This window comes from Haemaphysalis longicornis, unplaced genomic scaffold (assembly GCF_048455015.1).
Source record: "Haemaphysalis longicornis isolate Haplotype H1 unplaced genomic scaffold, Haemaphysalis longicornis Haplotype H1 scaffold_4, whole genome shotgun sequence".
NCBI lineage: Eukaryota > Metazoa > Arthropoda > Arachnida > Ixodida > Ixodidae > Haemaphysalis > Haemaphysalis longicornis.
Genome location: NW_027526361.1, coordinates 123766029 through 123838117, shown reverse-complemented (window position 1 = coordinate 123838117; position 72089 = coordinate 123766029). Strand labels below are relative to the sequence as shown.

Genomic DNA, 72089 nt, shown 5'->3' with positions numbered 1-72089 from the left:
TGTTACGTATTAGACAACACATTATAATCGGAAATGTATGCTGCTACAACGCGCGTTGTGAGGACACTGCACGGGCACGCATCAAGCAGCGGATAATGCACAACGCAACGATACACTAGAAAGGCTAACCACAATAACAACGGCCTGAACTCTTAATTCTCTCTGCTTACCCTGAAGCCTAGCAATGTGTTACATACCGAAAGTATTTTCTGACTTCCACATCTACACAGTTTATGTAAAGACTTCAGCATTGCACGCCCCGTAACTTGCTTGCGCGAAGGGAAACTTCATTATATTTACTTTGAATCACTTGAACTACGCACCGGTAAGCTGCATTTGTAACGCCACATCTAGAAGTGGGGATAAAGTTCTTACCCGATCGCAGCAACGCTGCTAGCGGAATTTTGTACAGTATATACATCACGTTTCGTGACTAATTGTTAGTGGTTAATATTTAGGAGGGTATAAAGACACTCAAGTAAGTTAGAAACACTGTTAACTCATGTGCAAGGTTTGTTTCAGATTTTATAGGTCATGTTTGATGTATTCTAAACAAATCTACAGGAAAATTTTAACACGCGTAAAAATAGCACCTTTTTAGTTATTCCTGAACTATGTGTAATACGTTTACCCGGGAAAACACACTGGTAGGTCTGGGAGGTGAAAACGTGATTGCAGTTTTTGTGGAACTGGTGCTTCGATATATCGTCCCCGATACGTAATATTCTGTCGACACTTCGGATTTTGATTAGAGTTTTACAAAAAAATACGAACTTCTTTATAAGGCTTCGGCGTCAGAGGTGTCCAGAGTTAGTGTCACTATATTATGACTAGTTCCGTCTATTGATTTTGTTTTTAGCAAGGGTGCCGAGCTTGCATGTTACAATACTCGAGAAAAGTGTCCGAGTGAGCTGAACTCCTTCTGTTATATGAAGAAGGACTTTTCAACAATGCAAACGTTGGTCACACAGGAAGAATTTTAATCTAATGCGATAAAATATTACCTACCTATTTTCTGAATTGAATAAGTTTCAGGGCTAAAAAACAAATATTGAAATAAAAACCTAAGTGTCTTTAACTTGGAATGGGAAGTGGATAATGTTACGCATAAATTTAATGCGATCTGCCTCGTCTTACACGAAAAAAAATTTCGAACTAGAAACAGTGCAATAATACGCTCCGGGATTTGTCTACACAGAAAATAGGACAATACAGACAATAACATAGACGTATCGTTCCCAACGATCAAGAAAACAAAAACCTGTGTATTTTCGCTTTGAGCAAAGTGAACGGGCCACCAAATTCAGAAAAAAAGTAATGGATTACTCTGCTTTAAAACACTCATATTTATTGTTTATTCGCGCTTTTGTGAGCATAGTTAAGTAATAACTAAGACGTAAAGTTATATAGACAAACATAAATCATGCACCCCTCCATCTAGCGAGGATTATGATAGAACGCGAATCTTTCACGTTACGGATTCTTTGGTTGTCGTCTAAGTGACAAAGTTTCTTAGTAATTATACTTGAGAGAATACTTCACCGGGGAATCCATGTCGTCGTGAGGGGTTATTGGAAGACCCCCGCTTCTGGATTGAGCATGGCATGATAATTGTATTCTTTAGCGGTTTTTTGGATTTGCTTTCTTTAATATGCATTACACGTCTACGAGGTACGAGATAGCCGAAATGCTCCCGGTTTTGTGGTAGCCGTGAGCTGTGCCAACTGCGTGCTTGGTGAAATAGCAGGCAGGCAGTGCGTGATCGTACCTACCACTCGTCATGCCGGAGTCGAAGGAACCTACGACTGAGCGGGTAGTATGCCTCCACGAAAGTTGTAGCTGACGAAGAAAAATTAGCAGTGGCTTAGCTCGGCTATGCCAGGATATACGTAGCGTGAGCTGAGGTTCAGCTGGTTATTCTTAGGTTTGCTGGTTGTCTAGGATTAGCTGATTATCATGCTTACTGCTGCTAAATTAATTTCCAATCCAATCCAATCCAGTCCAGTCCAGTTTAGTACAGTCCAGTCCAGGGCAGTCACTGCACCTCCCGCGTGCGCAGCACGGCTATGATGGCTAGCCACCCTAGCACGGATCTCCAAGAGCCACTCAAACCGGCTATCAAGCGGCTCCGGCGCAGCGTCAGACTTGGCTACTGCGAAACCGAGGCGCACAGCTAGGCACGCGCCAGTGCCAGTGCGTCTGCCGCGGCTATGGCGTCATTCCTCTGGAATGCGCAGACAGGCGAATGTGCAGACCCAATTCTCTACACACCCGTACTCCAATTGGATTGGACTTCCAATCCAACCCTTCGGTTCATTCGTGAAGTGTGTGTCGTACATAGCCGCATTCGATCTACCAGGAGCAACACGGAATAGTTAAGAAAGAATGAGAAAACACGCAATCGGAAACTAGCAGTTTGCTTAGAGCCCCAGCATGTATGGACTGTTCCCTCGAATATCTGTGACTTCCAACTCTTTTCCCCGACGTTAAATATTAAATAAAGAAAATAAAAAACAGGGTGGTTGCGTTCTTACCAAAACAAAGTCCCGTTAACCAAGCTCTGTGTCCACTGAAATCCTGACACCGCTACACTAGGAACCCACTTCTCCTTATGGTTGGGGGGACGAGAGTGCGGTGTTCCAGTCTAAAAATATACTTACGGTTATATGAAGAGCTCTCCCTTGTAGTTGCAAAGGGAAAAAGAGTAGCTTCTCCAGAACCACTTCCGCATTGCGCAAGGGTTACAAGGGCTACGAATGGGCCATTTAAAGCACTCTAACGCAGCCAACGTCACGAGTTCTTCGCGCGAAGCTCGGTCGTAATTACGAGTACAATGAAAGGAAGAGGCTAAGGTCACCACCGCTTCACCACTATATCGTAAATCACGATGGGCACCTTGATTATCTCTTGAAATGGGTGAAGCACCGGAGGGGATGGTCTCAGGTAGGCTGCGTGGTCGGGTTCCACGAGTGCCACCTTACCGATTGAGTCTAATTATATATCTTTTGCCTTTAATCCCTATAGCGCCATTTCCGGCAATTCTTCTTTCGGGACTGAACACCTAAACACATTTCAAATTTAGGGACATTTTCTATGGATGCTTTGTTTGCGGATTGATTGTGTATATACCAAATACAGAAACTTGTTCTCTACCGTTTATGATAAGTTATGGCCTTGCGTACGAAAGTGGCCAGCTGCGAGCATATGCTTAACTATTCAATCGTTCCAGCTGCCTAAGAAGGTTTAGAGTCTCACTTAAAGGTGCTAAGCATGAAGTGGAAAAGAGAATCAAACTCTACATTGTCTCTTAAACTGAATTATCATGGTCACACCTTCTTCTCTGAAGCTTTTGATGGGTGATGCTTAGTTTACCAGGCATTATTAATTATTACTATTTGCAGTCTTTATTCAGGATGTATAGTTAAAACCACAACGGCATGCGTTGTTTTTCCACTAGCTGCATTGTATATGCTTATATGTAAAGATTGAGAACATGCCGAACGTGTAATGAAATTCTACGTACACCGGTTCGTCACGAATTTCCAAAGGACGGTTTCATGAGGCCTTCTGGTAATGACAGTGCGCAAAATCTGATTTTATGTTATTCTACGTCACCCAACCAGGAGTGACTAAAAGACTGCGATTGACAATTGCCTAATGACGCATGCCACGGAATAATATACCACTGCGTTATTCAGCCGAACCTACACAGGGAAAGGGAGTTAGAAGATAGAGCAATTCGCATCCCTGGTAGCGTGAAGACCATACGAATTCTCGACCCATTTCCTAAACAGGCTTGTGCTATATTTGGGCGTGTTTCAGTTGGTCCGGGGCCGTTTTCTTGTCTACCAAGAGAAAAGCAAAGAGCCTTGTCTAGAAATGCGGTAGGTTTGGTTAGTCAGTCATTTTTTTCGAATCCCTCGAGCCATCAAGATTTTTTCGTAGTGTTGGAGTACATCACAGCCAGTTAAACGTACACTGAAAACATCCACTCGCGCAACTTTAAAGAAACCCAGCCACACTTTTTTCAACTTTTTATAAATCATAAATGCTTTCAGGACGCAATCTACAAACACATACATTTCTTAGAATATGGGGTCACGAAGTACCTCAGCCTAAAATTACTGCTCTACGCCTATAAGATGTCTTGGTAACCTGCTCAAAAAATGTTTCTCTTCTTTCCGAGTCATGGCGTTATTTGAGCGCTCGAATTACCTCATTGCAGCAATGTAGCGGGTGTTGGCCGCTTACCCTATGTTGCAGAAATAAGCGCATTCGATAGCCACTGCATAAAAATAAGCCACTTAAATTAAGCAAGGCAGGAACGGAAGGCGCGTAGTTTTGCTGCGACGAGCAAATTACGCAGTGCCGCTGCGTGCTGTTGATAACTACAGCTTTCACACTCCTCCCCCAAGCAAAAAAAAAAAATATGAAAGCGTCTTTCGGAAGCACTACAGAGTCCGTCTAAAAGAGAGACTTGTGGAAGCGTGGTTATAATGTCCTCAGTAGAAACACTTGTTCGGTGATTCGATTTATAATTAAAAAGGTGAACCCCATTCTATAGCCTGTGCCCAAGATGTCTATTTTGGGGAGTCAAACCTTTGAAGATAGTTAGCGTATGGGTGAGAATTTACCTGAAATCGCTTTAAGGGGGATAGTTTTGCTTCGCATACAAGAAATGCCCTGTGCCTTCTTTAGCTTGTAACTGTAAGAGAATTATTGTAAATAATAAAAACTTTAAAGATTTATGAGTATAAAGAATTTAACGTCAGCAAATTTGGCAACGTGGAGCACGATGCCAGGGAAGATTTGGATGTGACAGAGTCAGTCTGGCGGATGATTATGGGCTGATTATTAATTTGTCATTCATAGTATCTTTGCACTATCGTACAGTGTGTATAAAAAAATTTGGCTTGTTTATTTCTCATGTTTCTGCTTTTTGTTTCCTTCAGATGTCGGACGAAGCTCCTGAATGAAGCACGACGCTTGGAATCCAAAGCAAAGATACGCAGTGCATGTGCGCAGAGTGGTTACAACGACTGATATTGCAAAACATTTGCAAAGGCTTTGGCAGCCCTAAAACAAACATCAGTTAACATAATTACGGGTCAAAGACTACATGTTCCTGTACAAACATAAAAAGAAACAAAGACTATTGGATTGACTGTGTTGTGTCAGGCTGGAAGGCTGCTTTAGACACTTTAGAATTTCAGTCTAAGAGTAACTGCTTCGCCTTTCTCGTAATAAGTGTGTATGTTTTTTTTACTTAGATACTTCTACGAGTAAATCTAGCGAGGACCCTGCAAAGAATGAAAGTATTTACTCGAGCATCAGCGCTCATAAAGTATTTCAATAAATATCGCCCGTCACAAAGAGTAAATCACTCCCCAGTGATGGCAATATTTGAAAAGTGACGCGTAAACTAAACGGAGGTAGCAGTAACTTGCGATGCTGCCTTGTAGTATGGCAGAGTGCCTTAGACGAGGGTCACAGGAAAATCTCAGGGGGTAATTTAAACCCCAAGCTAAGGAAACCTCGCTCGTTTTTTTTTCAGCGCTCAGATGGCGTAAGAGATGCCCACAGGCTTGAAAACTCCACTGCAGGATCGAAGCAGACAGAAACACCTCTGTGGGCAAAACTCAGTTACTTGCCCAAATAAAGGCTGAAACAACTGCTGAATCCGTGTACCTCGGGCGCACTGAACTGAAAGAAACTGCACTAATACACACATTGCAGGGATGCTCTAACTGCTTGCCCTAAATGGAGAGCAAAAATATTTTTGAAGATGGAGCAGAGCTTTGTTTTATTTCACGCCTATTTTTTGTATGCTTTCTGCTCCTTGTACTGGGCGGACCATCTTAGTAACAATGACGGAAATTTTACAGTCAAAAGCACACTTTCCCTTCAGCCTTGCTAAGCAGTACCTGATGAGAAGCCTTCTGCTTTTACCCGTTCCCTTACTGGGATTCGTGCACAGCAGCTGCTCCCCTTAATATGAAGATCTTTATACACGTCAGAAGTTAGAATGGAGCTATACCAGCTTTTTGGTACTTTACAAACTAGACCCCAGTGATGCATCGCCATTGTCATCGCGATGCTGGTAGCTTTGTTCTTGCATGTATGTGAGACAAAAATCAAAGTCAGCAAGGCATTATTGATCAGTCAGCACGTGCCATATAACCCACATAAAGAAAGCAGCTTGATGTTTGTTGGTGTGTGTGCGAGGAAACGAAAATAAAATCGAATTGTGCTTTTTGTGGTTTACAAATTGTTGTTTTGTTTTCTCGCAAAGTCTTTCATGGTCACAAAAACCAACACTAATGTATTTCCTAAGGCATTTTTTGGATTCGTAACAATAACGTTTTGGGAACCAGCATTTAGTTCGACATAGGTGGCGAAGATGCAATGAAGAGCAGCAACCTGCTTTTTAACTTTGCAAATAACGCTTTCTGGAAGGTGACCCTCAGAGTTTGAAGCGACATTGACACCACTGAAAGAGTCAACAAACGTATTTAAAGAAACACGGTGAGAACCTAGAAGTTAGAGTAAGTATTGCCAAGATGGATTTATATGTGGAAAGACCCGTCGATCGACCACTTGATATATGCGATATTTCAGTGTGTCCAATAAGATGCCTCGAGTACTGAGAGCTATTATTCGAAGTGCCAGCCTTTTTCGATAGACACTCCAACGGGCAGAAATATAGTAATATCAATGTCTGTTCATTTTGTTGGGTGTTGTAATCTGAGTACTTGAAGAATTTGTGGAAAAGCAACTGTGCAGATTATAAGCCTTCGCTTTTAGTCAATGGCCATACAAGGAAGGCAAATGTAGGCAAACACTTACCTACACGCGGGCTTGGTGGCCTTCGCGCATGAAATTTCCTGGCAGAGCATTCTGAATACATGCAGAAATTGGTCGTACAACCAAGAACCAGGCCTGTGAATAGTTTATTTCTTGACGATCTTTGATTTTCCCTTTATGGTTGCTTACCTTTCGCATCAAGCAGTCACCACACTTGCAGCTGTGCAAAATTTCGTTCCAGCTCAACTAAAAAATTATGGCCTATACCCACTGCGAAAGCCAGTTACAGAAAATAAACGCATATTTACGCTTGGCTTCCGGGAATATACCCGCTTCACATTGGGAAAGGCATGGGGCCAAAAAGAAGAAAACGGACAAATTTGAACAAATAACGCCGGATAACAACCCTAGGAAGAAAATGCGTCCAGCAGCAAAGGCGTCAGCCCATTAGGTCACGGCCCCAAGTTCTAGTAATGGTGGTGGGGACATAGTTGGTGGTATTTTTCCGGTGAGAATAAATCTGTTTCCTATCTATTTCGCCCTAGATTAACTTTTTTGAAGCGAGAAATATTGGAGTCCCAAAAAAAATAATAAACATGCCCGCAATACTTGCGGAGCCGCTGTGCAGCCATGATATGCAGGAGGGCAAAGTGAAGGGGGACGGTCTTTTCAGCAGAACTGATTTTCAAAATAGGTTCAGTTTGTTTTTGTCATTTGGGAGCAAGGTACAGATGTCACCCTACCGCTGTAGCAGATAGTGAGCTCTTATCCGCCTGCGTTGTCGCGGAGATACCAATTAACGCTTTGTGGCATGCATGAAAATAACCGTTTCCTACTGCTTTAGCCTAGAAGCGAAAAATATTCGCATTTGAGTGTCGTGGGGTCGGTAAAAGATAACACTAGCCATAAAGCTAGTAGTTATTGTAAAAACTAGTTCCTTATCGAGGAGAGCATCCGAGGCACCGAATTTAACAGACGTTTTGCCCGTTAGTACAAAGCACGGTTGTCAAAACACGAACAAAAATTGAACAAAAAAAAATGAAAGAAAAGAGGCTCAATACTGCGGACGTTGCGAGGATACTTTACAAGATTGTATTTGCAAAGAAATAAAGCGCAATCATCTACTTCACACCGCGATGTCAAAGTTTTGCAAAGAGGAAAAAATACCACAAAAACGGAGGAAGAAATAGATGGAGCCCGTATTTTTTATAGGCAGAAGTGCAACGGTAGCTCTCAAAAACGGGAAAAAGCACAGAAATACACAGATTTCGGCGCTTTAATCGGTCCTTTACATTGTAGTTCTGGAAAATGAGTGAGGGGCAATGATACTGAGGTGACTAAAAAATATAATTAAACACGTTACACTCAATGTGAAGCTGTCGGAAGTGCAGAGCAGTGATTCGCCATAATGGCCCGCAGCGTCCTTATCCGCTAACTGCTGCCAACCAGTGCATTTCAAATTTCCCACCTTCGCAGTGCTCGCTCACCCCCTATCGCAAACTGCGCCAGCGGGAGTCTGTTGTTTTTGTGTTTGCTTTAATTTCGTATGCTGGGGCTGTTCTGCGGTATTTAGAACGCTCTATTTTTATCTTGCGCGGCCACTTTGTTCGCTTACTATCGTAAAAACCAACCCAACGAGCGTTTCTAACTAAATGAATGCGGGGGCTAAATGCCGGTTATATACACAGACTTTGCCTTAAGTGTACCTGAAATGAGTAGTTACACCGAATTTTGACGTCATGTTTTTATTGCTTAGGTCGACACCTACGGGGCTAACTATCATGAAACAGTAGTTCAAATACATCAGCGGACGATAAATGAGGAACGATAACGCAGCGAAAACCGCCGTCAACGGCAGCCGTTTCAAAAAGCCCAGAGTTCGCGGGCGGCCAAAAGTACGCTAGTACGTCACGGTTTCCGCTGAACAGGGCCGGCGGTATCACGTGGGTATGCGAAAACCTGTGAAGCTCCATCCACGCGCCAGACGGTTCCGCCTTGCCATTAGCCGGGTGCCGGGTGGACGTGACGGAGTAGGGGAGCAGGCGGCTACGTCACCTCCTTTGCTCTACCACACCCTGATGTCACACGATGTCGATTTCGGTGGTAGCCTCCAGCACAGCAGTCTCGTCGGCACTACATTTGCAATCAATTTAGGATATGTTCGACGCGACGCATGCTGTTCATACTTTACGTAGGGTGTCCTGGTGGGTAAAAGAAACGAACTGTACAATAATATCAGCCCCGAAAAGTTGTGTGAGTACCTGAAGTTTTGTTTGCGCTAAAAAATGTATAACAAGGCGCCAGCGGTTCACGAGGTTTGAACGGTTATGGCTATTTAAACCGCGTCGTTTTTCGAAGCCTCAGCGTGACAGCCTGACGCCGGTACGGAAGGCTCTACTTGGGTACGTTATCCCGCTGCGGCGCCTGATTCCAGCAGTCGCATCGAACGTTAGCCAGCTAAGACGAGAAGGTGAGGCCATAAAGTCATCTGCGCTTCAAAGAAGTTAAGCTCTTAATATTCGACTGATTGTTTAAGCAGGTGGCATCAACAACATGCTGCATGCTGCCTTGCGCGCCACTTAGCGGCTGCAGTATGCAATTTAGTTATATAAAAGTGACCGTGCCGCGTTACGAGGATTTCACACTGCACTGAGCGTCGTAAACAGGCGCTCTTAAAGAGTTTCTTACGACCGGTGCGACCATGAAACGATCGGGGTTAGTGCCCGCACTTTCGCCACGCACTGACGGAAATGACCGACCAGCTTGTTCGTCTGAAAAAGTAGCACTTGCCGGTTGTGAGGAACGGCTACAGAGGGAACGACAGCTTGAAAGAGCGGTGCTTTGTAGGACAGAGCACAAAGCTGAGGGCTTTATTCAGAAGAAAAAGCACAATTGAAAAAAAAAGGTAACGCGAAGAAGACCGCTTCTACAAGCCAGCGGCAATGCAAAGAGAAAATAAAGACGTCTAAGCACTTCCGCATAGATCGCTTTCCGTTGTGACGTTACGCCTCGCTGGACGGCAGCGAATTCAGTGGAGCGCGGAACCGTGAGACGGTGCTTTATGAATTCATTCGAGGCGCCCCGGAGCAGACCGTGCAGTTAGTATCTATTGCCTACGTCATCCTCACAGTTTATGAGCAAACATAGTGCCAGGGCGAATCTACGCAAAGGAGATACTTTTTGCTGCACTATTATGCTGTCATTAGAGTACTGCTCTTAGCCTCAAGGCTACTATACCATTCCTGCGAACTCACTGTTTACCCTGAAAAAATGGTTAAGTCTCTAGATAGTCGCCTCTTACCGCAAGAAGAACAATAAATTTAATATTGTTATGTTTTCTGTGGGGCCCCGTTTTTTGTCTTTTGGTACGCGGCAAAAAGGCAGCAACTAAACAGAAAGTCTTGAAAACAAAGATTCCGTGCAGTTACATAATTTGAGCCTAACTCAAAGCAAAGAAGTTGTATTGATTTCAGTGTAACAGCACTGAATATATTGTGTGTGATTTACACGGCACTCGAAGCGTGCGCACTCTGTTCATTCTCAAGTAATGAAGTGAAAACTCTTTTGTGAAAAAAGCTGCAACAAGAAACAGTGCTCAAGGCGGAACATCGCCAAAAACACGTATTTCTTTCTAGCCTTCATTTGCACTTTGAAACATGCATCCGCCTCTGTGATTCTCAATTCTGCGCAGGGTGGGAGCAACGCTTTCAAATGTAAGGCAAGTGCTTGAGTTGTATAACAGTAATCGTGTAGCAGAAAAACTCAAAATTTATTTATTCACGCTGATGCAGACACCTTTTCGCGCCAACCTTCTACTTGCATACGGTCCATAAAGTATTCTGCAGCCCAATCTGCAGGCGAAAAAAAACTTCTCGGAAACTATAGCCTCAATTTCAGCAACAGCCACACTGAACAAAATGCTTTGTTTTTATAATAGAGATAGGGAACATGTACGCTGAGAACACGTATTGTTTCACAACCAATATAATATCTATGTGAAAGCACAATAAAATGAAAGACTCCCAGTTTCCTTGGAACGCGCCAACCACACAATATTTGCTGCGGGCATGGTACTTTCGTTGAATTTACTCATCAAGATTGTCCAACAACAACAACAAAACACTTTTCCACATTTTTCTAGATAATGTCAACTCGTTTAGAATCCCATAAGCGCAGCCGGTAATATAGTACTATTTAAAACAAACCAATCAAATTTGAGACAAATGACAACTTTATCAATATTGTGATAACACAGAAATAATAATTATTCTGGTGCCACTGAGATACCTCATTTGGAACACTCATTTAAGTCTTAAGCCCAGCCCTACCTCCACCGTTCAGAATCTATAAGCGAGACATGTGTTCTTTCATTGCAGCATAGCAAGACATCGGCTAGCAATACCACTCCGCACTCATCACTGCCTCATCACCTCCGTCCGTCTGTTCTGTAGTCATGTTTCATCTCACCATATTGTCTAGGTTGCTATTACGACAATGATAAGCGCGTTTAAGTTTCTTGGTCGTCAAAATCCACCAGTTTAGATTACTTTGCTGTGCAACTGCAGGGCACGGTTTTGGAGTCATTGGCGATGACACCATTACCATCCTTTACGTTATGAGCTCTTAGCCGACATCTCTGCTGACATCACGTGACATTTCATCATGACGTTTGCAGCCATCAGGCTCTTTAAATTTAACCAAGAAACTTTCCAGAATATGATTCTGAAGTGGTATTTATAGGCTTTAATACCTAAAGCTTCCAATTCGCTTCTGCAGAAACCCTTTAAAATCACGACTTCAAGAAGTAAACTTTAAACACAACCGTTCGAGTACTTTGTGTGCTGTTTTAAAGACTATTTGCGGATGACATGAACAAGTAGGTTTGATGTGGGTTTACTTCGTGGATTAACGTAAATGAGGTAAGGAGTGAACATCACGGAAGAGAAAGGCTTCGTTTTGTGTTTGAGCCTATTTGACTTTACTCATTTACACCACATACGTACGCTCGTATGCACAGTAACCTAGAGAATCTTGTGGCAGTGTCCCGCACTCTGCTAATGGCGCATTGGTCGCAGTATCTGGCCTCAAGTTTGAATCTAAAATATGTTCAGAAAAAATTTAGTACTACTTGGCAAACACAATCTTTGATTATTTAAACATAAACCGTATTGTAAAATTTTGGCTTTGGTGTTTGATGTTTCGATAATTATTCAATAAATCGTACATATTGACACGATATGTTGTAATTGTTTACAAGATATTCTGACATGAAAAGGCAAAAAAACACGACATTGTAAGAGTAACGCTCTTAAGATTGTAACAGAAAACCCTACAAAAATTATGGCGCATGATAAACCAGATTACTAGTAACTACAAAAGCAAAGGTTCTCGGTAGAACAAGAGGCACTGCAACAATAAACACATATTGCAGTCTTCAGAAGAAAAAAAACATTTTCCAGTGGGGCAAATGCGACCTAATTCTGTGCAGTTCACGTACATGAACGTCTCTACGATGCAGTCCAGATGCACTTCCGGCAAAAAAGCGATAGCCTTTTGCGGAAGCGCATTCCTGTGGGCATGGTCATCCAATGGCCTCTTTTCCTTACAGCTGTCAGCGGGACTTCTGAAAGGATTACATGCACAAGGGTACCGAAGGGGTGCTCTAACTATACGAAATGTTATTGCCTCCGTGCGCGGTGTTCAAGACGTAAGTTAAATAAAATAAAATGCAGGTAGATTTACACCATTCATGAATATTCGCAAAGAAGCGCGGCAGTCTTAAAATGCACTAAATGGATGTGCATATTTGTCTTGGTAAAGGAAAAGGTGCTTCCTCAAACATAAATAATAGAATAAACATAAAATGATTGGCTCTCAATAAAATGGTTCGGACCTAGCTTTAGCGGTTGATTTAGGGCGAAGTTGGGAGTTTCAGTATCATGTCTCAGTATTCCCAAAATGATATGTGACTTGGGCTACGCTTCTTTGAAAGAGCAATCTCATTTTTTTTTGCATATTGCCCCGAGAAGCGCACACTCTCTGTACAAAGAGGGGGACCGAAACAACCAAAAGTTTAGTCCACTGTTTCGGAACGTTGTATTTATGCGAAGGGCTTTCGGTCTACGGCAAGCAAATTTAAGCTCCTTGTGAAGCATGCCTGTGAAGCTTGTGAAGCTGCTTGTGAAGCATTCCACGTGTGTATATGTAGCCGCGTTGGTGTCGCCGGCACAAAATATTTGAAGTTGCTTCCTTCTGCTCGGAAGAAAATAGGGTGCGAGTGAAAACATATCTATATGTATATATGGAGGCCAATATTGGTCGTTTATATTGTGAATAATACCTATACATTACATGCAACAATGAATCGCTAGAACAGTTTACTATTAACTTCAATACAAGTCATAGGTAATGTTATACTCACCTCTTTATTCAGTTTCGTGGAGAGTTGCCTCCTCCAGAAGCCAGCGGAATATTGGGAAAAGATTTTCTCCCAAAAGTAGCAAGTTTTTTCAGACCAATTAACAGGCCATTGAAAGGAAGTAAAAGAGTGGTGTATGGTTTTACCGCCACGCTGCAAAATTTACCTGAAATATACAAACCATTTTATGCTCCACATAAAGAACTTCCATGCAAGAAATTAAGGTACGGCTTCCGAAAATTCCACGTAAACCCGAGCCTCTTTATTTTGTGACTTACGTGCCATGCGATCCGCACAATGTTCGTGAAAGCCTGTAGAGTGACGCGTTTGACAGTAAAGGCCAGAAGATAAAATGGAAACTACATACATTACTCCAAGAGCCTTCTTCTACTTTCAATCCTTTCATCACCAGGAGTGAGAAGAGCAAAACAGCCGCTAACAATTTATATGACGGTGCAGAGCTGAAAGTTTTGCGTGGGCGGTGTCTAGATAAGGCTGCAAGAATTAAAAATCTCCTCTGCAGAGCTTTCTAGAGATTTGATGAGAGCTTACTGCTTGGAAATGTACTGCTTAACGACATCCACGACTGACTCGCATGTAACATTGTTGCGCATGGCTCATTTTGAAGTAGTGAATAGTGGCGGTGAAGTCAGTGCTAAACCAATGACAATGCGTTTTTAAAGTGTTTTGCGCGTTATTTCTGACACAGAAATTTTGCGCAGCTTTTTGATATGCGGCGCAAATATAGCCAAGGAACTTATGAATGTACCATCTTCTGCTTTCTTTGCGCCATCTTTGTTGGGCCTTCTTATGATGGACTCACGACTCCTAAACATACTGTGCATTTCTTCTTTGTCTTCGGGCATTCAATAACAGCGCTATCAAAGAATATTTTTGGAAAACGTCACACCACTTTCTTTGTAATATTTTTTAAAGAATTTTGCGAAGAGCACACCGGCTAGTACGCTCGCGTTTAAAGCATTCTTTGCTGAAAATCGACCTTCCAAAGGTGCGTTTCTGCAATATGCCCTGCACAAAGATACAGACAATGTTAATGAAGGTAATAGGACCAGGCAAAGAACACACATTACTCCGTGCGCCCAAATCTTCGGTGTTGCCCGCCGATTTTTTTTTCGTGGCGGATGCATGGTGCTCGGCCGTACTGTCAGCCTCGTACGGGTGCTCTCCGAGAGGCGGTGGCAAGGTCGGCCATGTCCTCTGCTTTACCCCAAATTGACCTTTGCGAAGATACGATAAGTGAAGACTCCATGCGATATGGTTCAAGTGATGAAAGATACCCACCCGGAGGCAATAATGACGAAGGTTCGATCGTGGAGGTAAGCCGGGCTCAGAAACGCGAAAATTCAGGCGGAACCAAGACCCCAAACATTACCTCGGTACTCCTTCAGTGCAGCCAGACGTTATTAACACAAAGTTCATGCCTCTGCCACAAAAGATAGACGGTTGCAGTCTTGTTATTATACTTAAACAAGCCCTTACCCTCACAAAGGGTAGACCTGCCCCATTTTCCGGAGCAATTCACGAGGAGGAAGGCTCACCTGGCACAAACCCAACATGCAGATTCAAATAGAAGAAACTCATGATAGCTTGATTGTGAGATCGCGTTATCAGAAAGCTGCCTGAGCCCTGATTGGAATACCACAAAGAAGTACCCAGAGCAGGGTTTACGGGCTTCCCATCTGCCTCTGGGCTTGCCCTTTCTCCCAACGCGGTGATCTATGAAAATCCCAATGACTACAGTATGCAGCAACTCCTCGACAGCCTGGATTTTTTTGTCTTATAGTGCCCCTCATGCCGGTGACGGGCACCAACTGAACGGTCGTGATCAGGCTCCCAGGACTTGCAATGCAATTCACGTATGAAGGGAAACCAAAATTTGACATCCTCCTCAAATGTCGCCATTTTGCTACAAAGGCAGTCTATACAGCGTTTGCAGAAACTTCTAGTTGCAGAAAAATTCATCCTCGCCCAGGTTGTGGGACCACCACCTGGAAAGGCAGTCGCCCTTCCAATTGAGCTACCCAGGAGGCCAACACTTTGTAGCGCGTGAGCGAATTGATCAACAACTAGGCATGAATGACGAGTGTTCATCCACCAGTTTAGGAGAACCCGCCAAGGTAGAGTAAGTTTCAGGGTAGGAATAATTTTAGATCCCCCTGAAATGAACTGCAACGATGAAATGAAAGCTGTACAGCTTTCTCAGAAACTTCAAGTTGGAGAAAACTCTAGAACAGGACCTTTTTGTCTTCAAATAGAAGTGCATGAAGAAGCTGTAAAGCGTTCCTTTATGCTTTAATGTTTTCTTCGCCCAGAAAGATGGCCCATCCGGGGGGTTTTCTCTGAAATGGTGAATATACGTATATTACAGGAAAGTCGAAGTTCATTAGTGTCTGTATTATGGCTGGGATATCTGTGTTGTGGCTGTAATGAACATTTTCATAATATAGACGCAAAATGTACATTGTAAATAGTGCAACCTTTGGTGTTTACACGTCTGTGTTTAGAGACTATACCCTAATTCTTATACAGGCTCCCAGTCACATGCTCACTTGTGCCTGCTCCAAAATGTAATGGCTAAAAATAATTACTCCCCCTAACGACCTTACTCGCGATTTTCATGTTTCTTGTGATTTCAAATTTGTTTTTAGATATGAGGCAATTATGAGGCTTTTTACGGGATAAATTATTATTGTTGTAATTTGTACTCTATTACCAATGACATTTCTGTGCAATGAGAGTTCTATGAGCTGTGCCAGTAGAATCAGTAAACGCACTCGATACTGCTGGACAACAAAAATGGTGGTGTCAACGGAGCAACTATCAATTCAGCCGATGCAGAGATTTGCGGCATATTACTGCGTGAACGCTCATAATACCGCCCAAATGCCCCCCTGTCGTACACTTGGACCTGCATTTCATATGAATTTTTGGTATGGGCATTAGTCAAAATCTTCAGACAGAATGGGAGAAAGCATACTTGAAGAGTTTACGTACAAATGTTTTGTGTAATTTACAAAAGGAAAATAGGCTCACGTGAAGAGGAAAAGTGAAGAAGTATTTATAATACTTTGTCCACGTACAGCAGGACCTGGCATCGGGAGGCAGAAGCGGATAGTGGAAAGGGAACATGGCAGAACAAATTCACATTCGCTTGGTGTGCGCAGTTATGCTGACAATAAAGATAGCGTAACAGCACGAACACAATTACATCCAACAAATAAGTACCGTCGATGCTCTAGCGGCTATCTTGCCCCTCACGTTCCTTTTACACGGCAATTTCTCCGCCTTAGACGCCGAACAAATACTCCAATACTGCTACGGCACACAGCAGTTTCTCCAAAAATAGCCCATTGTGTAACCGTTCAAAATCATAGAAACTGAGAAAAAGTTAAGGTGGATTCGAATGCTGCCTTTTTGTTTTATGACATCCCTACGAGGTAATGCTACCGGCGGGACGAACTCTGGTCGTACCGGCCCCAAACAGTCAAACGAGAAGCGAAGGCCTTGGTGCAGTGTTTGACGAAGGCGCGGTTCGTTCAAGCAAGAACTGGTCAGCGGCGCGTGTCCGGGAAGAAAGCGAAACGGAGTAGGGTCGCTGTGAAGGGGGAAGGGTCGCGGGCCCAGAACGGCAAGGGTGGCGCTGACGCGGCGCCGAGAAAGTGGTGTGGGCACCGGAAAGAGTGGTGTCCGCAACAGACACGCGCGCTCCCACGGCACGGCCGAGCCCGTCAGTCGCCTATTATGCCGGCAGAGGAATGACTTCGGTAAGTCCGCGGCTCTCTGCTCTTCCCCTTGTGCGCACGGCCGGCGCACCGCTTCCGTTCTAGCTTCCTCGGCGTGCTCAGAGATCCCGATGCGTCGACGCCGTCGTCGAACGAATTGATTTTACGCACTGGCACGTCCACTGTGCTTCCGAGGGGCAGTCATCGCTGAGGATTACATCGTCGACATTATGTTGACTTGGTGTGCACCGAGACTGCGTGTGAGAAGACATTTCAAAAATTCGCATTGAGTTGAAAATTATACAGAGGTTTCCTTGGAAGACTCGTGGATTCATAGATAAGAACAGAGGTGACAGCCATGCGAGAAAAAGGCTTGCTTTCTTATTTTACCGAAGGTAATATTTGCAGAATTTTGTACGCGCAGCCTATAAATATTCTGAGTTAAGGGCTGCTCGTTAGTCCCTCTCATAGCGCTGGAATGGAAGTTTAGTTTTGTCAGAGCAAAGTATTTAGACTAACACTGCATCGAAAAGTAAATAAGAAAAGTTTGTGCTTATCGTGATGGTATAGTCTCTCCTTTAGTACTTCTTGAAAGCAACGTCACAGCACTTAATGACTTACGGGGAGTAGCTATAAAAATATGTGCGCCTTGTTATGTTTCACGACAAGTTCTTTTTGCGCAGTATTTGTTGTTTCTTGCTTTTTGAGAACTGAAGCCAACTACTTAGGAATTACACCACACGCTAGAAATTTTTAAGCATGTGAAAGCGAAAGCCAAGTGAGACATTCTGTTGATCGGCTTTCAACTTTTTTTTGAACGGTGTGCTGTGCGCGTCGCTTGCCACCACTGTACTGGCCCCGTTTGTGTCCGCTCGCTCGTAATCGGCGGGAACATTTTTCTGTTCCGCGGCTTAACTATCTGTTGAACTTTGCAGTGGCTCCCGTCACCACTTTTCCAACCCTTGAAGCTCGCTCGGCTATAGTCATCGCCAGGAACGCCATAAGCTATAGTTCGTACCACAAGCTAGGTGCAGCACTATGGAGGCTGCATTGTTATCAACAGTGCACCCACTGAGGGCGCCTAACCCGCCGTGAAGGGGTCCTGAAACGATATTTCCTTCTCCCCTCTCGGCAAGTGGTACCGCAATGCCCCGGCGCCTTTTGTCGCTTCCTTCGCGGTGAGTTGGGCGCCCTGAGGGGGCGGACTATGGACAACAATGTAGCCTCCACAGTGCTGCACCTAGCCTGTGGTATGAAGTATTCCACTGCTAATCCATCTCGAGGAGCCTCCTGTTCGTATCTGTCGGAACCCTCACCTGTCGCTCGCATTGCATGTTCGGCCGCGGCCTATCCTCCTTAGTTTCTCTTTCATGTCGCGCGACCCCGGGCTCATGCTCCCCCGATTTCCCAGCATTAACTTCTTTTAACGACTCGCGTACCTCGACCCGTTTTTTTACCTCACGTTTCCAATGAAATCTAGAAATTTAGGATTTCACTTTATTACGCTTTCTACATTTTTTTCGTACATGGGAAAATTCCATTCCAATCTTAGAACCTAGATCAAGACATTGTAGAGACTTTTGTGAGTTAAATATGTTTCAAACAATTCAAGAAGAGTTAAAATTATTCCCTTGCTTGATGGTAGCTGGCATATCACATAAGAGTGGTGTCCGACATTTCACTAGTTCGTGTTTCTCTTACAGCAGTTTTAACGTGGCACTGAAATATTGGTGGGGGTCTGCTTACCCGCAATGCACCCGAAGGACCACTCAGTACGTTCCAAGGGGCGAGGAGTATATTTTGAATATCAAAATCAACCGGCACCAAGTACAAAATACAAAAAATCTTTTGATATATAAAAATATAAATTTAATGTTAAATGCATCATCACCAAGTGCGAATAGTGACATCGGCAATGAGTGATGTCAAAACGCCTTTAGCAATATTCTGGTCTAAGTTAGGGTTGGACTCTTCCGGGGCTTGTCTTTCCTATTCGGCCGCCATAATTATGCCTGTTCAGAGTGCCATGAGCTTGCATAGGTTTTAAATTTGTACTTTTTGTTTTGGTACTAGCACCAGCCAGACTTTGCTGACTGCTTTTCTAATGTTCCTGTCGCTTAGACGCTTGCTTTGCTTTAGACTAATATTCAGGAGGTACTAATCAGAAAAATCTCAAGCAAAAAAGGTGGGAAATTTGTCCCTGCATCGATAGTTTGCGCACTGCAAAAAGTTCAGCGAAACCTGGAAGTGAGGGATTTTAATCTTCTACAGTGACAAAAGACTAAGAACGAAATTTGGTCGGTGTTTTAAACTCCGAAATATGACATATTTCTTTTGCCATTATATTAAGCTTTGGCGCAACGGAATGCTCGTGTCGGCTTGTTCGTATTATTCCGCTCTAATCGAGAGACGTCTGAGTACCAATCTTCCACAACGATTGGGAGTTTCTACCATATAAATTCTTGTTTTGTGTAAAAAATGCCTATAACTGCGGAAGGACGCTGCGGGGCGACTAGATTCCCATCTTGCTTTCTCCTTCATTTTTTCAAAACATCTGGCTGTGCACAGCCCATAGATTCCTTTGTATTATCTCCCTTGCGAAGGTACTGTCCCCATTTTACTTCCTAAGGCATTTATTTTTCTGTTCATTTCTTAAAGCTGTGTTACAATGCGCCTCTTGTTATGCGTTCTGCGGAATACATCAACGTGGGATTACGGCTCAAGCTTTTGTTGCAAAGAAAAAATGAGTTACTGGCGCCGTGTCCCGATGCTCGTAAAAGATATTGTTCAGCGGTCACGAAGCTCAACTTGTGGCTTGCTTGTTGAGTGCTTTTGGTAGCTTTAATGGACGATCTGTTCTTTTATCGCCATTGTTATGAAATCCCCTCGTGACCACGACGAGCGTCGGGACGTGAGAGCAGTGAAAGCCACTCTTGCACGTATAACGTGATAAGGAGAGAAGAAAAATTGAGCGCTGACGTATTTGGTCATAGGCAATTGCTCCAGAACAAACTATCTATTCATCGGAAAACTAGAAACTATCCAGTCAGGTAGGCACACCTCCTTACAACAAAAAACAAGGCATGTGTGGTTTCCCCTACTTCCTACATGTCGTAAGCTTTTTTTCGGGCAAGGTCAGTATCTTTACTCTTACGTTTCGCACGAACTAACACGACATCAAACAAAAGCGCCCCTGGCGGAAAGCTGTTGCATTCCGAAAAAAAAAAGAACTTCAAACGACAACTACCAGTCGTCTAGTTTGCTGGCCCTTACAAAAATGCATGAGCAATGCCTTACTGCATCCTATTCCGTAACTTCCAGTCGCTATTTCAGTTAGGTGGTGCCTCCCTCGTCCAGCCGAATTGAAAAAAAGACGGTGCTTCAGCGTAGCTTGGCCTCTAGACTGGAAATAACGTTGTTGCCAATGCAAATAGGCGCTTCGCCGTTCCGAATGTGTATCTTATATTTTAGGCTGCCGTTGAAGAAGATGGTAATCAAACTTGGCTGCGCAATCAATGTAGAAAGACACTTTTGTTAGAGCCACTCGAAAGGGTAGGGAACCTATTTGTATGTATTCCGTATGACTGCAGTGACTCGGCTTTGGAGAGAAACGGCAAAACGTTTGCAAGCAAAGGTAAATGGTGTGGAGAAAAAATTGCGTCAGGTAATTCGAGCCACGCGCAGAAGACAAGAGGTCCTCGGCCGCCGCACCAAAAACAAATGTCATTACTTACAGTACAAACTGGTATCGATGGCATTTTATCCTCAGCTTGAAGAAAAACCACGCGTGACTTTAAAAAGTGTATCTGGCATGCACCATTTGAAGCAGCTGAAGAACACGAATAACTGTTTAGAACGCGAAAAGCGAGGTTAATATGGAACCGTTGCAGTGGATGCAACACACGGACATTCGGTGGTAATGGATAACAACATTTTTGTAGGTATTACTGGTTGACCTAAAACAAAAGAGTGGCTATGATAAGAAAGTTGACCTACTGGAGGAAGGGCACGGATAATTACACAGTTTAAATAGAAGTATTTTGCGCAGACGGTATGCCCGGTACGTCTTGAGCCATTTGTAATTAGTTACAAACTGCATCACAGCACGCTTTGCTGCGGGAGGGAAGCTGCAAATTCGTGAAGTACCTTCAGACGCGCGTTGCACAATTAGGGGCAGATTGCTGGTAAGATATGTATTATTCATTTTCATTTGTACCTATCTATGCAGAAGAAACGTTCATATTGGGAAAAGCGCTTCGACGACGAGGACAAACAAGTACACGGGACAAACATTGTGATTTGTAAGCATTGCGGGATTAGTAACAGAAATTGTAGTCCGGACTTTCTAGGACATGTTTCGACCACTATGGCTGCGTTTGCGCGGCTTTTTTTAGTAGAAAAATAAACTAGAAAATGCCATCCTTCTCTCTCCATCCTTCTTGCCGATTTCTGTGACGCTTCGTACGACGTAAAAACAATATGGCTTGGCTTGACGGCCCTACTGCACTGCTCGCCGACCCTCCGGCAGAATCAGTCGGCCCAGCGTTTAGACGGCCGTAGGCCTGCGGGTCGTCGCAAATCGTTCGATCAGTTGAAAATAATCCACTTAACGTTTGTGGAGGAAAGAATGCTGGTAAGTTTGTTAGTTTGAAGACTGTATCAGGCTCTAAGTCCATGTCGCTCCAAACAAGCGCACATGCGATGCTTCGCTGACTGGTACGCCACTAGAAAAATCTAACAAAATTTAAGGATTGAGAAGAGTCAGCGAATTTAATATAGGTACCAAGGATTTAAAATCAACCGCAACGTTTGTCGTACAGCTTAAAACCAAGGGGCGAAAAACACGTTTTGCGCTGGGTGAACTTCCACAGCGGTCAGCAGCACGACCGCGTATCTGCGAAGGCGTTTCCGTCTTAGGAATGCAGTAGCTAGACATAAGATACTGTGGGAACTTCGGGGGAGCTTACTACACGAGGGGTATACAAGAAAAAAGTCATCGAGACTGTCTGAAATAGTAAAACTAACTAAAAATGTGAACTGTCTATGCAATATATACTTTATATTTCCGCCCCTATAGCATCGCTATGACCGAGAGGTCTGGAGCACTAGGTATTTTGTTTTGCAAGTCATAAATTCGAATCCCTGATACTGAATGTTTTCTTTTCAGTTGATTTATTTGTTTCTGCACAATATTTTTAATACTGAATTCACATTTTTTGCGGTGCAACGTTCATCGCGCCATGACCGAGTTCGCAGAACGCGTGCAGACTGACACTGACGCGCTGGCTAGTTCTCGTTGACGTGGTGTGGCCAGAAGCACCGACTGCGTGCAGGCACAGTCCAGAATAAGCAGACCCTTGGACTGGTGCGAACACGCCTCTTACCGTGCAGACACGAGCCGCGCAAGCTACAAAGGTGGGGGAAAAGCGCATCGCATTTCAGCGTCTCCGGTGACGCGGAGGGCGTTCATCCGCTGCGTAGGCCTCGGTTAGTGATTGCTACGGTTAAGAGCCTTGCTGGTAGGCTCATCTGACGAATTTTACAGCCGACAGCATAGCAGAAGCGCGGTATGTTGATTACTGAGATCTAGAGAAATCCCATCGAATGATGAAAAAAGTCGGATAAGCCAAGCATGTTGTTTCACAGGATCGAAAGCGAAACTGGTTTGAATTATAATCTTGAACATTGTCCAATCACGTAGCACCTTTAAGGACGTCACTGTCGTTAGTTGGTGCGGCGGCCGTAAACCACGCGCGGTAAATTTTTTTATTTCAGTATTTATAAAATAATTACAGTGTGTTTATTTGCACCGGTCTAGGCCGTGCAAGCAAGACCCGGAGCTTGACAAATTCACTTCAGTGTCCCTTCAAAGATTTCCAAACGCAGTGTTGACGTCTCTGAAGGAACTTGACCTAAAAGCGGCATCGGAAAAACAAAATTCATGCAACATATGTCTTTAAATTATTGGGCTCACAGCGAAAATAACCAATGTGCAAGCCGCAAGCCACCTCTTGAGCAAAACCCAAAAGCCCGAGTTTCTGCTGGAAGACAACGCGTCCATTCGACCGTCCACGTGTGCCAGCGACTGTCTCGCTACACAGAAACTAGAATACAGGAAACACCCGCAAAACACACATGACCTCTTTACCGCGTCAAAGCAACCGGCTGGCGCGAAGACTCGTCCTTGCTACCGGGCTGAAGACAAATGACGACAGGCGGCGTGTTTCCGGTTGTACTCAAAGTGGTTGAAACGCGGAAGAAGGCCTTTGCCGACATACAGGAGGACGAAGTGACTCTTTTTGTTCCTCCTTTTGTGTCAGTAACCCGATTTCAGAAGTTACATGCCCCTACGATGCAATCAGTGAAATCCTAAGCGACGGTTACAGCGTCTTTAATATTTGAAAGTCCCCCAACACCGTAGGGACATTTATAGCGGTGAAATATTGCCGTGACAGGGAAGGAGCTAAGTAAAAGCGAGATAGCCACGTAAAGAGATAGAGTACTACTGCAAATGAAGCACGTAAGGAAGCATACGGGAGCTCGGCGTATGTGCGGTGGATGCGGCCTGAATTCGTCCGCAGTATCAGCGAATTCTCCTGGAGTTTCCTTAAAGTTGCTTGTTATTTGTTTACATAGAACTTTATCATTTCTGTCAAGCTTCGTTAGCAGCGTACGTGCTGAAAATGGGGCTGCAATTCTTACTCAGTATCGGAAATCTCCGCATGGGAGTTTCCTTAAAATTGTTGTTTATAGTTGTTTTAAAAAGTTTACTTACATGATGGATACGTACCCGGTATCGTAATTTTACTCCGCACCCTAAAGGGTCACTGAAAACGCTTGCCGCTTACGGGTGGTCTATAAGAAAGTGTGCGACTAGATAATTGTTTTAAAGGGTCGCGCTTTGAATTTTTACAGGCGTGCTGAACACAATTTTCGCCTCTTGAAACTAGGTCACCTTACTGCCTGAAGGCAAAGCGAAAGTTCCGGAGCCCTTCAAAGGTGTCTGGTAATTATGCACCAAATTAGAATGCGTTGGTTTTTTGCCTTATCTAGAGGGAAAATGTTTTCTCTGACAACAAACAGTACTTTATAGCACTTTTTATGCGTAAACGTGTGACTGACAAAATTTACGTTCCATGCTGTACGTTTAGCCACTTGAGGAACATCAAACGTCTGAACCCCAAAACCCTGAAAATATCTTCCACGTGCGCTTCCCACAACTGTAGACGTTATTCCGTTATTCATAAACTACATTTTTGATAGACAAAATTACGAAAAAGATTTTGCGTTCACCCTTGGCAAGGTCAATAACGCGCTGACGCTGTGGCGTTATAGAAGTATATTCAGACTTAGAAGATTACGCGCCAGTATCCCTATGTGTATGCAGACTCCCTTGAAACTATAACGACAAGATTCAGTCCCGAGGAAATTTGAAGGGCTTTTACCGGTCGCTTTCTCGAGAATAAAATGATCGCTTTCGTATTCTTTTTGTACCTGTATGCTCAAGTTCCCGCATTCCGCCATGAACAATGGCTTAATGAGGCAGCTGATAATCCTAGCGGTAAAAAAAGACTCCAACAGAAGTACCAAAGAAGTGCAACAGAAGTACAACAGAAGTGTCACAGTCCGGAGACGAGCTTCGGCCCGCTTTGGCGCGCAGTTCACGTTTAAGACACGAATAAGGTTACGGCCAATCTCTATGGCAAATTTACAGGCAATTGTTACAGGTAATTTTTAAAACTCTTTCTAATTACAACCGTAATTGTGGATGAATGAACACACACGTTATTTTGTTGGGCTCCAATCGCAATCATTCCTTATGATTAAGAGCGGAAGAGCACCAAGTGCACCGACTGTCAGCCAATGGTGGCTTCTCTCTCTTTCCGTTTGTCTCGAATATCCCGTTTCTCCCTCTCGACCATGTGCCGACTTTTTGCGCATTTTCTGACAGCGGTGGTCTGATGGATATGGTCTATCCCAGCTGTCACTTGGGACACCCACCACTACATTTTTTCATAGTGCACAATCACACAATCATCATGGGCCTCAGGAGGTGGCACCACCAATACAAGACGCTCCGCTGCCTTATTCTGTGCTGAATACATTTTTTTTCCTTAAAATGTCCTACAAGACCTCGAGTGTATTTAACTAGCCGTACTGATTTGGCAGTTACCGTGTGCGCAAATGGCACGCGCCGGTCGTTACTTTTTATTTGGTAGGGTGAGCAAGTGAAGGCTCACGCAGGCTGTTAAACGCCTAGCGTAACGTTCATTGGGAGGAATCTTAGTAAGATAACCAACCCTGCATAAATTTAAATTCATTTCACGCTTTCATACACACGTGTGAAAGAGATAGCCTACCGGGGATATGAAGCACCGGCACAATGAGCTTAGAAGGTTCTTTCCCCTATATTTTGTGAACCACTATCACGCACACTGAAAGGTTGCAAACAAAAGTGCGCTTTGGAAACTATCACGTTCGTTCGTTCACGGTCTGTGCGGGCTTTCCTTGAACGCCATTTCCGATAAGGTTACACTACACAGGCAAGCTTGCAAAGGCAAACTAGTCAAAGCGTCAAAACACGTTCAGGCGGCAAAGGAAGGAGACCAATCTCAGTCCTACGAACGCCGCCTTTGAAAAGCGGCCACCTCTTACACTGTGGTTAACGTGCCGTACCACAACGCGGCCACAGCGGTCAGCATCAGCGCAGCTTGCTCACAGCTGCCCGCGCTGGCAGCGTGCCTTTGCATATCGGTCACGCGCGGCCCCAATGAGCGCGATAGGGAATGAATAGCCGCGGAGCAAGTAAAACCCACAGTTAATTCCCCGGCAGCGCGACGACCTTAGCTCACGCTTGGCTACACTGCTCTGCTTCCGTTGCCGTCAGCGATGGCGACACGAGGTCGCCGAGACCTGCCCGGGTTTTATGGGTATCGTGAGTTGCTCGCACGGTACGCCGGGCAGCGTGTCGGCGCCTCGCGAATCCGGGTGATGGGGGTAAGACGTGCGTCTTCGCTCTGGAACAGGGTATGTGGGTTAGTTCACATGAATCCTCGGTGGGTTGAACAAAAGACGAAATATGGTGCTTTATTCTCGCGAAATATATTCTTCGCACATCTACTACTCGATCGTCCTTCTCTAGTGGGGGAGGGGAGTAGCACGCGGCTGAGACAAATAGAGCTATTTCCTATGAGTGTAGCTGGTGTGGCGGTGAGGTATTTCGCAATGTCTGGACAGAAATGCGTTGCTTTGGAAGAACCGGGTGGCCTGCGAATTGGTTATGCTTTCTACGTTTCAACGCTGGCTACGATTCTTAACCGACCATTGGGGCCTTTTGCAATATTCACTGTTTGCGCATAGGGTAAGCTCCTTGCTAATACTAGTTGTCTCAGGACGAGCATAGGCATATTCCGGCAACCGAAGCAACCGTGGATGAAGGTCAAAGTCATAAATGTTTGGATTTCGAATGCAATGCTTTTATTTATGACAGTTTGTCGCTAGCTTCAGAAACTTTCGTTACCTGCCAACACCGCGAACTGAAATTCATGTTGTGAGGAGGTACCTGTTTAGTTCAGTCACTCCCTTTAGCCGATTCGGCGTTCATGGTTCCCCCGAAAACTGGTGCTTATTTTCACGCTTTGCGGAGCCGTTGCTCAGAATGTGGCTTTCAAAAAGAATTGTGTTTTGCAATTCGGAGCGTCTCAACATGAAGGATAGCGCTTCCGTCTCTTGTCTTGTATTTGATTCGTTTAAACCAAGTTTTCTTTCTCTTTCACCAAAGTTCGAGAGTGCGCGCAGTTGGTTATTGCAAAAATATCCAAAGTTTGGGTTTTCCACAAAGAAAATAAAGAAAACTTGTTGACCTGGTTGGTTCATGCTTATTTGGCGCCTGTATGTGTTTCTACTTCGTCTTCGTCTGCTTAGCCCTTTCCTGCCCAGCAAAAAGATTTTAGAAAAAATGGCCAGAAGTAATTAAACTTTGCGTATTTACCCCTTCTTAATGGTGCTTCTACAAGTGAAAATGGAAAGCTCAGAGTATTCACACAGAAAACCAACCCACACATATGTGTGGGCTGGGCTTCTATTCGTATGATCTGCGGACAGTAAAAATACGCTAAAAACGGCATCAGGCGCCGGAAAACGTCATTTTTACACATTATTTACAAGTTTTATATGGATTTCATGAGCATGTATAATGTAAATGGGATTTTGTTAAAATAAACAATAATGAAGTTTTAATTAATATAATGAATAATTATAATTAATATTATTATCACAAGTAATTACGGAACTAGTTCCACGTTAAGGCGCCAGAAAACATTCCCAACGAGCCAGCACAAAACCGCGAATAAATGAGACACCAAGAAAGGAAGAAAAAATTATTTATCGCTAGCGCAACAGTGCACAAGCCCACCACCTTGTACCGTAGCACAGCGAAATTTTCGTGACGACGAAAACCCAGCTCTCACATATGTGTGGGTGCATTTTTCATGCGTGATGACGTAACGCACAAGAAGGGAACGGGTGTATTTTTTAGCCGATCCTGTTTTTCGAATTCCTGCGAGTCGTGTCTTATGCTTGTTATTCAGAAAATACAAGAATAGCAAGAAGAAATATCAGTTTTCATCTTGAAGGCGGCTAGCGTGATCGCGCCGGCTGGGGCGTCATTTTTAATGCGCGATTTCTCGCCCCCTGGTGGCGAAATGAGTGAACTACCGAAACTAATTAAGTCTCGGAAGCGTTTGCAGCGACCACCCATGGCTGTGAAACCGAAACTGAAACAGGTGCTACTTAGTAAATGAATTTGTTGACCCACACGTTCATGTGGGCCGGGCCGTAAAGGGTTAGCGCCTCTATTATTCTTTCCACAAAGTAACGTTTTTTTTTGTGATGAAAGTGATGATTGCTTGTGCAAGACGCTATGAGAAGGAAACGTGGATACAATAGCCGAAGAGATGTATTAACAAGTGAAGAATGTAAACACTTTATGGCTCCACAGCCATTTAGTACAGGAGTTTTTTCTCACGAGTCACTCGCTCGGAGCCAGCCGGGGGAGCCGTGGTTTAACGTTGCAAAGAATTCTAGCGAATACAGCCATGAAGACTAGAGACACGTTTGTTAAGCCCTATGCTTTCTTCATCTTCAGCTAAATCGAGGAAGATTTGGCAGGATTGAATGGCTTGGGCGTAAACATTCTGCACGTCGGTGCAAGCGCATCTTTAGTTAGTGGACAGTCAGGTGGCTTTCAGTGCCGCCTCGCGCCTTGGCACCACGACAGACCGCTATTGAACATTGTTTTGTCAGAAAAAATGAACCACAGTAGCAACAACAAAAATTATAAATGACCCAACTTATGAGAGCTTGTTCGTTGCAACAAAAGAGAAAAATTTCAGGGAAGCTGCGGAGCTGCTAGTTGCGCTGCTAGTATTCCGCGTCATACGCATCGCAAAGGTCGTCGACTTCTTCGCGAAGAGTGGTGAATGCAAAGTCATCCTCAGCATTGTACACTTCCACCAGCACAACTGGCGAAGCTTGCATTAAGTCGCGGAAGGCGTCAACCGTATCCAGCTGCAGGATATTTTTATACATTAACACTGAAGGACACTTCACTTCTTGAACTTGTTTATTTACATGTTCCGTCATTGCTTTGCACTGTGCTAGTAGTTGTCATCTTCAAGTGAAAAGATATCGTCGTGCTCCTCAAGGTAAGCATAACATGCGCGATAGCGTGGACGACAGCGCTGCAGATTTGTGTTTTTTTTTTGCTAAAGCCACTGCGCGTGCTGGGAAGGCTCGGCGATCGCCACGAGGAACGCGCTCACCAGCGTTCTGCATTTTTTTGTTTTTTTTCCCGACACAGCGAACTGCCAGCTCGTACAACACTTCGACTGTTAAAAAAGCTGGATAAGTCACCATGAGATTATGAAAAAGCTCTGGAAGAAGACGATGGATGAGGGAATCATAAAGGCTCACCGAAGAAGAAAAAGCATTTGTTCAAAGGGAACCGGCTAAGGAAGACGCGAAAGAAGAAAAATGAGACCGTTACACTAGCACTAGATCCACCCTTACTTTTCAACCTCCCGCTAACGCGTCGGTGATGAGAATCGAATAAATTAGAGAACTGCTTTAAAGTAACGCGCGAGCGGGACATGGCGGTGCTATTCCACTCGATGGACGCATGCGAACGCTCTGCGTTTTTTTCAGTCGGCCAAGACTTTTCTGGCAAAAGATGCGCTCGTTGCGTAGGTGACGTTGTATACGCGGGAGGGTAGGTCGGGACGACAGACCTCGACGCCCGCTTCGAAAGGAGGGAGCGCCTACACTGTGTGAACGGCCGCCAGAATCACTCCGCGCACATCCGGTTGCCGCGTCTTTCGCTTTCAAATGTGGGCGACCATAACTGCTGCCGAGCCCGGATGTTAGTGCTTTTTTAAATTTTGTACTACTGGTGTCTTAAAACTACTCTACCTTGTATAATGCTGGGCTGCTGTATGTAAAGACTTGGCTTTTTAAATACTTTGCAGCTCGCCAGCTCCCGTGTCCATGTCATGCACAATGAGGCGTGAAATCGGCGTTGCCGGAACGCCTCGGACTAAATGAGATTGAGGTTGGCAGCGTTTGTTTGTGACGTATTTTTTAAAGGTGCAGACGAAAGGTATATCTATCTTGTTTGTCTGCACATCTGTCCATCCATCTGTCTATCCACCTATGCAAGCATCCATCTGTCCATCTATTCGTCTATCCATCTGTCCATTTATCCATTTTTCCTGTCTGTGCCTTTCCTGTTATCTCGTCTGTCTGTCTATCTTTCCTGTTATCTCGTCTGTCTGTATGTCTGTCTGTCTGTCTGTCTGGCTGTCGGTCTGTCTGTATGTCTGTCTGTCTGTCTGTCTGTCTGTCTGTCTGTCTGTCTGTCTGTCTGTCTGTCTGTCTGTCTGTCTGTCTGTCTGTCTGTCTCGTAAGGTCACTCGGTCTGTTTACGACATCTTACAAGCCCATTACAAGCATTGATCGGTTGGATGCATTCAGTTTTTTATCCATAAATGTAGCCACGGCCTTAAAGAGTGAATTAAAATTGGCGTAACCGGAACTTTGCTGGTAATCGACGTACGTGAAGCACGAGGAGTGCATCGAGACTTACGAGACCTACCGGGAAACGCTAAACCTTTCAATCACCACGCCGAAAGCGCGTTCAACTGAACCCCCACAAGTTTTTTTTTTGACGTGGACAGTAATGAGCGCACGGAAATGCGGCGGCTAAAAGACGCTCGCCATAGACATCCTCCGTGCAGAGAGTAAACATCGCTTTGCCGCTTTCCCAAGGCCGACACGAAGCCTCAGGAGGAACTGACGGTCTCGTCCGGTCGTGGTTGTTATCGTAAGAAGGAAGAAAGCCCCTGGTGGAGGGCTGTGCTTCCTTCCGAAGCTCAGGGTACGCAAGCTTTTAATCGGCGCTGGCGCTGCTACCGGACTGACATTAGGTGTGGGCAAATCGATGGTGCCACAACTGACTCGCAAATCTCAGGCGTCGCCCACTGCGGGAGTGATAATGAGCTCGGCCTCTCAGGGGGCTGGCAGCCACAACTTGAGACGGACTGCGGGACTGACTGCGAGGTTTCTGGCACTCTGTTGGAAAGGTGGCGGTGGCGAAGCCGGGGGGGTCGGAGAGTTGTGCGCCACCCGGCGCTGTTGTAAGAAGGCCAGTGGAGCGTACGAGCAAGACTGTAGCAGCCGCAGCAGTTCACAGCGCTGCAGCAGAACAGGCAAAGAATGGTTCGATTAAAGACACACAAACACTGGGTTTGTATGGAAATCGAGCACACATTGTAGAGAAAGGAGCCGAGTTCGTGGCCACCCCACCACCTCAGTCCGTTGCCAACAGCGAAACAAGTATGTGCTAAGTGCGTGTTGCACGGAACGGTACATGATCAGGTAACACGAGTCACGTGGTAACCTGACTCAGGGGAAGCTACAACGTTAATTCTAGACCGTCTGCCTGTTGAAGTGATTGTCAGAAAACGACGCAGAAGCAAAAGCAATTGAAAAGGGGCGAACGCGATGCAGGAGCAGAAGAATATATGTTTATAAGTATGGCCAAATGAAGCCACAAAGCATTCCCCTTTAACGCACGTAAGAACAACTGAAGTACCCAGAAGGACTACGGTATTTCCTGCATATGGTATTTCCACCAAAAACTCTTAATGGCCTACCAAATAAGCAAATATCCGACATTTTAGTCTCCATCAGGCGTCCTTCCAATTTTGCCCTTGCGCCTAAGCAGAGAGATGTGATGAATATCTCAATACGGCAGCATAAAGAAATATTGCGTGGTACCGGCCCAGTTTCCATTCATATTATAGGACGTTTATGCTCTAAATGAAGGGACCTGTTCACTTCGTGGTGGAAATTTTCTACGTGCCGGTTTATAACAACCCGAATTTATAAACAATCTTCATGATTCGAAATAAAGCGCGGAAACAAGGTACGGCAACAAAATAGGGACTTTACTGCGAGGGTTCACACAAAGAAGAACCTGTTTCAGAAGATTTTTCAGTTTCCCGACATTGTAAGATAGGAACTGGTTGGACGAAAAAAAAAACCATTCTAAATAATTAGGGTGAACAAAACACACAGCGAAACAAATGTCTTGACAATAAACGAAATGCTTCGCCTAGAAAGAACGCCAGTGGTGGGGACCGATAGTGAGAAAGATATAGAGAAAAAAAAAAAACGCGCCAAAATGATTTCACAAGTGTGTTTTTTGTTGTAAAAAGAACACGAGGGAAACTTTCGAACACCGAGAACGTTCTGGCCTGAACATAGTCACTCCTTACCGCAATGCCCTCCAACTTGCTGCACTTCGGCATCCTGCCGCTACACCCGCGTGGCTGCTACAATCGCCCCAGGAGATCATGGGGCGATATCGCACGCCTGTAAAGTCGCTGCTCGCGAACGCTTCCGGGATTTGGCGTTGAACCTCTCTGCTTGGGGTCGCGCATAAATACCCGGATGGGAAACCAGATTGAGCTTCGTCCGCGACTTTCTTCAAAGGCTTATCGAAGTACAGGTGTAATGCCACCCATTCTGGTGCGCTTGGTCGAGTGTATATATTGCAATTTTTTGACGTCTCGCGAACACTGTGAAGAATTCTCTTGAAGTGCCTCCACCTGCTATCATTAAGTAATTTTTTTTCTGTTCACGAATGGCAAGGAAGCAAGAATCAACGCCAAGGGAGACGGCTTATCGTGCTACATTTTCACAAATTCTTTGGTAACGCGCAAAAACGTTTGCACCGAGAGTGAGTGGCGGACCTCGCTTTCAGGTATGCTATGCAGTGTTGCCAAGCAGTAGATGTAGAAGGAAACGCTTGAGCAAAGCGTTTCACGAACAGCTGAGTATCTTTCCGGCGCCAAGTGTAGCTTTACCCTGTGCATCAGTCGAGAATTGCTAATAACAACTCATAAAAAGTCAGACGTATTCAAACTGCCGTCATAAGAAAATCAACGCTTTTAAATACCTCTTCGATGGACTGCAGTGTACATTGCAATACCAGACACCAAGTCACGTCGGCGGCCAAATTGCAGAAAACAAAGCACATAGGGTAGTTACAAAGTCGGCTCGTGCTGTCAGAGCCTAAAATTGTGTAGATATAATCCAACTCTCAGTGATTAAATAACAAATAAATTTGGCATTTTTTATTATTACGTCGCTTACCCTTTGAGACGGCGTTTGTAACATAAAACGACCCTTATTAGAAAGCTGGCAATAATTTAAACCACCTGGAGAGCTGCTAATGTGCGCCAAAGCCACTACACATAGAAACCTTCTCTTTTGCAGATTTTTCAAGTTTTGTAGACGCACCTATTACACCAAAATTGCACACATTGAGCACCGTGCCAGACAAGCCTCAAAAATTAGAATGCTGTCTGTCGGTGTTTCCGCCATGCCTTCAGCGCTGAGCTTCAGCTTTTTCGGACGGCACTCTAGACACTTCGAATACATCAACCCGTGCGGTATCGTTCATGGGTTCATAAAACTAGGCGCAAGGAAAGTTAGAGCCAGGTAGGAAATAACCGAATATCAAAAGGCGGGATTCACGTGCCAAACGTCCGTAAGAATATTCTCAGTTTTATCTAGATTAATATTTTCTAAAAACATTCATTATACCATCTTTTCCGCATTTACTTGGGGGCAGTGTCAGGAAAAGAGCGGTTATTCTAGCCGCTTGGTTAGTTGTATAACCGGCGCATTTAATAAACACTTAAAATATTTGACAGAGAACTACCTAGCTTTTCGGCCAACTTGGAGCTAACATTTAAATTTAGAACACTTCACTCGGCGATTAAATTGTAAAGCACCAAGGGAAGAAATGACGCAATGGTCTACGACAGGGAAAGATTTCGATACTAAGTCGCTGCGCGCTGTTTCATACAACCAAATATTAGTTACAGTTAATTCCGCAAGGTCATTGTTTTGATAAAGAGTTTTACACCAGAAAACCTTACATGATTACGGTAGAAGAAGTAGGTCTTACAGTTTTAGAAGAACGCACGCAAGCCGGCGCAGCTCTCAGCACTCAAGGAGGCCGTTCGACAAACATCTCTCTAGAGCATTCGATCCGGCAAACGTCGCTTTATGAGCAGCAGCTTTTCGAAGGTGTCCCATCAGGCTTTTGAAAGACTACGGTTTCCCAGAAATGATGTGCACCTAATATATTCCGCGGTAGCACAGGGAAGTGGCAAATATTGAAGATAGTGCCGAATGGCATTGGCTCAGTTATTGTATCGTAATCGTGATTGATTTACCTTTGAACTTGCGGAAGTGAAAGATCCGGCTGCAAGGCGCACTAATCGTTCCACTCATCTATACGTGCGTCATTTCTTTCTTTCCGCATTCGTTAACCGCATTTGCTTGGATGCAGGAAAATACCTGGGAAGGTCCATGGCAATGTGCCTGCCTTCCATTCTGCGCAGGTTGACTGAGGGGGAAGTTTGTGTTGCACTAAAATACAGTAAGACGAGCAGCATTGATTTTCACGAGTAATGGTTGAAAATATAAGTTTTAATCTGCTCTTTTAGCATAGAATCGCGGGGGTTGGGTAGGTGATTTTGTAAAAGATTTCAAGGTTAATGGTGGTTAAGACCGAAATGCGACAAATGGCGTTGAACGGGCTTTTCCAACAGCTGTTGACCGAATTGTTTTTTTTTTATTTCAATCAGTTCCAGATCTAGCTCCGAACGATAAGTATAAATGCTTTGGATTTGTTTGAGATAGGGGAATAATTGGCGGTTAGGTACCAGTTTACGGTTCCGGTACACAAAAAATTTAAAAATTTAAGGGTTTCGATACGAAAGCTACATCTGGGCTATAAGCCGGGCCGTAGTGGGGGTCTCCGGATTAGCTTCTACCACCTGGACAATTTTGACATGCGCCGAAACCTTGACACACGGACATTTTCACGTCGCGCCTCTCGTTTCAGTTCGACAACCGTGTTTAGAGATTATACACCTCAGATATGGAAACACCACACGTTCACAATAACAAGACAAACACGTTGCAAGTCGAAAAAAGCAGTTATCTTTAAAAGCATTGTATAACACAGCCAATACATAAAACGCGGGATATCATTTGTCTTCAAGAAATTCGACGGCGAAGGAAATATTGTACGTCAACTACATTTTTCCAATAGGTGGAGCTTGCCCAGATATTCCCCGGATAATATAACTATATAGAAACTCCTATGTCCTCTTGAACCGCAATAATTAAAAAAAAAAACAACACCGGGCCGGCGGCCATACATCAATATACATTTATGTCAAGCATAACGGTTTACTCATTCTCCTTCAATATCACTGCTATATAACGCCTGTGCAAGTGTGGCGCGCGTTGTAGAAATTAAGAGACGATAAAACAAGCCAATCTGCTGTATCGGCTGCTGCCCACCGCCGATAAGGCGAACCCTTTCGCTACGCCGCCAGGTATCCGGTTGAAACACGGATGAGGGCGTGGCGTCCTCGGTCATATCCCCTTTGGCCGGCCCCAAATTGGCGGTGTTGTCTTTCGGCGCCGCGCGCCCAGCCCGTAATGAGAGAGGATTAGGGCGAACGTAACCTGGTCGATAAGTGGTGGCTGTGCCCTGGTCACCGGGTCGAATGCAACCGGCAGTTCAGCAGCAGCCCGCGGGGCGATAGGCATCTCGTTGCCCGGCAGTCAACGGAAGCCAAATGCCCTGTCGCCCACAGCAGTGTCTTGGAAGTGTAGCGGACGACGGGGACACAGCGGTACACGACACATTGCACACCGGACTCTGGCGTACTTGCCTTCATTGCCTCCGGTCACACGACGTTGTGCAGAAAAGTGGGCTATCTTGTTCACGCTGCCTATAAAATGGACGGGTGTTATGTTATTCCTCTTACGATCCCCGCGCATATCGATATCGAAATACGTAACGATCTGCGGTATCGTTACGCTTTGCTTCGATTCTCAAGGTTACATCAATGCCCAAGTTGGGGACATTGCACCATAAACTGCAGGTAGTTTTATGCGGGGCGCCATGGGATATACCCAGCTGTTCCAGTTATTTTTTGCCCGAGTTGATTGATTGTTCTTTCACCGCAGATTTTAATTACGGAGTCAAAGTGCTAGCGTTTTCGTTTCTACCGGACTGGCATTCTTTTCAGTCAATGAAGTGTGATATTTGTTTTTATGTGGACGTCCTGCGCAGAAATAGCTTGTATAAGTGAAGGATAGTCCAGATGCACTCAAGTAAGAGTCCCGACGGAAGGTACGTTTTTCATAGCCGCGAAAAAGTAAACAATACGTGCCCTCATTATTAGGCTCCAATTCATAAACAATGCGCGGAGCATGTAGTGCGGCCTTTCCTTTGATTGTCAAGTGTGACGAGGATACGCAATCCGGCAAGGTCCAAAATAGGAGCCGTTCGGAATGTCTGATTTTGATAACGGTTATTTGAGGCTTGTGGCTTTTAAGACAATCAAGAACGCTTTGGAGTCCGCACGACACTACGGATTCCTAGTGCGCTTCCTATTTTCTCATTGGGCGCCAATACGGTTTTCACACACACGAGCTTGATTTAGTCAAATCGCAGTACACTTTTGAGACGCAGCATGGTATTGTAAAATTCACGTCGAACTGTTTAAAGCCTTGGTGTCGCGAGTGGCGAACAATGATAGTACAGCGATGAAAGCGATGAACAATGATGAAAGAAAGAAATGATAGTACAGCGGAGAAGAAAAAGAAGCACGTTCCCCGCACGCACCGCATATGTGCAATAAGTGCGCACCTCACACTATTCGCAAAGACCGCCCCGCAAGTATTTGCATGTGTATGTAGCACGCGAATTAAAAAAATAAAGGTAAGGTTTTGGTTATCTTACTAAGAAAGCCGATATTTTATGCAGTATACGTAGTAATGGTATAAGAATTTCATGAATGGGTGAATTTGCAGAAGATTTACCTAATGTTGAACACAACTTCTCTACTAGGCTCCACGCTATATTCCCTACAATATATACATCCACTTGCCCTCACTGTGGAGAGCTCTCTACCTTATATCACATGGTGTGGGCTTGCCAACACAATAAGAATATAGACAGGATACAAAATCCAACTTTAGAGCAGTGGGAGCGAGAGCTGGCCAGCTCAGATCCTGATCGTCAGCTTCGGCTCATCGAGAGGGCGAAGGCGGCAGCAAGCTCTTCTGGGGTCCTGGACTGAGGACTCCACTCACAGCGCTCTTATTTTACATGAATAAAAGTTTTCCTCCTCCTCCTAGCTCCTAGATGAACTTGAGCTATGGCCGGCTGAACGGGAACATTGATTGCAGCGACGGTAACAAATTACTTTACGCTCTCCATATTTACACAGACTTGTGTCGCTTTTCTCAGAATTTCATGTAGGGTCTTAACGGCGCATGCAATAAAGATGGAAATAAAAAAGTACAAGCTATAATTGCTAAGAGGCACGCGGAATCGTGTTTTTTTGACACAGTAGAAACCTTACCGAGCTTAATGAGTTTGATCAAGCACTTCAACCATGGAAACAGTATTCGCAGCACAAGAAGCCAAAGTATTGGAGACGCCTCCGTATTATCGAACCGCACCTTCGTTGTATACCAGTTTTTTTTCCGTGAAAGGTATAGCCTATAGTGCTATTTACTATAGAATACTTCATAAACGCCGCCCAGCCCATACCCATTATCCGCGTAACCTCCATACGATGATTTGAATCACCACTACTAACTTGCCGAAGCAGGTTGAAGTATCTATGCATTAGCTGTGTTTTGGTCAATTGGGAATCAAATCTAAATCTCTAGAGCAAGATCTGCTCTAGATGTTATAGTTCAGCCTAAAATAACTCTTCATAAAGCAAGATTGCCCGCAAAATGTAGAGCTCGTTAAAACGTCTTTGTAGAGCGACGATTAGGGGGTAAGCGGAACTGATGCGGTCTTGTGGCCATTGAGGACTGGAAGCTTGCTGTCTGACATTCGAGCAGCCCTATTCAAGCACCGTGTAAATTTTAACTTCACGAGCGCGTGATGTCAGTTTGTTTGCGTACCTAGGTTAACACTTTGTTATAAATGGGACCGCCAGATAAATGGGCAGACAAATGTGTGACTGTGTGCTGAAAAACGCACGCGCCCTAACGCCTTTCTTTGTCGTGCGTGCGGGCACTGCCTGCGTGCGCGTTCCTGGGCGTGCATCTGCATGACCGAATAAATTATTCAATGCCAGTACCGTAGCCGTACACGATGCATGTGCGACTTCGCCACAGATATACGTGGTCTGCATTAACCGATTACAGAATTGCATGACGACACAATTAAAAATCGAGTTTCCGCACGGTCCACAAGAATGCAAATGCAGCGTTCGTCTGAACTTTTGGCATGGTGGGTGTTGCCAAAATTGAGTAGCCTGAACAAATATAACAATTGGCCTATTGAAAATTAGGTCTGATTATATTTTTTACGGGAATTAGAATATTTTTTAAATTCTCAGCGGTGATAGCCGTGAATGCGATGCGTAATCACTCTCCTGACTGCCGTCACGAACTTCCCAAATACAGCGTGTCCGCTGAGCAGCCGGTTCTCGGTCCCGCATGCCGGAGGCTCGTAAGAGTTTGCGAACAGATTCTCAACCGTCACCAGAAGCTAGGCAGAATTTGAAATGAACCAATGGGGTAAGAGGGGTGCAACGTAAGGGTTTTCGAACGCTCCTCCAAGGACGATGAAACATTCGAGGCCAAATTCAACAGTGGGCACATGGAGCCCTGCAGTGACTGTTAGAATATCTAGAAATCGCGGGAAAGAAGGTGTTACCGTGCTTGAAGAGCTGAAACACGTGCTTGATTATTTGAGCTGACATCTTTTGAATAGAAATATAGAATGTGGTAGGGTGCGAAAATAAGTCTGTATATGTCGGCGTGCTGAACAAAGTGTCTAGATATAATTCAGGAACAGTGGAAGTTTATGAAATTATGCTTCAAGGTGCATATGCCACCATTACCTATGTTTTAGGCCAGTCGGACATTTTTTTCGTTTGGCCCCTGGTTTGCAAACTTTAAATCCCCAATATTTATTACGGAAGTTCATTTTCAGTTTTGACCTTAAGGGCACATGATTACGCTACTAAGACCAAAGAAAACTGACTCGAGAAGAGAATCTAGGAATATACCTTAATGTGTTTTCTTCTTTCCCTCAAGAAAAACTATGCAGCTGACTTCTGTAATATCGTATCCGGATCAGCACAACCTGGCGCCATTTTTGGTGGTCACCAAGAAAGGCGAAGCGACTAGAGTGAATTCGCTGTAGAGGGAACATCTAAAATGCAATACACCCTGAGTCTATACAATGCAGCGCAGCTATTCTGCAAGTAGTTAGCAACGCTTTCTGCAGGGCTCTTGCTGAAAGCGCCGACGGATTAAAACAAGTTGAACCGTCAAGTTCAAATACCTTACAGTACTTGCAACTGTATACACTTTGTGAATACGGTAGTGCTGGTAAGAGAGTGAGGGAGAGAGAGAATTTGGTTGATGGTAAATGCGAGTTAAGCCGAGCCATTGCGCTCAGCTTGCTACGCCTTATGAGAGCGAGAAAAAAACCATGACTGCCTATGTATTCAAACAACGTCGGCTGCTGAATAGTAACACGGCCAAGGACTCCCCCTGTTCCTCTATACGAATGGCCAGCAAGAAGGAATACCACCTGAAGCAAGAGGATTAGAATATCAAGGTACAGCATTGAATGCGAGCAATCGTCACAAGCGCGCCTTTATCCACCACGCGCAATGAAATTAGACCGTGTCCGTGAGCTTGCTCACTCGGCTGCCCAGGCACTACTATGAGCACTGCCATCTAATAAGATCTAGTTGGGTCACGGGCGCGTCGAAAGCGGATCATTCAGGAGCACGTACAGCACAAAGATTGATCTCAGCGGTTTTGGCCCGAAAGGAGTGTGCATAGCGCTGCAGTAAACGCCCACTGCGCCGTGACTCATCGGGGCGATAAAAAGCGTGAGTGAGCTTTCATGTAATTATCCTGGGCGGTTGTGCGCTGTGCATACAGACAGGCTCGAAAAGGCGACAGCAACGCAAATTGGTCACTCCTGCATGACCCGCTTTCTTGATCTGATTCCGGAACGTTGATGTTGTCGTGCCCTTTTCAGGACGTGCTTGGATATTTGGAGGAAAGTAGAAGGCTGGGTCTGTTTGTACATGATGTTCAAAGAAAAAGCCGTGGAAGCACACTGCACAAGAGGAGAGGCGAGACAAATACCGTCACTTGTGACTGCCCTTTTCAGTGACTGTCCTTGTGTTGCCTCTCCTCTATCGTAGAGTGTTTCCACTGGTCTTTCTTTGAACTTCGATATTTGCATGATTTGATCGGAGTATCTTGACCTTATCAAAATCATATGTTGCTTGATGTAGTTCTTTATTTTTCAAGTACGTATAATTTTTTATTTATTCCAGAAAAAGTACCTACAACTTTTTTCAACCATCTTCCGCCGTCTGATTGAAAAAACTCTGCGCCGTAACGTTAGCTGAGCAACATAATCCACGAATTTAACTACGCCGTTATGCATAGGATTCAACATGGTTTATATTGTAACGATTCTTTTTGCGTGAACAAATTCTCACAATAAATAAAGCGACGAATACATCATTCTTCATCATTGTTGGCATTCCTATGCGACTATATTTACTGGAAAAACTATATTATCTGCAGTTATACGTCTGCTGTACTTTGGAGGCGAGACTAGATTCATTTCTCATAGAAAAATACAAAACTAGAAATTTCCAAACACAATTCTAGAGGCTGATAGCATCATACTCAAAGCAAATATGTTTATGGCACCTTAAAAATGCCCCTATATGGTGGGACATCCTGCGAGAGCACGCCTTTGTGTTTTATTGACGACTTTCACCTGGATTTGGTTGAGATATCGAAATAAAATGTGCACATATTGGGTAACCAGCTGAAAATAGTTCTTAAAATTGCAAAAAATCTGTTGTAGTAAGTTCACTAGAGCAGACGTTAACTCTGCACCGTCTGACCCAAGTGAAAACAAGCGATGTATGTATGCCAATTCTACTAAGCGGTTCTTATGGGACATTTGGGTGATCAGCATTTAGTGACGTTTATTTTTTTGGCAATGAAAATATCGAGATGCGGCGACCAAAGAGAGGTGAGGTTAGGCACAGAAAACTTTTTTTTAAGCTTCGGGTCGCACTGAAGTTGGTCAAAATGAATAGACCAAGGTTTTTAGAAGGGAAGTATACCCCATGCTTGGCAAATAGAATGCATTGCGAACAAAAATAGTTCGAAAAAGCAAGCGGGAATCGCCGTTACGGTTTATTTCCTCGAATACCGGTAGCGACGTTTATTTTGTGAATAAAGGTTCAAGGAACATATCGGCAACGTTCAGGAGAAAACATAGCTTTAGTTGTCTGAATAAAGTAGCCTAAACTATGAAGGTGGTCTCTCCGTGATATTTGACCTTTATGGCTGTTCATTGAATCGATCTTACCATTTTTTACAATTTGCATCTGTCTTGCTCGCATACAATTCAAATAAATAAATAAAATATAAATAAAATATAGGAAATAAAATAAACGAAAAACACAAATAAAATAAATAAAATATAGAAAAAACACCGCACCGATGTTGCTGTAATCTTTTAGTATTTAAGGCAAGGCTATGGGACCACAAAACTGGGAGAAGGGAGACAGGGAAGTGAGTAGTAGTCGAGTAGTAAAAATAATAAGTTCACAAAAGCCATGGAAGAGATCCCTGCAGACGTGAACCCTACATAAAACTAGGCTGAAGATACTATCTGACAAAGAAATTATTACGATGGCTGTTGACCCCAGTCTACATTAATCACGAGAAAGCATTGTAAACGAGCCACGCACGGGCTGTAAGAAAATTAGGGTCTTTCAATCGGAAGTCATCGAACAGGTATCAAGACACGTAATGTTGGTGAGGTTATGGCAGTACAGAGAAAAGGCAGAGCAGCGCCTGATCAATCAAGCGATCGTGGCCAGATTATGTGGTATTTATCTAAAACATTCAGGTAAAACCCACACGACGTTATGCATTTGCCTTGTGCCAGAAAACATTTTTGGGAACAGCTTTTGTTAAATATAACGTGCATGCGTTGAAACTGGTGGGGCCATGCATTCTTCGTTTATAGCCCTGGTGCATTTGAAGGGCTCAATTCGGTGAGTTATGCCATATACACTCTTATGCAGTAACACTCAGACTGCTGCGTCAATTTCAGACCCGAGCAGCACTGTGCTGCCCCTTGTTACGCTTTGTCCTTTGCAGTGTACACTGCTTAAGTATGCACAGCATTCACGGGTTGAAGAATTTGGGGATATTCATGCGCACATCGCGTATGGTGGCAAGAAATGCGTTAAAGGTTCTCTTTAAAATAACGAACGTGACGAAATACTCAGGCACTTCATATTGAAAAGGTAATTTAAGCTCGACATATTTTATCCTGAAATATGCCGAACATAATGCTGCAAACAATCGGCGTTGAACTTTCAATACACAGCTCGAGTGATATTTTGCTTTAGAACAAAGGAAAATAAATTACCGAGAAGTATGCAGGAACGGTTGGTTGGAGCACTTCGTGCAGACTGTTGGTCACGCACACGAATGTGCTCACTACAAGTACGGTACAGAAAATCTTCCGATTCAAGACGCAATGCTGCTAAATAGACTTGTTTTATGATCACCATGGTGACCCGGCAAAGACGAAGGGAGGGCAAGAACAAAGTACCAACGCTGTCGTACCAAGCAAGGGCGCTCATACCCTTCCAACAGCAGATAAAAAAAAGATGATAAGCTTTGCGAGCGAAGATAATTACAGTGCCAGCTGGTTAAGTGGCGCCTCAAGAAAGCGAAAATGCCAGAGAACCAGAAGCAGACACGGACACTCTGGTTGCAAACCATAGCCACGCCAAAATTCATAAAATTTTTCGTAATGCCATGTCTGCTAGAACGCTTTTCCTCTTCTTTTTTTCGGTTTTCGAGCACTTATTACGAAATTCAGATAACATGTTAGACGCTCGGGTAGAATTCACACGAGGATTAATATAAAATACATTATGCGTGTAAGATATACGGTTTGTTGCTTTTCGCATCATTTATGCAGTTTGAGACAAATTTTAAGGGGACACACGTTGGCATTTACGCCTAAACGAACTGAAAACATATCGTACATCAGCACGTAAATGAAACGCAATGAAATAAGTGACTATGATGTCGATCTGCACCGACAGGAGCCACCCTTAGCCACGGTTTTATGCTACCGTCCTCTCGCGCTGTGTAGTAATGCAGCGACGCACTGTTGCTGAATTGAAAGACACTGCTCCTACAAGATTAAGAAATACTGAGGAAACCAAGGTCTGTCCGCCTGAATACTACGTAGAAGCAACCTACTGGGAGGTGGGAATGAAAAAAAAAAAAACAGTGTGCGCTGACTCTAGGGGCCGAAGATCTCTAACACACAGACAACCCTCACACTGCCGCCGCGTAAGTCACGACTCACCGTAAGTGGTTGGTCAGTGTATACACTATTAAAGAGAACAAGATGTTTCCTAAGCAGAGCAAAGCATGGTGTCACAAGCAACCGTTGCACACGGATGCAGTCTAGGCGCTGGCGCTTGAAACAAATTATGTACTTTTTATTTCAGCCGTTTCCTGTGGCAGACATGTACTTCCGTCAGCACTCTGCATATTAGCACGCATCGTGCAACCAGGAAACGTTAGATAAAATAATAAACAATTCTAGAAATACGCACACGTCGATACGGTGCTGAATTATTTACAGAAGCAAAGAAAGCAAGCGGGATAAAACTTAACGGCTGAGCAAGACTGGGCCGCCCGTAGCGGTTGTTATTTTAAAACGAGCGTCGGTTTAAACAAGCGCGACGACACGAAGCAGGTAGGAATAGTAATGTGGCCGGCGCAGGCTAGTAACGCTCGTCTTCAGCGAATTTGACCTAGAATTCATAGCGCGCGTTCAGTGCCTGTTGATAGTGTTCGGGACATACAAATTATTTAAAGTTAATGCAAATGGGCTAACAGCTTATGCCATCACCAGTTGTAAGCCATTACTAGTATTTTGTTCTCATTCTATATTAACCACATGGCTTATCGATTCAGGTGTTAACCAGTCTCGCATGAGATGCCTCATTTTGAAGCAGGCCGGAGAGTTTGGGATTTGAAAGTGTACGCTTGAAAAGTAGGCTCAAAGGCGGAAATGGGCTGTGAGTAGTTCTTTGTGTTGTAGCTGTGTGTTCCCTCATTGAGGGAAGTGGCCCTCTGTGAAGCGCTCTTGACTCCTTCAGCCTCGACCAACATCGTAATAAAGGAAACTCGTATTTTTATAGGTTCTAGGTGGAGGATTCTGTTTGTTTACATTACAGACCGCTCTAGACATCCCGTATTTTCTACCTCAAAGTTGTCATCTCACACTATGTTGAAACACGCACGTAACGAACACGGACGCTCGCTTCTCACGCATCAGAGGTTGGTCAACAATGCCCCAAATTAAATACTTTGCCAGCAACCTGTGTACTTAAAAACACACACTGTGAACGACACGTCCTAAACTGCTCAAAATGCCTCTTTCCTGACCACCCCGTAGAAAGCACAAGTTCCACGACAAAGCAACTTCAAATGCGTGCTGAACCTTCAGAGGCGGCCTTTAGGTCAAGGTCGCATATGCTATTTGTAAAGTACAACGAGAAATACGTCGTCCTGAGATTTTGTACCATGCTCAACAGAAGAACGCTACAGGGATAACTTTATTTTTCTTTAATTGGTAAATAATTCATCGCGATTGGAAACCTGGCACGATACCTATAACGTCATAGACTGCTTCAACCATAAATAAATACGACGGGTGGAAGGACTGCGCTTGGATGGACTGAAGTATGCAATGAAAAACGCGTGTTTTTGTGAAACGGTACGGCAAAAATGAGTTCCAGGAGCCAATTTAGGTTGTTTATCAAGACAACATTTCACCATCGCGTGACTAGCGGACATTGTTCATGCACTCAGTTTGCCGGTTGGCCTTAAGGGCTTGAGAAATAAAAAGGGAGATACGGGCGCCTTGCCAGAGTTTGAGTCACGTTTCTGCCGCGGCGGTGATTGAAGGAGAGCAAGCTTACCGGGGCGAAGCTAGAAAGACCGCGCCCATCTTTGTCTGTGGCGGTCAGAGAGAGACGGGCAGGTGAAAGCCGACCGGCCGCCGCTCCTTCGCGGCCAGTTTATTTGCACTTTTTTCCTTCGCACACCCAAGTACGTGGCAATGGTTTTCAGTGGGGCATGCGGAGACCTTGCTTGTTAGCGTTTTCTATCGGTGGATATTTTTTTCGGTATGCCAGACTTTAAAGATACCCTGCAACACTTTTTTCTATTTATTTCGATATCCTAATTGTTAGGAGAACCTAGTCAACCAAAACATCCAGTACTTAGGTTAGGGCGTCGCAAAGTACTTCAGCCAAAAATGACTCCTCCATGACGATCAGAGTTTTAAACTCACTCAAAAGATTTTTATCTCTTTCCCTTTCTTGGTGTTCTTCGACCGCTTGAATTACGTCATAACAGTTGTGTAGCGGCTATTGGCCAACTTTTCTTCAGTTGTAGCAATGAACGCATTCAAAAGCCACTTTAAAAAGAAAGCCCAAAATTAAAGCATAAACTGATGGCGTATCTGCTGCGACGAGAAAATTACGCGGTGCCGCTCCGCACTGGCGATAACTTTAGATTTTGCAGTGTTTCTAGACGCGAAGGGAAGAGTGAAACCGTTTATCGAGAGTGTTGCAGAGTCCCTTACACCAGCGGAATTTCGATTCTAGGAATGGTCTATGGATGGTCTAAGACAGTCTGAGTGTAAGCTGCGGTGTGAGAGTGTGCGGAAAAAAGTGTTTTAGGGTTTTGGCAAAAGCATACATCTGCGTTTTGGTATTTATGCTCTAACACTTCTTCACAGATAAGTTAGTGGAGACGAAGTGATGGCGTGTTGGGATTAAGCACAGGAGAGGTTTCTTGCAGTGAACAAATTGCGTGCAAGATTAAGGCGGAAACTAATCATCCTCAGCACGTCGGTATCTGAAAACAGAGAGAGAGAGACAGAAGCTCTTTATTCGAAAACAGAGTGTTTAGCCGGCGTACAAAATCACCTTCATGCTACTCTGTTAGGGGAGGGGGAAAAGGAAGAAAGGCCCAAGAGAGAGGAGGGCACAAAAGAGATGCAAGCTGAGAGAGGGACCAACGAAATTAAGTAAAAGGGCAAGAGCGAAAGTCTCAGAGTGAAGAGATTTAAAGTTTTTGAATTAAGCCAGTGTCGCTGAGGTACGAAAACAGAAATTTTAGGGCTAGGCGTTGCTGAGAAGAAGACGGCCAGGGCCCTAAAATGGTTTTTAAGGTCACTGGTCCTTGCGTATAACCTATGCGTGCAATGTTCTGTAGCAAGGTTGATCTAGAGTCCTTGTAGGCAGGACAGTAGAGTAAAAGATGCTCAATTGTGTCTTCCGATGCACAGTTGTTGCACCTGGAGGCGGTAGATAGCCCAATGCGGAAACGGTAGCTGTTGGTGTAAGCTGCATTAAGTGGGAGCCGATGAAATAATGTTTCTAGATGACGGGGAAGCTGGTGAGGAAGTCTTGACGACAGCTGAGGGTCAAGGGAGTAGAGAAACTTGTGGTGCTGGTTAGGATCTGACCACATTCTGTTTCTCTCTGAAAGGGCGTAACGTGTGGCCATGGTGGAAGCGTCGTGTTTGGTAAAAAATGTTCTTCGTATATTTCGGCAGGTGTGGCCTGCAGAGGCAGCGTCATCAGAATTTTGGTTTCCCTTTTTCCCACAGTGACCTGGCACCCACTGAAAAACAATATTGTGCCCAGCGCCTACTGCAAGGTGATGTAGATAGAGAATATCTTGAACGGGGCACTGAAGGGCAGGTTTAGAGTCAGTGAATATGGTCCATTCGTTGGGCTCTTGACGTAGGATGTAGCGGATTGCCTCTTTGAGGGAGTGTAGTTCAGCCTGAAAACAACCACTGAGAACAACCTGAATCTGAAAACAACCACTCGCTCTAAGAGCAAGAAAGCATGCAAATTGACAACGATCTGACCTAGCAGACTGAGGGCGCCGTACTCTTCCAAACATAGCCAATGTTTTTCAGTACGAAGCATCTATGTGTATATGCAGCTCTAATCTTGAGGTAGGTTATATTTTTACGCCATTTTTATTTCGCGTGACATCACACTAAAGCTGGAGATCTGAACCACACCCCTTTTAATATCTTCGACTTACTTTTTCGCTTCATGCGATTTCAAAATAAAACTGAAGATTTTAATTATTTTTAAAATTTTATTACACTACCTGATGATATCATTGGAGGTCGACCAGAACTGGCGATTTTAAACACTCGTTTCGTACTGACCAATTTCGATATATAAGACGGTCCATTAAACCGTCTAACGACAAACACAGCGTTGCAGAAGTTGGACCGGTGCTGTCCGAGAAGGGCTGTATCGTAAAAGGTCATCAGTATTCCTGAGGGCAACACCGACCGCTCGGACCGCCGGCACACTTCACTTCCTTTGCGTACAGAGCACTGGCACGTTCCCTGGCAAGCAAACACGTATGGGAGGCGCCCACGCTGGCAACAAAGCCAGACAAGAGACGAGGTTTTCTCGTTGTCTCGCCCACAGCTGGATCGCAGCAGTCTGCTGCCGTGCAGTGGGCGTTTTCAGCTCGGCGGCCGGTTTTCGCAACTCTAGGAAAACCGACCGTTGTAGTCGACTGAGCCCTTTCATTTCGCCTCAAGCTTGAGGGCGTCTGAAAAGATTTGCTCTTTTCTTTCTGTGGTAGTTTTTTCCTTACGTCTGAGCACTGTTCTTTGGAGTCTATGGCTTGGCTACGGTAAAACGAAGCAAAAAAAAAAAAAAACATGGCGCTCTATTACCTGAAGCGTTACGCGTGCATTCCAGACAGTTCTCGCTAACGCGAAGCGCATCTGCGTGCAGCGTAACCAAATGATGTTGTCCTTGAGCCGCTCGGCTAATTCCCATATTTTATAGCGGGGTCGAAATTCTTGGCTAATACCCTAGCTCAACGTGTCCTTTTTGCTACTTACCTCTCGTGTCGCGGAGAATTTCGCTACGCGTCAAGAGATTAAGATAGGGGCACAGCATCAGCGAAGGACAAATGACGCTTCGATCTCCGGCTGAATTTTTAATCGTAGGCGCGATCTTGGCTTCACAAAATGCTGGCCCTAATAGCGTCACAGCGAAGCAGTGGGTAGGTTACCCCAGTAAGTGTTAAATGCATTAATTTGTTGTATCGGAGCTTCCATAGGGTTTTCATGTTATTTATTCATTTAGTTGTTTATTTATTTATTTCAAGTATTCGCGATCACACAAGCGTTGAAGAGGGGAGTGGGTTTTGAGAAATACAAGTAACAAGTAGCAAAGCCGCATGAATTTAACATAGACTACACATGCTGGTAGTACAGACAACAAAAGTGCAGAAGAAAATACGCTGGTGGTTCTTCTGGACGGTTATGTAGAAATATTTGCGTTCTAAACAACAAGCGGGTAGCATTTGCCGGCTACAAAGCAAAGTACACGAAGTTTACAGAGTACAACACAATAAATGTGCAAAACATGCGATCAACCGTAATTCAAGAAAAATGAAAATACAAAAAAAAAAAAAACCAACACTAACAGAATGAAATTCACGTGGAATAAGCGAACAACTATCAGCGAAAAAGATTTGAATCGGCTATTGATGCCATATCACTGGGAAGGTGGTTTCGTTCGGTCGAGGTTTACTGCAAGAGAGAATAAAAAGTGACACGTGTGGATTTGTGTGGCAAAAAATGTTCGCGACTTTGTTCGCGGCTTAATCTTATAGGGGCAAAGAGAGAAAGCAAAAGTTTGGTTCAATACAAGGACTGTTTTGTTTTGATAACAACAATAACAATATTACCGCAAACTTCACACCAATGATCAAGATTATAAAGAAAATCTATGAAGCAATGGTGACTCTTAAGCCACGCAGGCGATTTGTAAGTGACGCCACAGAATATTGATTCTGCGATTCGCTCCCGCTTCTATAAGCCACCGTCAAGAAATACGACCGTGCGATTGTAGTGGGTCCTCCATTTTCATTTGATCGGATGACATAAAACACTGATAACTATGTTTTAAATTCTTTCCCGTATTAGGCCACTTCTGCTCACATGACGTCACTGTAGCGCGCAATCTGAGTTTTTAATATCTCGCGCGTTTTTTTATACTAAAACGCTTTTCGTGGATGGAATGGAGTTGAGTCAGGTACCATAGAGTAGTTCCTTAAATCCTACAAAGTTTTAGTTCATCTTAATGGCCGCTTTCAGACACGGTTGTCATTAATTTGCTGTCTTGCTAACCTAAGTTATCGTATAAGGGAGGACACCTGTCAATGGTGGCAAATTTGTGAAGTATATGTTCGGAACACCCACGACGTTCCTACAATTTAGATTAATTGTTCCGGCGGTTGCAATCAATTAACAGTTTCTTATGGTGAAGCCATAATATGAGACTCAGTACAGTGCCTTAACAATGGAACAAAAAAAGGATACCTTTCATTCTGGTAGCACAAAATGGCCGGTTTCAGAGGTATGAATGTATTCAGAGGTATGAATACATTCAGAGGTAACTTAACAAAACTTCTTGGGGGCTAGTTGGTTCATAATTCTTAAATATGTTTAGCGCAAAAACCAAAGGACAGTGCACAAAAAAGGAGACAGCACGGGCACTAACATTCAACTGAAGTTTAATCACCGCTGGAGCCGGTAAACATAGAAATAACTGGAGCATGCGCAGCATGCGAAACAGTAGGGTATCGAAAGTACGCATATCTGTCAATGACCGAAACGCTCGAAAAAAATATTTCTCATAGTTAAACAGGAACACCGACGGATCACTGATACAATTATAGCCCTTTTGCTTGATATAAAATGCTTGCAAGATTTCCCGTGCTTCAGAGGATTGTTCAGAAGAACCAATAAAGAAAAACAAAGATCCTTCAGAAGAACATTCAGAGGATTGTTAACAAAAGCGCGGCAATCTTCCGCCGCTTGTATTCCTTGTAGGCTCTTTGTAGCTACATTCGGCTCTTAGTGGTCACAAACGTTTTTATATTTGTTGTTTTGTTGTTTTAGGAACCTCTGCTTGTTTATACCACACAGTCATGTAAACTTTGGTTATATTGGTTAGTAAGTGAGTGAAATTCTAAAATTATGTACTTTTTCGGAGATGCAAGTAGCAGTGCAAAGTTAATTTGTTTTGAAAACTTTTAATTCGTATTTCCGTTATTTTATTCAGCTTCTTCATTGCTTTTGCGGTTGTTGCATACTATTGATAGATATTTTTTATTTATTCAGCCCGTCTAATATTTCATTCGTCTAGTTATTCCTTTTGCATTTCTTTTTTTATTGCGTTTAATCAATTAGGTCTATTTAATCTCTTTTAAGGAATACATGTGATGTTCGCCTATAACGCTTTGCGCCAATGCAGGTGTCAAGCAGCTTGTACATTTTCGCAGATTTTATTGGTATATCATTTAGTTTTTTCTCGTCAATTTTTGTTTTTGACTTTGGTGTGCAACATCGATGTACCAGGGGCATACTTTACGTTTTTGTTAGTTCGCCTGCGTAATAGCTTTTTTTAATGTTGTAGTTTTCATTTCTGAGTCCCCTTTTACCAATTAGTATCTTCATTTACGCTGCTATAACGATTTAATGGGTTCAGTTCACCAAACATACATTTTTGTGCAGATGTAGGGCACTACGCGTTTGGCCTGTTTAAACAACTTCCCTACTTGTAGCTCCTTTTTTATTTATGGGCTCCTCTATGCTTTCTTGGTTTTGTAAGGGCGGTGTGGATGAAACAATGGTTTTTATTTTACAACTACGTTTTTATTCATTCTTATGTTTCTATACTGGATATCTTCTCGTTTCAAGAGTGTTTAAATTCCGTAATCATGCAGTTTTTCTGCGAATGCAGTAAGTTATCTGCCTGGTTCGTTTTAAGTATTTTATTCGTGTTTTGATGATTTTGTACTTGTATTCTTATTGTTGTCTTCGTTTTGTGACGGCGGCCTATAAACAAAAGCATGCATGATAATTTAGTTATTTCATTTGAAAATTTTTATCTTGTTTTCGCATATTTTTATTTTTTGTTTTTCAAATTTTCTCGTCCAATTACCTTCGTTTACCCTAATACAGCGACGAAATTCTGGTTGTTACAGGGTTGTAGCTTTAGTGCTTACTGGGCACAAAATGGAAATTTTTAGGCACGTCTTGATCAAAGAAACCTTTGAATTTTTCTCGAATACTTCATCTTAAAAAAATAAAAAGAACACAGCGCTGCACTTGTGCTATTATTAAGAAAGTAAAATTGTTTTTTCTCTAAAAAGCAGGTTTTTGCCGTAATGATAGGGTCTCTTATGTTAAAATCTTCCGTATACCATCCTGGAGAGGAAAAGAGAGACATGGCTTTGATTTACTTTGCTTTCACATTCCACAAGACTTAGATCATTTTTTGGTCTCTTATTTATGTCAATGCATTGTCAAAGCACTGTTTCGATGAGCAAAGATTTAGAAATACTATAAGGATGCTTTAAATTGACAGAAAGATATCTGACGTGCACTGCTCCTAACACAATGTCTAGGGTCCGAGGACTTCTGTCAGTGTCTTTAGTCCCAGTGTACTCTCGCTTAGAAAAAAAATAAATGTGTTTTAATTTTAATTCAAATAGTCTCTAGCTCCGGAAAATTTGATGGTGAAAACGTTTCTTTCACTTATGAAATTTGAATGCTGGACTATGAGACATAAGGAAGGTAGTTCTACTATATTCAGGAGGACGTGCTCAGTCATATTTTGCAATATGACAGTGAAACTAATTCGCGGCTTCATTTTACATATCACTAGAATAGTTTCTTTTTTACATCTGCATAGACCAATGAGATAGATTTGAATACGAATACTGATATTCATGCCATATAACATCTCACATATGGAATGGATGGATAGGGCTTCATACACTTGGGAGATCCAAAGAAATAATTGCGCGTTCAAGCAAATGCTCCAGCAGGAAGAATACTTGTCTATGTAACGTGAAAACAACCATGCCGTGGCCCCACTGATAATCGGTGTACCGATTCTAACCGTAAGTGTTACTATTATCGAAAACGACGGGGCAGGAGACAAACGCAACTATTTTAAAAAGTAATAGCGCTTGGATAGCACAAATAACGCCTCTTAACTTCGTAAAGGGTAGTTCAGGTATTGCCAGAACAGTTAATTTTGTTGCCCAGATGAGGCTTTTCACGATATGTTTGGGGAACAAGAAGCTACGGGTTTGATTTATTTCTTCATTTATTGAAAGGTCTAAGAGGCTTTGTTTTATTTTCAAGGTGAACGCGTTTGAGCACCAGACATAAACAATAGTCCCTTCCGTAACGCATTTTTTAGGTGCCCGAGAAGCCATTAAGGGTTGTATTTCCAAATCATTAGCACTTTCGGTGTTACATTGTACTCGCCGGTAATATCTGGCGGGCTACACAATAACGGTAGCCTTGACGGCTGCCTTCTAATGAACCATTGTGCGGTAGGGTTCCAGGCTTCTGCACCTTCGAAGTCCATACAATAACGTGGTTGAAGGCGCATTCATTCAAGTTTCAGAAGTAGAAAGCAAGAACACGTTACAAAAGTTCCAGAGGGTCGATCAGCCGGTATACGAAGCGGTGTTTCTTGGTAGATAGCCATTTTAGAGAGAGACGTTTTTGGTCTCACTGATGGCGGTGTCGTAAAACCAGATTCACACAATGACAGGGCACACAATGATGATAATGGTGATCATGACAAGAAAATCACTTCCCGTGGCTGGAAACGAACTGGGATCCCGCGCGTTATGAAGTCGACGTCTATCCGATTGCACCAATCCGACAGCGCTCAACTTCTTTGTGAGCTATTCGGTTGCTGTCGTCTAGGTTTGGACTACAACTTGGAGGCAGTTTGCACTTTCGTCGTTGAAGCTTGGAGTTAGACTTTGAATTTTCTTTCACAGCTTTGCATACAGCCAATAAAAAAAGCACTGCCCAAAGGACTAGCATTTCCAAGGATACGGCATTGATACGACGCAGCATCTCTCGATGGACCACTAATTCTTTGAACCTCGGTATTTTATTGCAAAAAGTGATGTATGTATGACTTCCAACAAAAGTCGTTTTTTAGTGTAAGCCATGGCATTCTGATCGATATCGTCACTGTAACTGCGACACGCTTTTCAGTGCAATTGGGAGTAGAAATATTAGTGAAATTACAATACATGTCTTTGTATGAGATACCGGGACGACTCATTAGCACTTGAAAGAAGTGAGGAGATGAACGGGGATTGAAACCAGGATCTATTTTACCCGGAAAGGCAGACATACTAGCTGCCTCTCTTAAGGCGCAGTAATGTGATACTCAGTGGCCGAGCAATAGTGATTTTCCGTCCATAGGAAAGTGACGGAGAAATGTGATATATCGGTTCGATGGCGACTGTTTTTTGAGATTTATTATGCACGTTTGCAATGAGCAGATTCATGGAGTGTATGTGTGTTCGTGTGTTTTTATAAAATGCATCTCTCAGGCCCCTGTATGTTATACGACTTAAACCGGTGTAAGACGTAGTATGTTAATTACATTAGCACAGACCAAGCTTTATAATTCCCCAAATGTGTTTGATATTATGCGCAGTTCTATGCTTCATGACAAACGAATACACATTATTTTATCTCTCCGGATGGTAGTCTTGCATTGCATGGTGCAAGACACCTCAAGTGTTCTCCAGGGGAACCACTCATCGGCCACTTAAGGAAGTCGTGTAAAGCAACACGCAGGCTTATCAGGGCTAAGTTAGAGATTAAACTCAATCGGGTGAATTGTTTTGCATAAAACTGGCCACGTCGATGTGACGGATAGTGGGAAATAAGTGAGTTGGCACAAATGTGTTCAAAGGAATTTGCTATAAGGTTAAGAATCGTCCATGTCATTTTGGTACGTCCAATGGTTTAGTTAGATAAATCAGCCTTGCTTCCAGAACAACTTACTGTTGCGATACACGGACAGCAAAATCTTTGCAATAGTTGTGGTGGCCTATTTGCCCCCATGACACTTCGTGAAATCGAGGACAAAGTGGATACGCACCAACTGAAAGCAGACATATAAGCCACAAAAAAGGCCAGAAGTTGAAGGCTGCGAGCAGGCGTATGCATCATACCGGGATATACAAGAGACCTCGAGAACACTCTCAGCAGGAGGTTCTTTGTAGTGGGGTCTTTTGGAATGACATAGAAATTTTATGCCATCAAATTGTGCAGATGCAGATGGCTAGTTACCCCTTGACGCTTGACGTGATCAGCACACGGTTGGCTGCAAATACGGGCATCCTGGGCAGATTCAAATCATAGCAGCAGAACGAGAGGGCCCACGGCTGCTTTCAATGGGATATTTCGTAAGAAGTGAAGGGAAGTGTTTCCTTAGCGCTCTCTGTTTAGGCTAGCATCAATCAGCGTCTCTTATAGAGTCCCGTTGCTAAATTTCCTCTATTAAACTTCCGTTTTAACAAGCCGGAACACGTATTCTATGACACTATATTCCCGTAAGGGAACTCGGTAAATAAAAACACAAATTGTCTTTAGAATTTTTCACACGGCGCGGAAAAACAGCCAATTTACAAGCTCTGCAGCTTTGTATAATAATTGAATTTGTCAGCAATTTTGCCGAAAAATTTACGGTGGTGGCAAATGGCTGCAGTCCACGCGTAGGATAGTCGTTCGGCAGTTTGGAAATACAATGTACTCAGCAGTTTTATATCTGCATCTGAAACAATTAGGCGGAAGCTTTTAAAATACAAATTACATTTTTCTGTATGATATTAAGCCTTGTTTAAAGCAAAAATAGTGGACATCTCGAGGCTAATTATATGCACGTATTTAAAAAGCTTTATAGGGATGATTTCGATAATATGCCTGAACGCAGCCGCAATGGGTGGGCTCGCTGCCTTCTCTTGGATAAACATGACAACACTTATGATAGTTTATTCGTCCAGCGGCCTTCCAACCAAATTGGTAGTTTGGGGCTTGCAGCTCTATTAAATTACAAATTAGCAATCCTTGGCCGGCGCAGCCAGCTGCGGATGGCTGCAATTACATTTATAGTAGTTGGGGTGGCCAAATTTTAAAAGACAAGGGGCTGCAAGAATGGGGTTCTATAGTGTGCCCGGAGTCGTTCTATAGCCGCTCTACATGCTGCACGCATTGGATCAAAATTATTGCCAAAGAGAACGTGAGGGGGCTGTTATAAAGAAACGTTGGCAGAGGACAATTAAGAAATTGATTTGGATGAAGGTCTACACTGGGACCTCTTTAAAGTCTTGTGCTCAAAACCCGTAGTTAAGCGTAGATAATTATATTGTAATTGGCCACTTCGCCCCCTGCCCGCATGTAAATCTGTTCTTTGCCTGACAGAATAATTGACGGGGAGCAGCGGCATTGGCAGCCGAAGTATCTAAGCTGTAGGCACTTTGTATTGCAAATTTCTAGGAGAGGCGATGGTAGGCTTCCAATGTACGTGGGCGGCGTTAGCAAGTGAGCCAAGGTCGCCAGTTGCATTACATCACTGCCTGGCGGTATTTCCAAACAACAGACTCCCACGGATTAAACGTCGAGCCGCTAGGCACGCATGAGGAGACAAGGAGTGGTCACGAAATGACGAAGCATATCCGCCGCGTCGGTACTAGCATGTCTTGGGCTGCATCGTGGGCTCCATTCCTGTATTTGCTCTGATATATTATGTTACGGCTACAGTGGTTGGAAGGATATTTGTAAAATTTGAAAATCATACTGCCGAGGAAACAGTTTTATTGCAATGTCCGAGACCTACCCGGCTACACCTGCCCACGCAAGCGTTCATGGGGTAATGCGGTGACGGGGTGAAATCGTAAATTATCTCGCTTGAAAAAAATCTGCAGGAATTCAGCGACTTGTACTCTAATGCGTAGCATCATTATGCCGCTTTTGTTCATTGTGGGTTTGGTGCAGCCACATTTGGTTGTGAGTAGCCAAACACGTGTGTTCATTTTGTTATTTAAGCTTTACTTTCTCTGTTCTCGAGAATGAATAAATTTTATAGCAATATAGCGCTTAAGTGCATTTACTTTGTCAATTATGTATTTTTTCGGGCATGCAAGGCGTACTTGACCGCTGATCTGTTTTTGCTAGTTTTTATTCGTGTTTGTAGGTTCTTTACCACGCGTTTTGAGTTTTTTCTTCGTTGATTGGAGACGGTGCATGCAATGCATATTTTTGATTTCGTCAGTTCTTTTTATAGAATGGTTTATGTTTATATTTTTTGTTTTTATGCTTTTTGAATTTCTGTTCTACCAGTTAGCTCCATTTACGCTATCGTAACAATTGATTGTGTTACTTGCGCTATTTATGTATTTGTGTAGGAATTGTGTAGGATGTGTAGGAATGTATTTGTGTAGCGTTACACCATTTGCCCTGTTTTGGCTATTTTTCTTCTTATTTAGTAATTTTGAGAAAACGCGTTGTTCTTAGGCGGGGGACGCTGCAGTACACAATCCAGGGAATTGGCAATAGCAGTTCAATTGGTTGTATATATATCCACCTTCGGAACAAAAGTGCGTATATATTATAAAATTTTTCTGGTGTAAGAAATCAATTGTCTGTCCTGTGGCTATGCTTGCGGCTTCTCTTTCTTCGTGGTGCGATTTTACTGTGGTTTTATTGTATTTTGTGGAAATTTGCTTCAGCGTAGTGAACAGTCGCTCTCACCTCAAGTGCTACACGTAGTTTCAATAGTGGTTTCGCGCTTATCGTGATGCTAGAAAAAAGCAAAAGGTCTCTCTCATGCAGCCATTGCGTGAACTTTAGCCCCTAATCAATTGAGACACACGGGCGAGAACAGAACTGACTTGTCTTATCGACTGGCACTTACGTCATGCCAATACTCCAACGCGGCAAAAGAAAACAGCAGATGTGATGTCACAGTATCAGGAAGGCGAAACGCGCATCTGCTGTTGAAGGAAAAAAGGGTCATATAGGCCCCACATGTCAGATATCCGAAGTGACTTAGGTTGTGGGATGAGACACAAACTTTGTTCTGCGTACTCCTCTCAGTATGTGGGCTTATGCTGGAAATGCTTTTTAGTGTATAACTGTATGTGCAACATTATGCAATCCTCTTAAGTTTTGATAGTCGTACAAGGTCGCACATTCGCTTTCTTGTTTACGTAATGCAGTCGCAGAGCGACATAGAGCAGTTCTCAGAGAGAATACTTCTATCGAACGCGAACACTGGACAAAAAATAAAAGAAAGCGCGTGTTTTGCGTTTTCTTTTCTTCTTCGCCCGGTGGTCACGTTCGGTAGCAATGTGAGGTTATTAGATAGTGACCAAGAAGCCCAAATTTACGCTTTAAGGGTTCTCAGAAACATTTTCTTTTTCCCTGAGCCATATACCTGGGTGCGAAGGACTGCAATGACCGTACGGTCATTAGGGAGCCCTTGGTCTTTAGCACAATTAAGCTACTCCTGTGTAGTCTAATTTTGTGACTTCGTTATTTGTAGAAGCGCAGGCATCAATCTACCTACCATAATGCATTACGGCTTAGCCGTAAACCACAGATTTGTTAAGGCCGAAATAAGGTTCGTCATAAAAACAACAGCGCCCATTTAGATAGTACAGGAACGCAAGAAGACGCAACAAGCGCTGTCCAGGGAATGCGCATTGGAGGCTTGCACAACGCGCTATCAGTGTTGCGGTAATCTAAGGCTGTCTTTTCTTTCTCTGCATTTGATGCTTCAAATATTGTTGCATTTGTTTTTCGTATGCGCGGTTGAGTGCGCCGAACTCTTGACGCATGTAGGGCGCGTTGATTGGGCTGCTTAGTATTGATACTCTGGGTATGTTTAATGAAAAACATTTGGGCGTCAAAGCTGGTTGTGCCTTCTTGTGTTCCCACCTTGTCTAATTGTGCCTTGTACTTTTTATGATGGACCATATCCTAAACTAGCCAGTTGAAAAACTAGCCGGTTTCTCAACTCTATGACAATTAACGTTCACTAGGAGAATATTATTGGGTTGCTACTTGTTCAAATAACAATTATAATTGACGGTGTAACGATTTCAACGCGAATGGATAGAAAAACCAATGTGTTTCCCCCTTAACCTTACAATCCGCAGCATCAAGAAACTATACCCAACGCCCTCAGCCTTTTCGAACGGCTTGCTTTTGTGTTTCTTGAGGCGTTACTAGCGATCCGAGCACAACTTTTGACACAAGCCTCCTTAAGATATAAGCTATAAGCCTCCTTAAGCTTAAGCTATAAGCTTATAGCTTAAGGAGGCTTGTGTCAAAAGTTGTGCTCGGATTGCTAGTAGCGCCTCAAGAAACACAAAAGCAAGCCGTTCGAAAAGGCTGAGGGCGTTGGGTACAGTTTCTTGATGCTGCGGATTCTAAGGTTAAGGGGGAAACACGTTGTTTTTTCTACCCATTCGCGTTGAAATCGTTACACCGTCAATTATAATTGTTATTTGCACAAGTAGCAACCCAATTTTGCTTGCAGCCATCAGTTGAACTAAAATTACCTTAGTTGAATTCAGGCTTGAGTCAGTTAATTTAACAAACCTGAAGAACAGGCGCTCACATTCTGTTTATTTTTTCTATTATTTCAGAGGCAATACTTCCCCTCTTTCCGCCTGGCGCTCGCCGCGGTGCTGCTGCTTTGGTACCTCGCGGTTCCAAGCAGCGCCGGTGTCATCCTTACTGGAGTGGCGCCAAATTACGAGCCCGAGCAGCCTACCTTCATGTACACAAACTTCGGAGTCATATTCGGCACGCGCGACTTCATGAAGCAGTTCCAGTTCCACTCAGCCACGGACGACTTCAACCACAGGCACAAAGACCTCATCGGGACATCGGGCCGCATCCGCGAGAACGTGACGCCCTACCAGGGAGACCCCAAGAGGGCCACCCGCTACACCGCCGGGGTCAACCACAATGAACAGAATAGGAAGAGGTGAGGGCCGCTTGTGAACCGCGGACGTCTTGACAGGAAACATCGGAGAAAGCCTCACAGAAAAATGTATTTTTTAGAAACGTTCCTTGCAACTAGATAAGGTGTGGTCCATCCCACTTCGTGGCTATGCACTCCACCGCATATCGGCGATGAAGATGATGGGGACATGGGCACGAGCTCGGTTAAAATACAGGGCGGAAAGCGGGAGACTGAGCAAGAGCGTGGCTATACCTGCCTATTATTAGACCTTGGAGAAAGCACTACTAGTAAAGCTGTGTTTCAGAGGCGAAGCCCCTTAGTGGTTGGGGCTGTCGTCGTCGTCGCCGTAATCGTTGTGGAAATCGTCGTCTCATGTAAGCACGGTACTAGAAAACAGGGACGCTCGATTACGCCTCGCTCTAGAGCGTAACGGGTACTGAAATATACACCGGGACTCTGGTTTACACCTCGCGCTGGATCACTTTGTAACGCGTTGTAAAAAAAACCGGAATGCTCGCTTACGCCTCACGCTAGGACGTTTCGTAACGCGTACTAAAAAAAACACCGGGAAACTCGTTTACGCCACGCGCTCAACGTTTCATGCTTCAAAAACACGAGTCTTTAGAGCAAAGCTGTATGCCCTACCTCCCAACGGTTTCATCCTCGGTGGCAAAAACGCCAAGGCGCCAAGAATACACTTATACACTGCATGCTTCACCCCTCCCGAGGTTTCACGTTAGTGGAGATGGCCAGGGGTTTTTTACTGATTTTTGCAATCATCTCTACGAGGCTCTCTTTGGGTGTGACCGGCATACCATTGATTTCGGTATTCCGATTCCTAGAGTATTATTCAGCCTTAGCGAATATGGCCCCTTTACGCCTAATTTGGCACGCCATAGCATCACACTTCTGCAGCTTTGCATTGGCGACCTTCAGCTCCTTTTGTTTGGCACAAATTTCTTCGAAAACCTTATTAGGGATGAAGCGACTTAGGGGGTGGGGTTGTTGACGTCTCCTGTCGTCGTCGTCGTCGTCGTCGTCGTCGTCGTAATCGTCGTCGTAATCATCGGCTCACGTAGTCACCGTACAAAACGCCTGGAAACTCGTTTACGCCTCGCGCTAAAATGTAACCCGCACTAAAGAAACACGGGGAAACTCGTTCACGCCTCGCGCTGGAGCGCTTCGTAACAGGTAATAAAAAAACCATGATACTTCTTTGTTCCTCGTGCTAGAGAGCTTCGAGCTTCAAAAAAAAGAGGCTTTTACAGCAAAGATGTATACCTCTACCACCCCTCCAACGATTTCATCTCCGTTGGCGAAAACACCAAGGCGCCGAGAATATACTTATACTGCATGCTTCTCCCCTACCGCAGGTTTCACGTTAGTGGAGATGGCCCGGGATTTTTCACAGAACTAAGGCTTCCTTTGATCTCCCTCAGTTCTTTGCGTAGTTCTCGCTCGAAAGTGTCTTTCACATTCTTCAGCTCAGCTCGCAGTTCCTGGTTGGAGTCCTGCACCAGTGTAGTGGTTTCTTTAGCTAGGACCATATCTAAACATCAATGCCGGAATATACATCATGTCGGGATGTAGTCTGCTGTAAACGGAATATTTTATACCGTCCTGCCGTTGAGGAAAGGCATAGTTTTTTTAAGTACTCGGTGTTGATATTGGGAACGGCAGCAAGGTGCTAGTTCCCCGGTGCCACAAGTACACCTGCCGAGGTATAAACAGGAGAAGACAGTTTTAGGAGACTGTGAAACTCTTTTTAAAGTCTTTTTGTGGTTAGGCGCAACTGAGGTTACAATGTAAGCTAAATGTTAACTTGTCCTGTGCACTATTACGTGCGGGTGAAGCAAAAGCAAACAGACCTGAGTGACCATGAAACTGTCAATATTTGGACGTGTGTGTGGGGTGCCTACATTGCATATCTCCCGCACTTATAAACACTAGAAAGGACTCAAGGGTATGAATATTTTAGCCATAGGGCAGTGCTTCTTAACGTCAATATTATCCTAAATATCGAATAGAAATGCCAAATCGATAGTCCTCATGAAGGGGCATTTTACAAAGTATTGTGTTAAACCTAGCGCCTTGTTAAATGCATCATTGTTTTACGTAAACCTCAGGCCCTTGTTTGGTCCGCAATACATAATCAGTAACTGCTGCCGTTCTCTTCTTCAATTGTTTGGTTTGAGTAAACATGGGTGTCGTGAACAATTTTCATCAGCGGGCTAATTGAATGGGGTGAAAACACTTTTGTTTCATTTCTTTTTTGACGCCCAAAGCGGTGTGTAAAAGTTTTCCTACATATGCCTTCCGCATTTTTGCGGGCATAAAAAGCTCACCAATTGTTCTAGATTCGAGTTTTTTTTCTATTTAGGTATTGACCGGCCTCCATTACCGCATCATTAAATTGTATTGAGCGGCTTTGAAGTTTTTTTAGGTGTTGTTAAAAGCTGGTTTCTAAAAGAAAGCGTTTTTCCTAATGACAGATTTATAGAAGATCAAACCTGTTCAGTGAACTTTTAGCAGCCTCAAGATAGAAACTCAGGTTGGTCTTGCGCTAGAACACTTGGGTTTTGTCCTAGGATTGCATGGGCGTGCACTTGTGTATTAATCATAATAGTCAGATAGGTAATGAAGAATAAAAAGCATTGCAGGACGCTGGCGTCAGCTGGCAACGAAACCGAACGAAAACGACAGAAAAACTTTTAGTGACGAAATATTACAGGCCACGAATAACGCACTTGTGTGACGTTAAAATGGGACATACATTAAAACGTACACACCAAAACCTTTCGCCAGAGGATATCGCAGCCAGCCCGCGGCGTTATTTTGATTACTGCAAGAGTGTAACGCCTCTTTTTTCAGCACATTGCATTCATAAGTGATCATGATTCCTGAGAACAGGTGAAGGACTAGGCGCATCACGAGATTTTCAGCCTGCCGTCAGCACAATTTTGTTCAAGAATTTGTAGCGTCTCATTATTCATTTCACCAATTACAGGGCAAAGACAACTAAGATTGCCTTTTGCGGGAAAATAATTGCCAGCTACCGTTTAAACCAACCATTGGCGCGATAAAATTGAGCTCCCACATGGCAACTTTAACAGATACAAAACAATACAAGCGTCAAAGTAAAAACCACCGGAGAGGAGCATCAGCGTTCTCTCAGACTATGGGAATGTGTGATAATCATTCTCGTTTAGTCATGCGGGTAAGTATATTGTCACTGTATATTGCGCTGCCATGTTTGATGGTGCTGAGTGCATGGTGTTGCGAAAACCGTAGTACTTCAAAGCAGCTAATACTTAGCTTCTTGGCGGTGAACTGCCCCATGCGGTCATGTTTCGGCTGCCCATATGACGATATAGACACAGACAGTCATGTCCACGCTCGATGCAATGGTGTTTCAGCATTAAATAAATAAGACCCCGATTAGGGGTTACCTATTTATCGTAGCAGCGTTTGATATCTTCCTTAAATGTGTATCAACTTCCAGATACTACTTCGCTCCATAGTGGAGGAGCAGCCTCAAACACTTCGCTAGCTTACAAGTAACACCAAAGGAAACTGCCGCAAATTCACTACAATTCTTGTGAAATTGCTTCAGATTGAATGTCTTCAGAAGTCGTAAGGATGTATCGAAAATCACGTTTGGCATGGGTTGGAAGCTATTGATACTCTCTTTCACTTTGTTAGTGAATTGTTCCATCTACGCTACTCTTTCTACTGCAGTATATTTGGCTTGAAACAAAATAAAACAATTGAGAAAATGCTTTTACAGCGCTCAAGATGAGCTGCAAGCCTGGTCCTCAAGAGTTCAAGCTGCCCAGTAAGTCTCATTTTTGCTTGCTTTTCATGCACTAACACAGACATGTGATTGGCGGCGGTTTGAGTGCACAGTTACTAAAACTTTAAAGCACACAATTCCAGCATCCTTTTCGCGACAACTAATAAACAATAATGCTGGGAACATTTTCGCCTTTTGAGCTACCATAAAACTTAAAAGGATCAGCTACATAAGCATACTACACGAGCATTCAAAACAATACAACGCCCAACGACGTAATTCGGTGAAAATCATTAACAGGAGTGTGAAGGGGGCAAAACGCAGAAATGTTACGAATGGCCGCAGGGCCCACATCCAGAATAATTTTTGAGGGACTGTAAATAATCAACTAAAATGAACAGCAATAAAAAGGTAAAACTCGCAAACAATACCCCAAAAATAAAATAAAGCTCCTTGGCTGATGCAACGATTAAATATCATGCAAGAGGTCACTTTCTCGAACCGTGTAAGCAATTTCCTTGCAACAATTGAGGTATCCTTAGGCGGTTCTTTAGCAGGTTTGTAGATGAATTCTTTTGGAGTCGAGAGTTTGTTTTAGCGATGGCATGTGCCCTATGTGCTTTTGTTGGTGCGGGTCCGAATTCAGGTATTCTTCCCAAAATTCTGTCTGCCCAGTTCATTCGACCTGTAGGTCGATATGTGGGCGGTCACAGCACGAGCGCGACGACTCCCTTCCGTATACATTTGAAATACAATCCCTCTGCGCTTTCTATATTCATTTCTCACATAAAATATCTAGCGTTATTGGAGAAAGGAAGAGGTATGTCAGTTGTAGCGTGTGCTGTAGGCACAGGCTTTCTGACGATTTGATCATACAGAAAAACCAGCCGGGGTAGCAGAGTAGTGGTTACGCGGTGTATGTACACACACAATACAGAAGGGGTCCCCTAGAATTTACTTTAGGGCCTCCATAGTATACTGCGGGAACGCATGACCGGGCTCCATGGCGACGTGGATGATCCGGGATCGGGGGAGTTTCTCCGGGAGTGTTACACAATTTGTCGAAGGGCACTGAGCCCAACAGCCAGCTCCCGAATGGCTTGGTTTTGTTGGAACACGGACTGTAGTTACATTAGCTATTCAATAATTTGATGCCAAAGCCAAACAGGAAGTACGGCTGGCTGCTTTGTTTGTAGTTTATTCCCGGTTTCATGACCTGCTTTATGCCGAAGCCAGACAATACATAAAACAATTCACGGAGGTTAAGGATACGGCTTTGTAACTGGTATGACCAAGGTTAGACTACAGCCACACCACGTTTTTTCGCTTTTCAAACGGTGCTTTGCACAAACAACGCCAAATTTGGTTTGCTAGGGTGGGTATTACAGTCTTAGGTAGTACGGCCGTGGCATTATAGACCCGCCAATCATATTCTCAGCTTGAATAATACAATTTGCCTATTACAGTGTCGGATAGCTTCGCCGTTCAGGACAAGGTTAATCGTGCGCTAACGGGCAGAACCCAGATATACCGTCTACAGGACGCATGTAAGAAAACAAGCACATCTCACGATAAGTGAATGTCAAAATGGGAGACCGCAGGATCTTCGCGTTTAAGCCTGGAATACGGTAGCTTGATCGCATTGGGCGATGAAGACTCTCTACTGAGCCCCGCACAAATTTGCGACAGCGTGTCCATAACACGCGTTGCAAACGTTAGAGTGCGCTTTGGCGTATTAAGACCCTCTAGTCTAGGACAGAGCGTTCGCCGAAAAGGGGTGGTTGGGGCAGGAGGCGTCAGATTAGTTACGCCATGAAAGCTTAAAACCTCTGTTCTGTGCGTGACGACACGTTAGCTTACCAGAGTTTGAGGCTCCTGACTGTTTGCTTGGTTGGTTTCATGTATTGGTCACTCGGTGAATATTTTTGAAGCTCGACCATGGGACCTTATTAGACGCTAGTATATATTGTATTGATGGGAGGTGTTCTGGGTGTAGTTTTCATCCACGGCGTCAGTTCCTCTTATGGCAGAAAAAACAAACACTTCGTCCTGTTCAACCACTCGGCGAAAAACAAAGGGGGTGGATTAGTAGTCGGAAATTGGAATTCGTGTGCACAACATCTCATATTTTTGGAAATATGGAGCCAGATAGGCAAAACAGCCGCAGAATAAGGAATTACGAATTGCGTGCTGCAAAATGAGGAATGCAGTTTATTCAAGGAGTAGTGACGCTTTAGAAGACCTGAGAGCACTCGATTTGGACTTTGCTAATCGCCCTTGCATTTGAGGAAAAAGGCGTGGCTTCTTTCGGGCAATATTGTCGTTCAGCCTCAGCAACGCAATCTTGTCGTTCAGCCTCAGACTCAGGCGACAAATGAGCGCCGCAAACAATGGTAATTTGCGAATGGCGTACCATTTGAACAAAACGCTATGATCTTCGCTGTTGCACGGTTCAGTGTATGACGTCATGCTTCCATTGTGGGAGGCCGAAGCGCATCGCAACCTTTTTGTATAGCGGGGGCAGTAGCTAGTTCAGTCACCAAAATTCCAATTTGTTCCGGGTACATTTTTTACCTTTGCAAAAGGTATAATTTTCTGGAACTATGTCCACAGGTGAACAAGAGGTTTTTAATTACACTACCGCGATGAACGCGCAATGTCAAAGTTCGTGGCCTCACTGGACTGTTCAACCAATTTTGATTGCACGCAAAGTAATCCCGTTCCACATGTGAACGAAAGGTTTTTAATTACACTACCGCGATGAACGCACAATGTTAAAGTTCGCGGTCTCACTGGACTGTTCAACCAATTTTGATTGTACGCAAAGTAATCCCGTTATACGTTATAAAAAATACTCGATTCTTCGCAATTTTAATGCGTAAATATTTAAGACGATACCAGCTGTAAAGTAAAGCGTTATATTTTGGCTGCCTTGATATTCAAACTTTAAAATTTTTAATGTGTGGAAGAAATAGTAAAAAATAATAGAAATCGTAATAAAAATCTAGGCATGGGCCCACCGGGGACATGTGGCTTACCAACCATAATGCCATTTCGTGGCTCTACAATTGCGGTTTTTTGTAACTACCCATACTTATTTGCGATTTTGATCAATAGTAAAGCCTACTACGACCTTGCATACGCCCCTGAAATGCAATATACCGCATAATATTTATATTACGGACTTTTAATAACGATATAAGCAAACAATCCTTGATTATTAATGTAGCTTGGACTGGGTTTAAGCGCGCGATACTCGGTAGTTTCTTTCCTAGATATCTCTGGGACGCGTTAATTGAACCCCAGACCGCCGACACAACACGTCTTATGTTCTTAAAATACAGCATCGCCAGCTGAAGGGCCTAGGTGAAGTGAAGGCGTCACAAGGTATTTTTCATTTGTGAACACCTGCCTTTTGTGTTTCTCAATGTGCAGCCACGTGGTTCCCCCTGCACCTGGAGTTGTCTGGATTGTGTGAGAGTCAGCGACGTTACATCTTCAATGATTTCTTAAAATCACAAGGCAAAAGAGCAGTCGGTTGCAACGATTTAGAATGCCGGCTTTCAAGATTGAACCCTCCACCTTGCAGACATGGCCGGGACTATTCGTTCTTCGGCTGCTCTTCGAGCCTTTTCTACTGAAGTTTCTACCTATTTAAAATGGGCGGATTACAAGTAGCTTCTGAAATGTCGAAGTAGACTGTGAAATTTAACGTTGACGGAGGCCTCTCGGCAACTTGGTTTTTGTATCAACGTTGTTGCCGTAAACACGCATCAAAACATTATATCTCTCGCAAACAATCTGGGTCTTGCACAAAAAAAAAAAAACATTGGCCCTTTATTGAACCTTCGAAATGGGGTAAAAAACTTTTGTTTACGCTATTAAACATTGTTCTCTGCTGTTCTGTTTTAAGAACAATTTTTCCCTTGCCAACAGTTTCTATTGTGACGAGTGCCTTGATACTGTTATGCGTTTCGCGACCCTCTTCTGTAAACTTTTGAAGCCAATCAAATTTACAAACACGAAGAAATGTTTACCTTTAGTTTATTTATAAGAAAGCGGCTTTTAGCAATACTGAGAGCACGTGTTGTGGAAGAAAGGATGCGGCATGACTTCCCTAGCAGGCCGCGTATTATGATTGGCTGATCCAGCTTACACAAAATTTAAAACTAATGGCACTTCAATCCCACTCTCTGCAAATATCCCCCAAAACCGTTGTGACAATACTGTTGAGCAGTAAAAGTAATGCTGTTAGTTTTACAACACGGAAAGTGCACGTGGGTTGTAGTTGATGCACTGCGTGGATAAGCTATTCTGTCAAGCAGACTTGTACATGTTTGTTTTTTGGTTCTGTTTGTTCTTGTTGGTTGTTTTGTATCGTCCAAAATAAATAAATTGTTGACCTTCTGTTATTTTTTTCTGCCGGATGCACTTCTGTGTTTCGTGGTCTCAGACCGATTTTTATGGATTTTAGGCCCCTATCGGTTCATGTCTAATTATTCTCCTTTATTCTAATGCAAAGCACTAAATTGGCTGATGGCAATTCCCAATGTACGAAATATTCTAAATGCGGTCTACGTGGCCTTGATGGAGTCCGTGAGGGAGTATCGAGAATTGACGTGAAGAGTCCTCATGTCCGGCCTCTAAATTCGAAGAAGTTTCGCGGGTAAACAGAACGACTGCTGACTGGTGTACATGGCGGCAAAATAAGCCCAGAAAAGTGTGCCATGTACAAAGCCGGGTTTGTGGTCGCACTCCGATAAGGCTACGTAGCAGCAGTAGGTATCTTGTAGAAACAAGGCCCAGTCTGTGGGTTCCCTCATATATTTAAAAGGAGAGAGCACACTCCTGGTACATATGTGCTACTCCTGGTTCAAATCTGAAAAACCTTAACTTGAAGTTCTCGGTGAGATGAGCGCGGGAGTTCATTTGGTACTAAAAATTAAACGGAAGTTTTTCCTCCCAAAACGACATATATGAAATACATGAAAGGATGCCATGTTATCTGTGGCCTTTTTTCAATTAGTTTGTACAAGTAAATAATCTCTAAGAGACTTTCAGCGATAAAGCAATGCCTACTTGGTGTACAATGAACCGTTTTAGTTATAGCTAAGCACTGCTAATGGTGTAGTGAAGGTGGAAGCACTTTTGTCTATTGCCCAAGCTGTCTTGACATTATTATTGTTCTCCTTTTCTCTTTCTGTTTTTTCGTGCCTGCTATCACGACTAATGACTTAAGTCAATTTCCCATGTTATGCCTTAGGTATCCGTAATGATAGACCTTACGATGGGCCGAAAGAAGCAAAACTTTTTGGATGTCAAGTTGAGGATACCTGTTTTGAAAACGATGAAACTATAGGCGTAACTTCAGACCTAAACTCAGGCAGGTATGTGGTGGCACTTGCAGTGCGCACACGACATCTCTTGGGGAACTGCCGCGCGATCACAGATTTCAGTAGATGCCTCATGACGGGGCTAGTTTTCGCGTACTGAAAAATTATTGAAACCTACTTTGCCACTTTCGTAGTGGCTTTTATAATAGTTAGATGCTCCAATTACTCATGAAAGCCTCGGTACATGTTTTAAATATGTCTTAAGACGCATGTCATTACGCATTCACCCCGACCACTTGTGGTCCACTAGAGCCATGAAACCCTTCGTGGCGTTGCTATTGCGTGCTTGTATCGCGTTCAGGAGTACTGTGCTCAATCTTACCCTGCGTCGTACCAGTTTATGTTTAACCCAAACGGCTGTTTACGGGAGCTTGCAGAGAAATGTGGCGTAAGCCTAAGCCTTTAAATCATAATTTTGTTCCTTCGGCCACTGGCTATATTTTCTGCCAGCTGTTGACCATTTCCTGCCCAACCGTCGCTCACTGCGGGGTGCAATCTCTTGGCCTTTACAACTCTTTCATTCAACTCTGATTTGCGATCTACTGTGTTAAGTAATGCTTTCCGATAAATGTGCTCAGTACTAATGTCGAATGGAGTAACGTGTTAGTAATGTGTCAACATAATCTATGTTCTGGCGCCGACAGGGGCTTGCGCCTTACTACTTCCCAGCCACGGCTGAGCCACATCAGCCTTGCATGCCTTTTTTCTGTTTATGTTTGTTATGAGTGAGAAAGTTACAGCCATTGCAAAAGTTAGTCTTGGGGTGTATTGCGTCTGAAGAAAATGCAGTCAAATAAGCACAATTACGAAACAATTTCAGAATGAGAGGTTATCTGCAGCCTGAAACCTAACAACCCGCACGTATTAAAGCATCGAATCGCAAGAGGGTGTTGTTCCACACGCATGCGATTAGTTACCTTCATTCGCACTCTCGATCTGTTTTCAGAAAAGAAATACCGTAGGCAGGATCTGCAGTCCGCATTTCTGTACACCGTATTTCATGGTGAATTGTTCAGTGGCACAGCAAGATGAGCGGCTGCACTGGACTAAGCTGCTCGGAATGGAGCCTTCAAAGTTGCGCTTGGGTTGGTGTTCAGTGTGTTGGGATACCTTGTGAATTGCGTAAGTTTCCCTAGGTAGTACGTGTCATAAAGTTTTTACAGGTACCGTAGCGAGTATGTATAGGGTGAGGTCATTTAGGGCTAGCTGGCAAGCATTTTAACAGGGTAAAGAAGGCGCAGGCTTATTTTTTGAAGGCGAACTTTCTAAAATATAATTACTTTGGGCTTAACGACTGGAGAGTCTCGCTTTTTTGTACACCCGTCGTATCCATTGCTATATGTTTTACGAGTAAAATGTCGCCATTCTAATTGTGTTCGGGCTAGAACTGCAAAGGTTGGTTTTCCTATTTTTACGGAAGCGTAAATGAAGTTTCCGGTAATCACTATCTTCAACCTTCGGAGATAGAGCTGGCACGGGTATTCCACACCTATGCCTAAATATTATTCCAAAGCTGAATGCGGCACTTTTGCTTGAAGTGCTTTTGTATAGCAGCTTGAAAAAAAAATCAGGCAGTGATTGTATACAAATCCCGTACAGTTAGTGACATGGGGCTCAATCTGTATTTGCTCGGCTTCATATGCCCCATATTACTACCGATTCCCTACACCTTAGATTTTAATGTTTAGATGGGTCATATCTACTGAGCGAAAAAATACAAAAGTAAGCTCTGTTTGTGACGTTGGTGTACCTGGAGTTTTAGTCGTAACCAGCGAGCCCACTTACGGAGCCTTGCATAGCATAAGCATGCCAGTGTAGCCCTTGATCTCAAAACAATACCAGCGGCATGATCAAAAACTGCCTGCAAAGAACAGAAATCACGTGGAACAGAGGACAACGTAGGGAAGTGAAATGTTTTAAAGCGATACTTTATACAGTTTCGTGAAAGTAAACCCCGTTGTCGCGTGTACACACAAAACTCCAATGGCGTAGCACCATCCGCTAGCGTAAAAAACCAGGTTTGAAAGGAGTTTCAAACCAAGAGAAGCTGGGTTTATAGATGCTGTAGCTACACTCTCGCATCTGCAGCACTGTTAAGTGTGAACTGCGTATAGGAGCAAGCCGAAAAACGCTTTTTCACACCAGAGTTCGCGTGCAGCGAGCTGACATCAGTGACTGGAGCGGCTGTGGTGTGGGCGGCCCAACGTCGACATCCTTGGACTGCGTACATCTTCGCTGGTGATCCATCTTCATAAAGTGAAAGGGAACTGACTTGTTTTTTAGAAATGTTTGACTGCTGTGTAAAGGTAGAAGGAAACAAAGTCCATTGTAAGGCTGAAGGATAATTTATTTGAGTCACTCGAACGAAGTCACGTAATACTTTCGCAATTGCTACAGCTCGGAAACAGCGCACTAGTTTTGTCTCCGTTAGTCATTACTAGGTAGGGTCGTGCTTTTATTCTTCCAAATGTTACCTGAAGTTGGTATCACTACTACAATACCACGAAGCCTGTGGACGCGAAACATGACTGAGGAGAAGTTTTTGCGTTTGTCACATGAATTAAATGCCGTGTGTTTATCGGAAGTTCACAAAAAATACTTGAAAACTGGACCAATGTTTTTGTCGACCCATATTACCAGACAATTCTTCTGCTTTATTGCATAATGTCGGTAATATCCTCCACCCAGACCTACTGCTCTATGCTTTAGGGGCCTGTGTGCGCCATGCCTCCCACAGCACACGCATTTTGCTTGCTTGAACGGTTGGCTCAATGTTGAAGTGACGCGGAAAAGTTCCTGGCCTCGTTCTAAGGGGGCAGGTAAAATGCGGCCTTCTTATCTGCTTAAGCCCTACAGGGAACACCGTCCAGGTGTTCGGAACGCCGCGGAATGAACAAAGCTTGGCGGCGAGAATGTATGAATGGTTTGTTTCGTCATGTCAGTGATTGCATTGGGAGCCAAACGTTTTGGCCCTCAATAGACAGGTACCGCTTGTCTCAGTTCCGGCATGGTGAGGTTGTAACCAGTAAAAAAACACGGTGATTAGACCACGCAAGATAGAACAGATGAGGTCATTTCGACCTCACTGCCGTGTTGTTCTGTCCTTAGAAACGCGGCGCGCTGGAAACATGGCTAACCCGAGGCCGGTTGGCGGGGTGCCCGTCTTGAGAAAAGTTCCGTCATCCGAGCGCTGCACTTCCGCAGTAAGGGGGCGTTGGAATGTTGTGCAACACAATGCATGGTCAATTGCGGCCACACACGAAGAAACGACGATCAAGGATGTTGTTACGGCCACCGAAGCGCCAGAAGGAAATGCAAATGACCTGACTTGTAGGAGCGGCTGTATCCTGCGCCTCTGGACTTTTAGCCCTTAAGGGCTTTGTCTACAACATCGCTCTACTCCTAAATCTATATTCAGCTCCGCTTAGTACTTAACACCCATAGAATTCTAGTATCTGCTGCTATCAGGTACGTTTTATATAGGCGATATTTTGGGAGTTAGGCGTTTTTGTCAACTTCTACGAATTGATTATTGGCGTGTGAGCCTACAGTAATACATTTGTACCATCAATCGATGTGTACCAACCCTAGAACTCTGCTTCTGTGGACGCTGAGGGAGGAGAGAGATAGAGAAAAAAATCATTTCTTGAAAAATTTAGGTACAGCACCAAGAGGTGCCGGATACTCGAAACTTCGGAGCAATGAAAGGTATAGCGCATCAATGAACGACGAGGTACTACAAATTGCATTCGAATGACTACCGTCGAGGGATAAGTGTGCTTAGTTAAAACATTCTATAAGCAATATATGCACCCGCGCCCGCGAACAACATGCCCATAGTGCGCGCCCTTATATAAAACAAACACATGCACGTTTCTCACAACCCGAGAATGTCATCTGGCAAACCCACACTGATGTATTGAGGCTGAACGGTTGGGACGACCTTTTACTGAGGCGTTGGGGTGGAGGAAACCCGAACGGTGATGATGATTATGTACCAGTGATGAGCATGACTCGGGACATCAGAACTAGCACTGATGACAATGCACGAATGATGACGAGGACGGTCTGGTGTACGGTTCAATACACTGGCAGCATCTTATTCAAGGTACATAAAAGACAATACTGCAATACATAAATATTTAGCCACATGCAGAAGAACCTATAACTCTGATGTGGGTTCGCACACTAATCCACGTTCTCACACCCTCGTTGCTTGAAATAAATCTATTCTAAAAAACCTTTTCTTTTGTCGTAGATTCACTGTCACCAGTCTGTCTGCCG

General features: G+C 43.9%; 1 protein-coding gene across 1 annotated transcript; it reads left to right on the top strand.

Moving 5' to 3' along the window:
* The first annotated feature begins 16921 nt into the window (after window positions 1–16921).
* Window positions 16922–66821, top strand: LOC144180552 (uncharacterized). Its single transcript, XM_077708881.1, has 4 exons — window positions 16922–17007; window positions 58297–58640; window positions 62407–62454; window positions 65848–66821. Exons 1-4 carry the CDS (start codon window positions 16999–17001, stop codon window positions 65888–65890), a joined length of 444 nt encoding a protein of 147 aa, XP_077565007.1. The 5' UTR covers window positions 16922–16998; the 3' UTR covers window positions 65891–66821.
* Window positions 66822–72089: the final 5268 nt, after the last annotated feature.

Excerpts from the sequence above, each read along its gene's own strand:
- LOC144180552 (XM_077708881.1), top strand. Across the intron at positions 58,641-62,406 it reads AATGAACAGAATAGGAAGAG|CGCTCAAGATGAGCTGCAAG; the intron begins GTGAGGGCCGCT and ends ATGCTTTTACAG. Across the intron at positions 62,455-65,847 it reads TCAAGAGTTCAAGCTGCCCA|CCACGTGGTTCCCCCTGCAC; the intron begins GTAAGTCTCATT and ends CTCAATGTGCAG.